This window comes from Aythya marila (assembly GCF_965140915.1).
Source record: "Aythya marila genome assembly, chromosome: 1".
NCBI classification, from domain to species: domain Eukaryota; kingdom Metazoa; phylum Chordata; class Aves; order Anseriformes; family Anatidae; genus Aythya; species Aythya marila.
This window is the reverse complement of record NC_139042.1, coordinates 192,773,942-192,846,030: the sequence shown is the minus strand read 5'-3', so window position 1 is coordinate 192,846,030 and position 72,089 is coordinate 192,773,942. Positions and strand designations below refer to the sequence as shown.

Here is a 72,089-nt window from a genome sequence, read left to right as displayed (position 1 = left end):
TGAGCTGGATGGTGTGGATCCTCCTGACGGGTGTGAGGGAGGATAGTCAAAGCAAGCAAGTGCGTGGTCAAAGCGTGGGCAGATCGTGAGACAGGTGGAGGAATAGCAGCTCTTCTCACACAACACTCACGCTCAGCTGTGGTGTTAGTAACCACATCCACATGCTGCTTTCCTCCCGAGTAGGTCACTACTTGAGCAGCACTCGCTGCCTTTGGGCTGACTCTGCAGTCTGTACGGGCACACACAGCAAGCCCCAGGCCTCGTCAGGCCTAGCACACTCTCAGATGTTGTGATCTCCATGATCAGCCAGTCTTTTCTCTGGCTTTGCCTAACCGTTCATCAAACCTAGGCCTGAGTTTGTGTTCAAGCCCAGCACCTCCAGGCCTGTCTGGAGGGGTGGAAGCTTAAATACCTGCATTATGCTATTACAGGGATCCAAGCTTTCCTTCTTCTACACTAGACAAACATCAGCAGGACTGAATTGAATTGAAGTGAATTGAAGAGAAAAGAATTAGGTGATTCTATAAAATTATCCACCAGAAGATGTTCTGAAACTTAGGTCTTCCTGAGCACAGCCCAGATGACTTATGTCTAGACTGCAGCCACCAAGACGAGCAGAAAATGGATAGATAATATGACTGAACATGTCCTCAGGTTCAATCATGTCCTCAGATCCATGTTCAAACTGGCGATCAATAGTGTATTTGATGGGACTTCTGTGCACAAGAAGCCTAGCTCAAAGAATGGGATGTGCTCCAAGCTTTGTAAACCTACAGACTTCACGATACATTTCCACAAGCATTCCCAGCTTTCATGGGAGTACCAGAAGACTTCTTTGCTACCAACAGCCATCTTCACCTCCACACAGGTCTGAAGACCTGGGGAATCCTGGTCTGACCTAATATTGCAATTGTTAACAGTCACAACTAGAGATTTGTAACTTGAGGATCCCTTTGCTGCTTTCTCCTCTCCCTTTCCTATAGCCTTGTCCTCCACTAATTTAAAAACAAAACAAAACCCAGCACCCATTCTCAAACCACATAACCGTGCCAACAAACCTTCTAATACAGACGCTTTTATGCACAGAGCAACTCCTCTCTGCTCATGTAGCGCCATTCTGGGAAGCTGTCTAAATTTCATCTTCGTGGGCAGGGTTTGCCAGTTGTAGTTTTAACAGGAAACCCCTTTAAGTGGAAACAAGCTCTGATGTTATGGCTCCCATAGCAGCAAAAAGCTGCTTCCCTGCATGACTCTCTCATCTCCTGGGGTGCCTGCTGCCCAGACAGATTCCAGACAGCTGTCTCCAGCCTGCTGCTGCTGTTCACAGGCAGGCTCTGGCTCCCTCCCAAGCCTTGTCTTCTCTGACCCACGACTGCCAACTCTTCGGGATTTTATTGCCAGGATCATGGTATTTGATGTTTTTCTTACTGTCCCCATTCCTAGACTGAGAAAACTTATTTATCATTCAAAATTAAAATGAGATTCCGTTCTTGGAGGCAAAGAAAATCTTGAAAAGCATGAAATTTAGTGACTCACAAAAGTTGCAGGCGCATATATCATTTTAAAATCTTTCAATTTTTTTTTTTTTAAGCCAATCTTGCGATGGTGAAAAGTGAGCAAAATGATTTACACATTAATTAGCAACACTGCTGACATGATATATTATTTCCTTGTCTAGTGCTCCTGATATTATACAGAATTCCAGTGAGGCAGAACAGAGCACTGCAATTCTGAAATGGTGGGTTTTTTACACTCTGTCCCCCAGAGAAAAACCTGCACAGCATGCAATGACCCAGGTTTCAGACTGCCTTCATCCAGAGGAGTGCCTTGAGTGAGTGGGGATGCTAAGCATCGGTAGGGTCCTCCCTGATCCCATGCTGATCCTATATCCTACCATGCATGTGAGAGGTGTGCCTAACACAAGGACCTCTTGCCCAGCCAGTTCCCATCTGACCAGCTCATCCGACCAGTGATTCATCTAGACAGGTACCTACAAAATCCTGGACTAGGCACTTGAATCAAGAAAGCAGTGGATAAAATCTCTGAAAATAAGTGAGTTCCCAGTGCTCAACTGGTACATTTTTTTTCTGCATTTATAAACACTGAAGTGTCAAAAATAACAAATAAAAATAAAGTAAGAAACAGCTAAGCAGCTTCCACCTTCATGTTACATTTTCTCTTTTGTCAAAAATTGAATTTTCTAAATATTTAATGAAAGGCGTTTTGCAAAAATAAAATATATGTTTTGATAAAAATGTCAACAAAATAAATCATGCAAAAAATTGGCTGCTTTGTGTTTTCCTTTTCCTTTAAATAGGACATTTTTCATGAAGTTAAACTTTGATTTTTCAAGATAATTGCAGACAGCTCTCCAAAAACCTTGGGGTTTTGTCTCATTCATGTTGTTCCAAGTGGGACGTGATCACTGTGATTGGGATTTTTTTATTTTTTATTTTTTAATAGGAAGGATTCAGGAAGACTCTTACATACTTTGGAAATATGGAAGAGGAAGCTAGAAGTGAGGAAATGGACAATGACAAAAAATGCTAAGCCAATTCAGAAGAATAAAAACATCAGGGGATTATTAAAGACACCTGGTCTGGTGGAAAGCAGGATGAAACAGCTTCTGTTAGATACTGGACAATGAAGTGAAATTTATGTGCAGATCAAAGTAATTTATGCACATCTTTTACATAAAGGATCATTATTTATTGCTAATAAATGAGCACATTTGATGGATCTAATCAGCATTCAAATATTTAATGTATTTTAAGAGCAGCTAGGGTATAATCTGTAGCACAACTTATTGCTCTTTGGAACTTTGTCAAATTACAGAACTACACTGAAAGGGTGGAATTTGAGGCAAGGGCTGTAAAGTAGATGGAATGATTTCAAAAAACAGAATTTGTCCAAAATTTCATCCACTTTCTCTTCTAACACTTCCCACTTTTCCAGAAATAAGTATTAGGATATTTCTGTTCAGCAACATTAATGTGACCATCCATGAAAAGAGGAAAAAAAGCTCCAAATGGCATTTTTGTCACAATGTACAGATTCTACAACATAAAAGACTGGGACCTTATTTTTTCATTGTGGGTTTCAGCCCCAGATATTTTTCTCACACTCTTGCTTCTGATTATTTCCTCCTTTATTTCTTCTCTGTCTTTTTAAGAGTATATAGGATATCTTTGAAGGACTACTTTTCAAAACAACTTTAATCTGATGCTGTTGACCAGGTAACCTCTGTCAGGCCCTAAAACCTGAATTATTCTATGTTCTACCAGCACAACTTCCTGAGTGATGGATGCATCTTTGAGAAGAAAAAGAGTGGGGGCAGCACTTTAAAGATTTAAACTTTGGGTTCCTTAAAGGGATAAAAAGAAAAGCTGTCTAACCTTTGGTATAAGCTAAGGTACAAAGTACTGAGAATTTATATGAAAAAAAAATCACACCTGACATTTACAGCGACATCAAAAGCCGTTCAAAATCAGCACAGCATTATTTCTGTCCCTTCACAGGAAGAGGTACTCTCTGTTTCTTCCTGGAAAAAGTACTTAAGTGGAAGGTACTTTGTGTCTGAGCTCTTTGACCCTTCCTGCTGAAGGCCAGTCAACAGCAGCAGGAATGGCACTTCTGTCTTCTACCTAAGACAAAAATTGATTTTAAGATTTTCTTTCTGTCATTGCTTCCTCTGGAAAAGTAAAAGATAGATCAGATACTCATCCTTCTGAAGGAGCTAAAGTCCCCTCGCAGCCTCCCAAGATTGCAAGTGCTAAGTGGAGATTATACCACAATTTAACAGTGGACTCCGCATAAGGTAGAAGTCCACAGAAATCATGCTGGAAAAGGTTTTCTGAATGGGATAACCATTAGGAAATATCACAGAATCATCTAGGTTGGAAGAGACCTCCAAGATCACCTAGTCCAACCTCTGACCTAACACTAACCAGTCCTCCACTAAAACATATCACTAAGCTCTACATCTACATCTACATCCATATCCAAGGTAGTTTCCAGGTAGGATTGTTGTGCTCTTGAAACAGTTTTGCTGATTCTGTATAGCACACAAATGTGGGGCATATATTGAACACAATGGCATTGAACAAATAAAAATTAGAAAAGCATCTGCAAGATAACTTCTTTGTTATGCGTGTGGATGTGTGTACATATATACAAATTACAAGCTATCAAGTTATTATATATACTTTCTATAAAATTTAGTATTTGCCATACAGTTATGCTTTGTGCAATTAGGAAATCATTGATATTTAGAACCACTACCTTGGAGGCTGGCTAACGTGAAGAACAAGAGCAGCTCAGCCCATGTCCTAACCCACTCTTTATGCTCTTTTTCAAGAAAATTTGCATCACTAGCCCCAGCCTGTACTAACAGTTGAACAGCCACATATCCTTAGAGGGGGCGAACATGTTGTGTCGGCTACCTACACAACCTGACACTGCACTGTTAATTTGGAAGTATGTGCTCAGTATTCACCAGGTACCTTATGGAGCCATGGGACAATTTCTGTTATAAATGATTTTAACAACCCTGGGATGAACAAAGTGGGCAGTTGTTATTGCAACTGCTCAAGTGGAGAAAAAAAAAATAACATAGCACCTTCATCTTAGTGTTTAAGTATATGTATTTATGGGTACATGGAAAGAAACTTTCCGTCCTTTTCAAAAAGTCATCTTGGAACACGCACCCTCAACCACAAAGAATCATCACATCAGGTTCTTTCAGTCCAGTTTCTTACCTCTCATCCAGGAAATACCATCCATTGGAAACAGCATCTGGTATTTTGACTGTGGTCCAGTGCTGTCCAAATACGAGGCAAGGATAATACCTGTTACCAGTATATATGCTTGTAAGCATGTCCTATCTTCACAGGTCATTCTATAGCAAGCTGATTTGGCACGGACCAAACGTAAGCTGACAAATAAGCAGCTCAGTTGCACAAGCAAAGCAATGGGTAATTAGAGATGGCTAGAGAAGGCAGAGTAACCAGTTGCACAAGCAAAGAGATAGCTGAAGGGAGAGTAAAGAGTGAAGGTGGGAAGAAGTAGCCAACTAAACACAAGACACTAAAACACCAAAAAATAAAAAGCTGTCTTTCAGTGCATGTATTTCATCTCCCTTCTCCTTTGAACTGTTCAATTCAGTCTCTCTCCTCTAAACCAGCCTACAAAAAGAGGGTGGGTACAGACTGCCTGCATTCCTGAAGTAGCAGTGGGAAAAAAAAAAAACAAAACAAAAAAAAAACACAACAGAATGATCAGAGCAGTGCAAGGGACAAGGTTTTCCTGTTGGCAGCATTTTAACTTCAAGACTATTGAGCCTCATCTTCTATAATCTGAAATAAGGAGTCTGAAAGAGAACTGGTAAGGAAGCTTTCTTAAATCCCAGTGGAGAGCACAGAGAACCCTGCACTTTCCTGTTTGGCTAATTTGCACACCTGTCAGAGCAAAAATGAACTACATGAATGAAGGCTCATTTCTTCCATCTCCTATAATGTCAAGCCTTACTTATTCAGCAGTTTCCTGTGGAGTTTCACAGTAAATAAGTGGATAAATGAGACTCTATTCTTGATAACAACCCTGGAAATATTTTTGGCTCTTTCCTTCTTAAGAAAGTAGCAGCAACAACAAAAGAGCTAAAATAACTTTTTCATAGTTCCATAAAGATATTTAGACACTAATTTTAAGGAAATATGCTTTATTTTTACAGAATGTAAAAATGGCTTTACCTTGATTAGGGATAAGAAATATTCCAGAATGCTCCTGTATTGTCCTATTACCGTACATATGGGATGCCTCGTGATAGTTTGGGAATAAATGGTCATGAGCAGTGCACATTTGGAGTCACTGCCCTACCACAGAAGATTCGGGAACGGTCTGCCTCACTCTTCCCTGTTAATGCAGTTATGCTCAGCTAGAATAAATACTGGATGAAGAAGCAAGGTGTACCCTAAATTCCTCAATATCCAGGAATTTTCTGTAGCTCAGTGAATATTTATTACGTAGAGTGAAATACTTCAAGCTGCTGTAACCTAGTCCTCAGGACATAGGATTTCTAAGTTCCTCCTCCAAATGAGACAAAGAGGGTATTGGAATTTGGGTCTCTAGAAGTCCAGGATTCCTTATCTACGATGTTACTTGATGTGAATTGACCCTTTCTGTGGGTAGTGTCTAAAACCTCTTGTGAATATAGTCCTTTGCTTCCAGATTTCCTGTATTTGTAATCACAATTAAAAACACAACATTTGAAGTCAAACAACACATTTTGTTCAACCTAAAATCAGTGGTTTTGATCCATATATACAAATTAGAAAATGTCCTTAATGTTCCAGTCCACTGGGTCAAAAAGAAATACAGATGTTTTCGGTACTACTGATTTCCTGTGCATGCAAACTTTGAGCTCAGACTACAGCATCAATCACCTGTAAATTAGCACAAATCAACTCTTTTAAATAGCGTGAAGAGCCCAGGACTCTGGCTTGCTAAGCGGTAAAGTGAAAAATTGTTAGGAATCAAATCTACAAACTAGATTCTCTTTGCCCTTTGCTTTTGGTAGGCAAGGAAATATAGACACACACAACATGCCCTACCCGTTCAGAGCAAAATCCAAGTACCACAAGTCTTGCCATTGGCAAATACGTACAACAATGCTCTGCATGAGGCTTGGGCAGATACAGAGCTTGTTGTTTACAAGCTGGCAACAGATGGTTTCAAGGACCAGTTGTACAGTTTGATCCTTTTGATGTGAAAACTTCTACGCAATATTATGGTAGGGAAAAATTTTTGCAAGGCACTGCTTTCTCCTTTTACAAACTTCAGTCCTGAACAATGTGCTTGCACAATGACTCAGAGGAAGGCACTGCCTCTTGAATCCAAAGCCTACACTATGCAACGTGTTAGACACAATGGTTGTCTCAAACCTCTCCTTGATGTCTGGGGCCATCACACAACTCTTTTTGGCACTGTGGCATTCTGAAATTCAATAACCTTTGAATGATTGGATAAAAATTCACATTTTGGTAAAGGACACAGAACAACTTCCAGAACACAAAGTCATTGTATGAAGGGAGCTCATATGGGAGGGAACCAGCTACTGCAACAGAAGTCTGGCAACAGAGGCTACCACAAGATTCCTGTTTAATATGAAACCAGCCGTGCTGACTGAACGGGCATTGTACACTGGATTTATTCTGGGCCTGCATTTTGTCAGTCTCAGAAGCATCCCCATATGAAAGGATAATGAAACCCACTGAGTTAAATAAGGCAAATCACACCTCTCACACTGCTCACTGTGCATACGAACAGCCACACCGAGTAAGACCAGAAATCCATCTAATCCATTACACTTTCTCCAACAGCATCTGTATAGATAAAGTACAATAACATTATTAATCCTTCATATGATGTAAAACCTAAGGCTTCTATGCTTTAAAATTGTCTAATTCAATATTGCAGCAGTTTTGCATATGCCTTTCTGAAGGTCCTCAGCTCTGGTTGGCAGCTAGGAGGACCAAAAAAATCTGACAACCATCAACCTGGCCAAAACTAAAATAGAACAGGTTTCTGAGTGAGTAGCTTCCTCAGATGAGCACAAAGACAAAGATGTAGTTAGGGACTGCTGTTTTGAGAGGGAAAAGAGGGGATGAACCGGACTACAGGTAATCCTGCAGTGGATCGCAACAAACTGTCATGAATACAATCATGAGCTTAAGCCGTGTTAGCTTTCCTGTAAGCTGTTAGCTTTCACACTCTCTCCTGTAAACCAGCCCTTTGCTGAGCTATTTCAGCACGTTAATTTATCAGAAAACCTGACTAAAGATCCGCCCCCCGCCTCCCCCAACTGAATTCAAGGACTGAAATAGCTCAGCTGAGAACCTCTAAGTGCAGCTGGCAGATCTTAATCCAACTTCCTAACAGGGTACCAGCAAAACACACTGCACCCCTGCATACAGCCTGCACCAGAAGAGTCACTCAACAGAGCTAGAGATATTTCACACTTCTTTGTACCCACAAAGAACATTTCAGTACAATGCTCAAAACAAGGCAGCACAAATTTTAATATGGTATCTCCCATATCATACCTCTGGCAGCCTTAACTCTGCCCCTGAAATTTGACCCAGTCTGTCCCACTCCTGTTTATGGGTTATATGAAAAATCTGCACAAGACAATTGCTTACATTTTATCATTTCTCTACACAGATTTTTCAAAAGTATACTAAAGAAATCGACCTAACAGCAGGAGCAGAACATCAGTGAAGTCAACTACAGACTTCAAGTATTAGCAACAACCCTCTTAACTTGCATTTTTAGAGTCAAAACTGAAATACTTGGAGCCTTGGCATTTGGTCATGCTGCAAAATGTCATATTGAGTTTTAAATCAACACAATGTTGCTTTTAGGTTTGAGCAGGTATTATAGCCAGAGAAATAGCTCAACAATATGCACCCTTGAACTTTCATTTCCTAATTCCCTTCTGAAATGTGACGTGGCACTACTGCAGCAATCAGCAGGCAGTCTAACGTTATGTAAACAATTTCAAAAGCCTAATGGTTATAGAATAGATTGTTAGTTTGGAAGAATAAGAACTTGGCAGCTTTGCTAGGTAAGAACTACATAATATAAACAGGTTTCAGAAGCTGGTTGCTTCAGGTTAGCATTAGCAAATTTTTGCAAACAGCCTCTACACATCTAGCTGTCTTATTACCTCCAGGAAGAGCAGGCAACAAGGAGTCAACAGCAATCAGAAAAGAAATTTAAAGTCACCAAACCATTCTATAAACAAGCTGTGAAGTCATTCATTCCACTGTGGAAACTGAGAAGTTTCTTGTTTGCTAGGATACTAGGGACACAAACTGTTTCTCACCAAGCACTTCTTGTTCTTCCCCAAACTCGGAAAAAAAAAAAAAAAAAAAAAGTCCCCCCATACCTTTGCCTCTCACACACCAACCACACCGGGCAAGACCTAAGAAAAACCCTTAAAAACTCATATTCAGGAGGGAATGCCCATGAGACAGAATGACAAGATGGTGTTTTTCAGGCAAAATAGTCCAACTATGTTATGAATCTTGTATCACAGTCCACTGTGAAACCCAGAAGAGGTTTATAAGAATAATTATGTGCAAGTAATTACATGGATATGATTATCAACCTCTAATCATCTTAGAACTCCAGGTTGACAACCAGTGCTTAAGCGATCAGCCTTGAAGTCTTGCTTCAGAGATAGGCACTTCAGTGTGGTGTTTGGGTCATGTGAGGACTCCTTTTTTTGCCGTTAATGCCAACATTGTATCACAGTTCACCTTCAGACACCTAGGAACTGCTTTGATGAGTAGTTACATTTTTCACAAACCCTAACTTTGTTTTCAGGAGACACCCCTGGTGCCTTCTCCAGGCGCATACATGGCGTACGCCACCAAAGAACCCATCCCTGTGCAGTCCAGTTTCATTGAACTGAAACGCCACTTGTTCTTTGCCTTTTATTAAGTTCACTTAGGTTGACCAAATGAGCTTCCCTAAAGTAAACAGGTTTATAAAATATCAGGATGATTCTATCTTTAGGTGCTCAATAGAAACAAATACTTAGTTCAACTAGAAAACTTTAAAAATGACTTTAGATACAAAAGTGTAACAATTATACTGCGCAATACATCTTTATATATCACTAAGCCCATGAAATTGAAAAAAAAAAAGTTTTTTTTTGTTTTTTTTTTTTTTTTGCACCATCAAGAACAGCCACAAGTCCTGAACCTCCATTCTTTACGCATCCTTGATCAGAGTAAACTGAAACTTGGGAATGCTTGGGATTCAAAATACCCTGAGCACATACTAGTGCAACACCACAAAGCATACATAATCCGTCGGAAAAGGGGGAGGGGGGGGGGGGGACAGCGAGAATCGGATGGTGCTTTATTATACAAGCATGAAAGAAAAGTTCCTTTGGAAAATAACTTCTTGGGTGGACTTCTGGACCAGTGAGGTAGCCCGAAGGGGGAGAAGTGGAAGCGGAACTTGGTCCCCACGCGCGGAGCCTGCAAGAGGCCGGAGCCCCGCAGGCTGCCCCCGGTACGGGGGGGGGGGGGGGGGGGGGGGGGGGGAAGGGGAAAGGGGGTCGTGGTGGGGGTCCCGGCGCCCCGTCCCGAGTCCGAGCGAGCCGTAAAGTGCAGCAGAAGGACATGATCCAGACGAAAGCAATGTAAACAGGTGACTGATATCGGTCTCTTTGTCCGCGGCGGGGCAGAGCCGGGCGGCGGCCGCGGCCTCACGACGGCGCCACGGGCAGGCGGCGCACCCGCACCACGGGGGCCAGGTCCACGCCGAGGATCCGCTGCGCCCGCCGCAGCGCCGCCGCCAGGCTCCGCCGGCTCCACACGCTGCCCCGCACCCGGATGGTGGGGAAGGAGGTGAGGCGGGGGGTGGCCGCCTGCCAGATCTCCTCCAGCGACCGGCCGCCGAACGGCTCCCAAGCCGGCCCCTGCGCCGGGGCGCCCCGCTCGCTGTCCTCCTCCTCCTCCTCCTTCTCCTCCTTCTCGCCCGGCACCGCCGCCGCTTGGCGCTGCCACCCCCGTCCCCTCCTGCGTCGCCGCCGCCGCCGCCGGCGCTTGGCGCTGCCCCCCGCGGCCACGGCCCGGCGCTTGGCGGCGGCGGCGGCCGGGAGGCGCCGCTTGCCGGGGCGGCGGCGGGGCCGCTCGGAGGAGGGCGGCGGCGGGTCGGGGACGACGGCGCGGCAGGAGGCGTAGCCGTAGACGTCCTTGCTGCGGAGGATGACCGGGGAGAACTCGTGCTTGAGGCTGCAGAGGAAGTTCCAGAGCTCCGAGTCGGAGCTCATGAACTCGGTGGACTTGGGCATGAAGAGCTTCAGGGCGTCGCTCAGCGCCTTGGTGCCGGCGAAGGAGACCTGCGACCGCGAGTACACAACTTTCTCCGCCTCCCCTTGCAGCCCCCAAGCGGCCGCCGCCGCTCCGCCACTATCGGCTGCCGCCGCCGCTGCTGCCGCTGCTGCCCCCGCCGCCGCCTCCACCGCCACCTCCTCCCGGGCCCCCTCCGCGGCGCTCCCCGCTTCGTGGTTCATCCTCCCGGCTCCTCTCTCCAGCGCCGCCTGCTTCCGACTGCGGGTCATGGAGGCGGAGGGGCGAGGAAAAAAAAAAAAAGGGGGGGGGGAGCGCGAAGGAGGCGCGGGGAGGCGAAGAGGACGGGCGCCGCTCCGCCAGCCGGGCGCCCGCCCGCCGCTCCTCCGCCGCCGCCCGCCCGCCGGCTGGGAGCGCCGATCGATCGCGGCCGCCCGGCACAAAATGGCGCTTTAAAGTCCCAGGCGGGGACTGCGCCGCGGCCCGCCCTCCCTCCGCGCCCGGCGGTTGGCCCGTTTGAAACGCGTGGCGGCGGCCCCAAACGCCGCCCTCAGCCCGCTGCGAGCGGCCCTCGGGGGGCTCCGGGGGCTCCTCGATGAGGGGAGCGAGATGGAGACCCCCGGGGGGCTGGGGGGCTGCGGGGGGCTTCGTCCCCGAGGGCAGGACTCGCCCCCGGGGTGGTGGAGGGCTCCCGGGGCAGGGCGTGCCCTGAGGGGCAGCGCCGGGGCGCGGGCGGGTCCCTCATGTCGCCATGTGCTGCCATGTGCCCGGCTGGCGGCATCTTGCTTGCCTCAGGGGACAGCTCCCGGCAGCTTGGTGCTCGGAGGCTGTGTCACCCTGGTCACCATCGGCCAGCGGTGGTGACGGGGTCTGGCGGGCCTCGTGCGACCTCTGTGCTGTAAAGGCGAGGCGCTGCACACAAGGGGTAGAGGCTTCGAAGGGTGGGCTTGCCCCAGAGCTTGAGCAAAGGCTGAGTCAAACAACAGCATGGAATAGAATCCCATAGTTGAGTTGAAAAGGCCCTACGATGATCACCAAGTCAAGCAGCATGACCACTTCTGGGCTAAACAATAAATAAAGTAACTAAAGTTTCTAAAGTAACTAAACCAAATAAAGTGTATTGTTGGGGGCATTATCCAGCCGCCTTTTGAGCAATGACAGGCACAGGACATCAACCACCTCTTCAGGATGCCTGTTGCACTCTACAACCACCCTCAAAGTAAAGAACATCTTCCCAACATCCAGCCTGACCCAAAATGGGTGACCAGGCATGATACAATGAAGTCCGCCATGCAATGTTTGAGTACAACCATCCTGATCCTGCAGAAGGGCTTTTCAGCGTCAACACATTGGTCAGTAACTCAACAACAGCATCAAGACATTGAAATGTTCACAGCGTCATTGGGATTGGCTTCATATCCCAGCAAAGCAGTCCTGTAAGGAAGTCCAAAACAAATTAGTCTTTGCATTAGTTGAGCCCTTTATGAGCATCATCAGCTCAATGAGTACACACTGCCTTCTTGTCCTGCATAACACTGCCATGCTTGCAGCTTTATAGGACAACTTCGTCAGCTGCCATAAGTCCCCTTGTCCCTCTAGACCACGCTTTCCAATAATTTGGAGATTGCTGTCACAGGAAGAGTATCTTCTCAGGTTCTTGGATTGTTTCAGTTAAATCAAAGCTTTCCAGCACCCAGAACAGCAAAGTGTCAGCAAGACCTGAGATGGTTTAACCTTCCCTACAAACCCTACTTGGGGTTTGATTAGACTCCTAACTAATTACTTTCTCTCAGCGTCAGTACGGGCTGAGGAATAACATTATTTTTCTTCATATGTAGTCTTTGTTCTGTAATTAATCTTTCAGTTTAGAATGGGGAAATCTTTTATTCTCAACTCATCAAGAACCTAAATTGGAATGTCTAGGAAGCTACTCAAATAAGAGGCAGAAATTATGCATAAGAAATTATTTCTTACTGCCAGTGGAAATAAGTGAATTTTCTTCACAGTATAAATTGGTTTGTGTTCATGGGAAATTCAAGAATATTAATCCAAATAACCAATTAAAGTGAGTATTAACAAAACTGTTTTAAATCTTCATGGGGACAATCTCGAGGTTTAGCCATATTCCAAACCAGCTTTATAAATGATCTGTTTTTTCAAAAATGCTCTTTCCCCAAACAATGGTGTTAGTGCAGATTTTAATTGGATTCATTTCACAGCACACTTCAGAGCACAGTGATGCAGGCAGATTGCTCTACCTGAGGAAGGTATCCTATAACACAGAGGATAAGAACCCATAGCTGGAAGCCTTATTGCCAGGCATCTCTTGATCCAGCTGTGCTGCAGTTCATCACACTCTGGCACACGTGCCTGCTTCCAGCCATGGGGTAGCCAAGTCTCATTGCCAGCTGGACCACAGGAGCTGACCTGTGCTCATGTTCTCAGCGGTGGGAGCTTCCTCACCATCATATTCAGCAGCTCAGTTGATAAGTGGGTCCTCATTAAACTTCAGAAACCCAGTTGCTTATAATCATTGACCATGACCTTTTTTCTGAAATTACAAACATTTCTGGCATATGAGTTAAATGTCATTGCGGTGGAGGTGGGAACTTCTCAGCCAGCAGTAAAGGAGTCACTGTATCCACAAGGTAAAGGACAGATTAGTACATTTTTGTTTTAATCGGCATTTACAAATTATTTTGACTTTTTTGCTTCCAGCATGGATGACACCATTGTACAGCATAGACTGTAATCTCAGCTTTACAACTTCATTGTAGTTTTCTGCAGTGTAACATTCTCCTTTTAATACCTTACGAAGTCATCTTGGGAAAATCCATGGTAATTGGCTCTTTCAGTAATTTACAATAGCCCAGTAGAGTAATAATGATGATAATAAAATTAATAATGCTTTGGAAGTACATCTTCATTTCAATCATACCACTTCCTATAAGCATTAATTATCACTCACAGCACTCCTGAGTTATGTAAGTAAATATTGCCTTTCGATACCAGATGAATAGAATGAAGAAGTGGATTAAAATGACTTGACTAAGGTGTATGGACACAATGACTTTATTTTCTGTAGATCTCCTTAATTTCTAACAATCTTTCTAAAAAATATAGTGAATGTCTGCACTGAAACAGAAGAAAAAAAAATATCTGGTAATCTTTGTTCCATTTATTAGAATTTCTTTATAGAATTCTAAAGAAAGGGAATGAAGTATTAATGACACACTACTGCATTGACATTGTATTTCTTAAATAATTCCTGCCTAGTACCAAACACTGCTGGTAAATATTAAATTGTTATCTGTACAGATGGTCACACTGAGTTTTGAGACATGCTCAATAGCCCTAATGTCCAGGATATTAAGTGACAGCACTTCTGTTGCTGGAGGTTTTCCTCTAGCAAACTCATTTTGTTCTACCTAGGTTAGCAAGGACAGTCTTTTACTGTCTGACACCCTTAAAAATAATCACCCTTTTTCATTATCTTTTCCTCTGCTGTTGAGAGGTTGCATTAACTAGCAGACTGCTTCAGTCACTTTGTTCCCTGAATGTCTTTAGCACACTTTCAGGAGACCTTGGGTGACACTGCAAGCATGACTCCACATATATTTGAAGCTAAGCTTCAAATGTTACCCAACAGTCATCAAGTTCCTTGGTCTGAGTTGTGCCCAGACAAGTACTGGCAAAATTCCTGATGTACTTGTAGTGAGAAGCAAAAGCAAATAATTTTCAATAATAGTCTTTCAATCAGTTATTCAGAAAATAGAGAGGGGGGGGGGGGGGGTCACTGTCTATATTTTTTAAGAAACTGCTAATGTAGTGGCAGTCAAAAAGGGAAATAAGATGTTAGGAAATGCTATGAAAGGAAATGAAAGAAAGCAAAATAGAAACAGCATTCTGCTGAATATGTCCATTGTGCCTCCACAGATCTTGGATACCATGCATTTCTAGTCCTACCGTCTCTAAAAGGATATAGTAATGATACAAAGAATGGTGACTAGGATAAGCAGGAATTTGGAACACCTTCTGTATGAAGAGAGATTAAATAAGCTGAGGCTCTTCAGTTTGAAAAACAGATGGCTGAGGAGGAATATGTTAACGGTTTATAAAACTGTGATGGTACAAAGAAGGCAGATAGGAAATGATTATGTCTTAGTTTTCATAACCGAGAATGAAAGGGGAGCACATGAAGTTATGGAGCAAGAATTTTTAAATGACCTAAAATAAGTACTTTTTTTCAGATGACTTACAATTCCTCCGTGGAGTTCATTTTTCCAGCAAATTTTTGAGTGCCAACATGGAAACATGTGCCCCCATACTGAACGTAAAGATGAGAAGGGGTTGCAGACATTACAGAGTTCACCATTTGAAGTGGTGAACATGAGTGGAAGAACATATTATAGAACTGCAAAGCTATGAAGCATTCGTAGAGAAAAGGGTACAGAGGTTACAGAGCCCATCAACAGCTAGGGCAGAAACCCAGCAAAGATGGAGCCTGAGGTAAAGTGTAATTCCGCTGGTTCTGATTATTGCATCTTCATTTTTCCTTTTTCTTCATAGCCTCAGTAAAGACTCTTTCAAAATAGTGACTGATTATATGCAGAGGGGAAGAAAGGATTTTTTTTTTTTTAAATAAGCATTTTATTTTAATAGCATTCTTTGGCAATAATGTTTGGAAGAGGAAAAAATGTCAAACATATTTTAGCAGAAGACTTTGATACATTCAAAAAACCCCTCGAGCAATAGTAAACACAAAAATGCACAAAGAAGCATGCTCTGTGATACAGAAAGCTCTCCTAGAAGATATTTCAGCAGATGCCGTTTAACATTTGTTTCCGCATTCTGGAAAGTAATCTGTATGTGGTGCACGTAACCATATGAACCGTGTGTCACATATCATTGTCCTGCTATTAACGAATGCTGATAATAGCGGTACTGGTGGTCACTGCAGTCTTGAGGGTCAGTAATGCTCTCTTAGTCTAAAATGTTATAAAGTTTGTGATTTATATATCCAAAGTGAAAACTTTTCTTGCTAATCCTGTTTTTATTCCATCTTTATATATATATATATTTCTTATTCCCTTCAGTCCAACTTAGCCATCTGCTTAATCAATCATGTTGGCTTTGTGTGTATTCCCAAATCTGCTGTCTTTTCTATGTCTAAAGTGATTCACCTGATGTTAGCTTTATAATAGACAAGGTAGCAGTTCTTAAACCACGGTGCCGTGTGTGGAAAGCCAATGCCAACTGAGAGACATCATGGTAGCTGCACTGTATTGCCTTCACCGATTAAGCTGGTAGGCTGGGAAATGAAATGGGGGAAGCAGTGTAGATATAGTGTGCAGCTTTTGGAAATTGTGTATGCTAGATCAGGACGGGGAAAAAAAATAAAAATATTTTTTCTAGAATAAATGTTTCCATAAATGAGATTATTTAAGACTATGTATTTCACTATTCCTCTTTCTGTTCCCACTCATTTTATTCTAGGACAACTTCCAGATGGAGCTTCAGAGGGAGGATGCAGCTGTGCAGGTCGCAGGCTGCAGGGAGTGCCTGGGGCCTCTCACTGAGGCTAGGACAGCAGGAGGTGGTCTTTTAGCCCACAGGAGATGTTCCACTGTTCCACGGGTAAAGGAGCTGTCAAAGCATGTCAGCTGACTGCACAGCAATGTAAGAAATAAAGGTCTTTGCTGTAAGGGTGATTGCACATTAGACCAGGTAGCCCAGAGAAGTTGCAGACTCTCTGTCCTTAGAGATGTTCAGAACCCAGCTGGCCACAGTCCTGACCCTGCTTTGAACAGTGGGGTTGGATTAGATGATCTCCAGAGTTCCCTGCAATTCTCCAGTTTTTGAGAAAAGGTAGACCTTTTTTTTTTTTTTATGTTATTCTCTTTATTATTATTATTATTACTTTATTCTCTTTACTGATAGTAAAATGTATCCTGGAACATCCATCTTATTCTATGTCTTCAGTTACATTCTGTCTAAAGCATGGTCCTTCTGTATATCCTTCAAGTCATAATCCTCATTTATAAAATTAAAAATGCTCTGCGGTATTTTCCCAAACTGGTGTGTTTTCAGTCTTGAAATGTACGTTAATAATGGTGTAAAATTATTAGATGGTGGATCCGTCTGGTGTTACTTACTCAGTCTAATTCCAGCTTCCAAATTCCACTTCCAAATAAGAAGTATTTTGCTCTAGAACATGGCTCTCACGCATTGTAGACCTCGTAATTTTATATCAGTCACACTGTGTTCCCTGAGCCACTCTATTTAAAGTCCTGAGACTGTTAAATCCAATGTGAATTGCACTTCCTTGTCTCAAAGTAGACAATTTTTAAAGTCTATGAAGAATTAATTAATAACCTTATTATTTAAATGTTATTTCTTGATGCCAAGTGTTAGTGAACACGTCACTTTAAGAATTCTTTTCATGATTTTTTTGTGTGCTTCCCCTTTACCAGATTGGCGCTTTACCGGATTATCTGACAGCACAAATTCAGCCCAGAACAGTGCGAGCACACAATTGATTTTTTTTTTGTTGAACTTGCCACCGGATACAATGCAATGTTTATATTGGATTTATGTTTTATGCTGGCCTAGGGAGGACATGCTACGTGATCCAGCATAAAGCCCATGGAGAGAAAGTTACCCTTCAGACTGCTTGGAATGAAATAAGTGAGGGAATCCACACTGGCTTAGCAATTTATGCCACACGGTCGTGGTGTTATTAAATGGGTAGTTAGAGCAGCTTTACTCTGTCACTGAACCACGACATAGGCAGGCTCCCTCTTCGTCGTCCTCTTTGCCCACACGAATCCTGCCGCTCTCACTGCCGCCGTGTTTGTTTTACAGAAGGTGGTAGGAACCCATCCTGTTTCGGGTCTTTCATGGCACTTCCACGGGAATGAGGAGTGAGAGCTTCAAACGCCTAGGTAGAAAAGGGGCTTGATCTCCCTGTTTCAGTGAATGTGCTGTAAGCACTCAATTAGTATGTAGATGTCGGTTGTTAGCATCAACACCTCCTTTTGAATTTCTCTTTTGTGCTCGGAGTTAGGCATGGGCTTCAAAAGCCTGGAAGGCTTATCTCCACACCCCCCAGCTCCTCCTGCTGAGGGACCTCTACCCCCGCGGCGAGGTGGCAAAAGGAGCTGGGTGCCTCTGGAGTGCAGCACTGCCAGCATGCATACAGACCTGAGCCAGAGCTAGCAACCCGGGTAGGCACTGCCAGCATCCATACAGACCTGAGCCACAGCCAGGATACCCGGCTGAAAGGGAGGCGCCCCCTCGCTCCAGGAGTGTTTCCCAAATTAAGATCCTTCCCTGGCTTGAAGCCTGCCAGAAGTGTGCCCGTGTTATTTTTAGTTGCACTATTTTCTACTCATTGCGCTTCCAGTTCCAAAAGCCCGAGCTGTGATTTATATCCATTTCCCACGATATTCTAATAATTTGCAGTTCACTAACACTCGGTTGACACCATGCCTTATAACCTATTTAAAAATATTGTGAATTCGCCTCAGCACAAAATAAATATCTAAACTGGATGTTTGGAACACATTAATTATTTTGACTAATTTCGAGAATATTGATATAAAATTTGGAACCTTAAAGACTATCTTGAGAACGGGTAGATCTAAAAAGATTGTACATGTTAAAATGAAAGAAAAGATATTCCGTAGCTGTAGATAATCTTAATTTCATTACAGATATAATGACTGATGCTAGCTGAGGTCTTGGCTGTCTATATGATCTGAATTATTGTAAAGTCTCAAAAAAAAACCAAACACTGATATTCAGGGCAGGCTCATCCTCAGCGAACTTCAATGGCTCCAGGTGGATGACTGGCTCATTTACAAGTAATTGAAAATGGTCTTTCAGAAATGCAGTAAATTACTTAAGAAACAAAGACCAAAGTCTTTAATCTCAGGTCTGTACAGATGGATTGGACATAGTGTAACAGAGAAATATTACATTTAGTCTAAACATTACATATTACATGCACTAGAACTATTTTTCCTTTCATAGTTCTTGAGTTCTCCTGTCCTTCTCTAGCTTCTTTGTGATCCAAATTCTTCCTGATTGTCCCTCCCAGACTGAAAGCTGAATCACTGAAATTCCTGCTCATTTGCTTCCTGCCAAAACAAGCCAGCATTTCCAAAAGCAGCGCTTCCTTCCAGTGACTAATATATTACTACACGTTTGCTTTGCTTGGTGTGTGACTTGTTTAGTCCCACAATGGTTATAGAACTGAACAATTTACTTACAGAATGATTATGGTGATATTCAGTTCTTGATATGTACATGTCATGTACACAGTAATAGCAAAGGAAAAATAAACCAGGAAAGAAACAATAGAGAAAACTGAAAAGCTGAGACTCTAAGACTACTGTAAAAATTGTCAGTCATGAAGAATTGAATCACTGCTGATCTTGCCAAGGACAATCTGTATTTGTATGAAATTTGGTTAAAAAAAAATAATAAATAAACATTCTATCTTAACAAAGTAGAGAGCTACACAATGGCCTTCCCTGCTGGCAGGAATTTCCTAGCAGAAAGCTCTTGTGCTAGGAGAGGTTGGAACACAGGAAGATGGAGAGTTGGCCAATGATAGAAAAGTGGAAGGATTAGAAAGGGATTCGCAAATAAGTAGAGAAATAGGGGTAAATTGCTGGGGCAGAACTGGCTCACCTGATGGTGAAATAAATTGGACATTTTAAATTGCTAAACTGTCTGTTGTAAGCTAGTTGTCAGGGGGGATTTGCACATTTCATTCATTTATCTGACTGATTTTATGACTAGTTTAGATAGTTAATCTCTAGCAGTCCTGACTATAGTGAAATTAACTCTACCATGGGTGTAAATATGCTTTCAGTCAAGACTGATTGCTTCCTTTGGCCAACCTCTTCTTTAAATTAACCTCCATCAGTTATGTGATGCTCACAGTAGATGTGGAGAGATCTGTGTCAAAAAGAAATTGGTTATTGCCAAACCAGTTCAGCTCCTGTGCAGCCTTCTCCAATCCCTCCCCATGGACTACCTTCTAGTACATCAGCTTTCCTTACCAGTTCATATTTTCCTTCACATCCCTAGCTATTTCCACTTTCAATAACATCTCCATGTTCTGATCCAGAGATGCACTATTCAGTCATGGCCAGTAAAAAGGCATTATTTTCAGTATGGCATGTGCTTGGGCTGACATTAAAGATGAATGAACCTAGAAAAGCTAGGTAAAAGTTTTCACTGGAAAGTTGTTTGGATATACAGCTCCTGGTATAGACAAAGACTACTTGGCTCATCCATGTTCGACTTCCAACTCTACCTTACTCATTGTTGCTTTTCAGCTGAGTTCTCTCAAACTCTGGCAAGCACAGTGCAGGATTCCATTCGTATAGCTCACTGGCACCAACAGAACTACTCTGAAATTACTGAGGCCTGCAGCAAGAGAAGATATTTTTGAAAAATTTAAAAATATCTTCAGGACAAAACCCCTTTCCTGCCAAGCTTAGCTGACATCAAAATACACTTCACCATGTCTAATGCTTCATAAATTCAAAATGCAGAATTTTAGAAGACAACACCAAGGGAATGTGAGCCACGAGCTGCAGGTGGCAGGAGCAGCACCTCACCAACAAGGCATCAGGAAGCTGAGTTAGTGAGTCCAGACCAGGAACAAGCCTGGAGACAATGATGAGAGTCTTCCTTAAGCCATTTGTTCACCTGGGAAAGTCTGTCTTAATGAGGTCTGAGGGGAAGGCTGGAAGTCAAGTCAGTGTGTCCAGGTCAGAACTGAGGAGGCACGAGACCAAGTGCCTACAGCTGCTGCACAGCTGCGATGTAGCTCAAGCAGGGCCAGGAGAAAGAACATCAACTCCAAAGTGGCTCCCAAGGGAAGGAGGGAAAGGCCCAGTCCTTTAATTTCATTCACAACAGCTCTTACCAGCGAAGAAGCAGAGCCCAACTCAGCCAGATAAACTCTTAGGAGCTGGGGGAGGCACTGAGGGCTCTGACAAATGACTCCATTGGGATAGAATGAAGATCTGTGGTAGTTGCCAGCTGCAGAAAACAACTGGTTTCACCCAATTCTTTTTGTTCTGTAGGTCAGGCACAGTTGCTGACCAAGAGCTCTGCTCCCAGCTGCCTTGATGTTTTCTTCTCTCCTAACAAAAAAAAAAAAAGAGAGGTAGAAACACAGCGAAGAACAAGTGGCTGCAGCTCCCAGTGTCACCACCACCAGTGTCAACAGTGAGGGAACTGCTACCGCTGACACCACCACCTTCTGAAGTTTCATCTCCCGTTATGTTTGCGAAGAGCCAAGCACCCTGTGGTATCGCTACACACAGTGCCTTAGTACAGCACAACCCACAAATGGTCACCTGAAGGAATGGTTTCCACCATTCCCAATTTTCCTCTGTGGTCCCAAGGGGCTGTCTCCTTTTTTTTTTTTTTTTTTAAGTGTATCCCCACCCTTCTGAGCTGATGCTTCTCCCTCCCATCTACCTATTGCCTCCTTTTTTTATTACAAGCATCCACGTTAGGTGGAGTGCTGCTGCTCTGAAGCAACCAAGAGGCCACAGAGAAACAAAAGCAAACCTGCTGGAGGCAAGACCACAGAAGCTAAGCTCACCCCAGCATCCTGCCTCTAGCACAGAGCTCCCCCATCCTTACCCTCACCTCTAACCACAAACTACTTTCAGTTTGGGAATTCCTGAAAGCTTTGGTGAAGTTCTTGGCCATGATTGTGCTCAGACTTCCTGTAAGCCACATGAATTTTTAGCATTCACAACATCAGCTGGCCAGGAGCTCTGGAGGCCTGCTATGCAACAAACACATTCTGGAAACCAGCAGGTGGGGTTTAAATTACTCTGGAAAGAATTGCAAGAAGGAGAACATAGAGAGTTTTAAGTAGAAGTGCTGAAAGGCTAAGAACAGCAGTCCAGAAGGACCTAATTTCATGAAGAAATCGATGCATTATTAGTGCCACAGACTCAAGACCTGAATGCATCCAGTGCACAGGGCCACAGGCATTATAGAAAGGAGGAGATCAAGAGTGAAACTCAATAGGTTGCAGTGGGTTAACCAGAAACTTGTGGTTCAATCATTCCACGTTGGAAGGAATGTTTGTAGCTGCTCTTGGCAAAAAACATTCTTCCAAGCTTCACAAACATTGTAGAAAAGATGTGATAGCTCTAAAAGTCTTCGGTCTTCCTTACACTGCAGTTGCAACAGCTTGGAAATTACCATTGGCAGTAATTTCCGCTAGGCAGCAATATACACTGCTATCATCGCTTTGCTAAGTATGTGTTTGCATAGATGCAAGCAAAGTTCCTGAAATAAGATTAATCATAGCCAGCCAGTGAGGAGAAGACCATTTCTGTGCCTGTGTGTGAATTCTTTGGTTTTGCTGGAGCACTGGACTGTGTGCTGAGCATGCCCCTTCCCTAGAATCTATTATCACAAGTCTTTGGATGAGATTTAGCAAGCTGTGGATCCATCATCCTGCTCTCTCCAAGGGGCAAATAAGTCCTGGTGATACACTATTTAAGAAAACAAGCATTATTAGTAAAAGAAACAAGAATAAAGTAAAGAACAATATAAAATATCAATGTGATGATAAATTATCGTCACCCCTTTGAACACAATATACAGTCCTTATCTATAGCTTTGGTGTAGCAGAAGTAGGAAAGTTGTGAGGAAGAAATTTGATGGGTGAAGAAGCAACAGGGTAGTTTCTGTGTAAGAAATGAGTGCTTGGACTTTTTGCCTATGAAAAATAGGTTTATGGCAGAAATATGAAATGTGCATGGGAAAGACAAATGGGGAATGGTCATGCACTGTTGCTCACAATTCGAGACCTAGAAGGCATAAAATCAAATTGTCAGGTGGCAAACCAAAGGGACAGTTTGCTATGCAGTGCACAGTTAAGCTGTAGAATCGATTGCAAGATGCCATGGGTTTCAGAAGCTGACATGATTCAGAGTACAATTAGACAAATTCCTGGCTGAAAATAATCTACCAAGCACTATTAAATGAAGTCATACCACAGGATCTTGGTTTGGATGTGCTAGTGAGAAGCCTGGTTGTGTTCCCAGGATCATGCCCAGAGAACAGCCTGAAGATGCCAGTCCTCCTCCAGGTACATATGTGGTAGTTGGTCTATTGATGATGATGAAGATAATAATTAACACTACAGGGTTCTGAAGTGTTAGTTCTGAAGGATACTGCAACAGGAGGGGCCTAATTTGAGGCAGGAAGCATGGCAGAGACAGGGGCCCAGGGTTCCCTTCTAGCATGTGAAAACTAAGCCAGGGAAAAGCCCATAAGGAAACTTGTGATTTTTGTTCACAAGCTTTGCACTTGATTTAAAAAGGAAAAAATGCTGGTAGAAGGCGTCTGTCATGATTGCTGTAATCATAAGCAGACCTCAAAGACTACAATTATAATAAATAAAAAAGAAAAAATAATAAAAGAAAAATAAATTATCACCATAACCAATTTTAACTGGAAATATGTTAATACAAGGCAGTAGTTACTGGACGAAGTAGTTTAACAAGAAGAAATAGAAACACAGAAAGCTGATAAAAATATCTTCTGGTCTTGTCCTAATACAGAAACCAAAGAGAGGTAGTTGCACACTTCATTTAGGCATCTAACATCAATGCTGAAATGCCCATGGAAAATGCCTAACTATTCAATTAAAGGTTAAAAAAAAAAAAAAAAAAAAAAAAAAGCGTGGCCTTCCAGTTCCAGTTGTTTTGAATGTATGTGTTTAAAACAGACTAAAGTAGGTGGTGTGCATGCCCCAGGATGGCATTCTTCTTTTTCTAGGCACTGACATACAATGTCATACAGCTCTTCCATTGTCCAAGCATTAGATGTACTCAGATGATACAAGAGAATTCTTCTGGATCCACTGCAAGCAGGAAAAAGAAGAAAAGTCCAGAGATGATACAGTGAGCACCCTTTGCCCAAGATAAATGGACATCAGGATCACCATGAAGCAAAGAGGGAACAGGACAGATACTGCTGCCACTTTCCCAAAGACTTTTGACAGAATGGGGGCCAAGCAGTGCTGGTGCTGCACAGACACTTGCTCTGGATACTTGTGGGAAACACTCCCTCTTGCCGCTGTTGTACCAGCAACCTCCATTCCTTGCCCACACTGTTACTTGCTGTGGTCAGCATGGCCACAGGAAAATCCTGGAAATGCGCATCCTGGGAGCCAGGGCAGGCCGGAGTGTCCTGGGCTTTGTACAGCAAACCTCCCTCCACTCAGCGTTGCTCCAAAACTAAGGCCACCCTTCAGATGCTGCGCTTCAGTTAATGCCAAGGTGTTGCAGTCCAGTTTTGAATTCAGCATACGCACCTGTAGCTAGCTGTTTGCTGCTGCCTGCCTGCCTCCCTACAAAGATTCCACTAATATCAAGGTTATTTTATTAACACGGAGTTTGTTAATGGGTGGATTTGGTTGTGCGATACATCGCTGAATGAGCTTGCAAAAGCACACAAGACAGTGAAACGAAGCCATAAATAGCAAACTGTCTTAAAGTTTCATAAAGTGATCGCCAGACAAACACAGTTGACTGAGAATGGATAGGAATATGCCCTGCTTCACTGCATGGCACTGCGCTCCTCCCCTGCAGTCTGAAATGTCCTCACCTGACTTCTTACCAGTCGTCACTGCATGGCTATGAGCAGGAGACCTTCCCTGCTGTGTCACCATCTCTGCCCAGCCCAAATGAGTCATTTGCCTTCTAGCTGCCTGTTGTACATCACTAATGCTGTAACCTCACCTCTGTGCATTAATTTCCTCCTTCTTAAAGGTCTTTGGAGGTCACTGCATGAAGCAGCAATACAAATGACGTCGTTTTCACCAGTTTTGTGGGCAGAACGATCCTGCCTTTGGCCCATCCATACCCTGTCCTGTCACTGCAGAGCAGCAGAGGATGGTAAGACTCATTCCCACACACCAGGCAGCTCCTCTGCCTTTGCTGCCCCGTGACTGGCAGGAATGGAGGTTGGAACACATGAATACTCCATGTGGAGGGTCTTTGGCTGAACACGTCATCAAGCTACACCCACTCCAAGCAGATCAAGTCAAAGGGCACATATTTTCTTTTTCTAGATGGAAACAACCAGCATCTCTCCTCTCCCCTCTCTTCCTTTTCTCTAGGAAAAACAAAACAAGCAACAAAAACAAACAGTCAAACCCCAAACAACAATAAAACAACATTGACAGTAGGATTTTCTCCAGCCTAAGACCACAGAGTGCCCCTCCCAGCAGTCCCTTGCACTGAGACTCCTGGGGACTTCCAGCGCTTCCTGTTGGAAACAAGCTGTCTTGCCCTCACCAGAGCTGGCAATTGTTTTGGTTTTTGTTTTGTTCTTTTTGTTGGTAGGGTTTTTTTTTTCCTAATCGGTGAAAGACTGAGACCCCCTGCCACTTAGCAAACATGGTCCCTCGCCTATGGCCAGAAAGGCTGAGGACAGCAGGGCAGGAAGGGGAGTGCCACTGCCAGCTCCCAAGGGACAATTCATGCTTCTCTCCACCCCTACTGACTTCCTGGAAAACTTTTACATCCAAGGTGGCTTTTTTTTTTGAGTTATGGGATTATTCTAAATTCAATTACAATTTATTAATGGAAGTCTAGGGTTTTTAATTTCAACTTCAAGCTAAAAGTTTCCTAAAACATTCCATTCACTCAAGAAAAGCCCTGTTTTGAAATCGAATAACATCGCTGACTGCGTACCATTCAACTTCATACTGATCTCCAAGAACGGTGACTTTTCCTTTTTAAATATTAATTTTGATAAGTCACCCTCCATTCTATTTATATTCTTTTCTTTTTTGTTTGTTTGTTTGTTTGTATGTTTGTTTTTGTTTGTTTGCTTGTATTTTGAATCAAGTATAACTTGACCCCATCTCACGTTACTGGGGGAATATTTATGTTCATAATCACGTGACTTCATTTACTAAAGCTGACAGTATTTTCTATCTTTTGCTGATATCTTGACCAGGATCTTTACATCTGAATATAATAATAACCTTGTCCCGTACTCTGCTTTTCTGCATCAGGGATAACTGTCAGCTTATGACTTTGAGCAGAAGCTGGCTCATTGTCCATCCATCCACCCCCAATCAGATCTGCTGGTGCTATGAAGGTGCAGAATTTCTCACCATCCTCTCCATATTCTGGCAGATAATATTCAGTATTCAGTTTAATAACTGGGATGTCAGTAGCTTTCATTTAAGAGTGTTCAAAGGTATAGGGTTTGAGGAAAAAGGTGAGTCTGGGATTTCAACACCTTTGAGTTGATGCCATGCATCACACATGGCAGGTTCTGTATTTCTAATACCACTCACACAGCTCTTCATGCTTGGGGTAGTTGTCTGATTTAGAAAACAGGAGAAATAAAGTATGTAAATTCCTCAAAGCCAGACAATGTACGACTGAGGCAAGGGAGATAATAGAGCTGATGGAAAAGAACAACAAAAGCAGAGGCAGCATTCATGCAAGGTACACACATAAGGTAGGGAAACATTCTGCAGAAAATGGAGTCAGGGAGATTCATGTTGCTGGGAGATGACAGCAGCCAGGAGGTCTGACACAGCACCAGCACCAGCAGCCACTGCGTCACATTCGTCAGTGCTGGTTTCAGACTGACCTCTTATGTGAGAGACCTATATAATAGCAGCCTTAAGATGTCAGCAGCCTCGCTGGTCTGTGTGGAGCCCCAGGACAGGTGAGCTCTGCCAGTAACCCCTAGCCATAACCCCTGGAAGAGGCAAGCTGGGAATCACAGAATGGGTTGGGTTGGACAGGACCTTAAAGATCATCCTGCCTTGGGCAGGGACACCTCCCACCAGATCAGGTTGCTCAAAGCCCCATCCAGCCTGGCCTTGAACATCTCCAGGGATGGGGCAGCCACGGCTTCTCCGGGCAGCCTGTGCCAGTGCCTCACCACCCTCATTGTAAAGAATTTATTTATTGTATCTAATCTAAATCTACTTTCTTTTAGTTTGAAGCCGTTACCACTTGTCCTATCACTACATGCCCTTGTAAAAAGTCTCTAAGCCTCTCTCCATCCTTCTTTGAGTATTGAAAGACCACAATAAAGTCTCCCTGGACTCTTCTCCAGGCTGAACAACCCCAGCTCTCTTCAGCCTGGCTTCACAGGAGAGGTGCTCCAGCCCTGAACTTGTTCTCTTGTCTGAACAAGAGAGAAGTCGCTCTTGTGCCCGTTCTGTTCCTCTCTGTCAACTGTGTCCAGAACTGCTTTGGGTGCTTATGTGACTACGTGGTGACTCGGTGCGATATGCACGCTCTGCCAATGCTCATTGCAGATGATACACATAATTGTAGCACAGATGCGCTAAAATCATTTTGCCAACTTTCCTCCATAACCACACGAATATTTTGCATTTCCACACCCTAAGGACCTTTAAGTCCTTCAGACATTAACCAACAAAAACCTGCAGGACACCTTCAGAGACCAACATTTCTTCCCATGCCCCCAGTGAAGCGACGGCGACGGGCGCGTCAAAGGAGAAGCCAAAGACCTCCCATGGAATGAGATGGGGACTTTGTGGCGGGGCTTCGAAGAAAACCCCAGCCAGACTCTCCTCACTCTTCGCCTTCCCGTTTTATTTCTCAGGAAAACGAGCACCGAGCGGGACGAGGGCACGCCACAAGGGGCATCGCCGCCATGGCGCCTGCCCGCTGCTTCGCCCGCTGGCCCGCCAGGTGTCACCACAGCACAACGCTCGCCTCCCGCCCGGCCCCGTGACGCAACACCGGCACAGCCAGGGCTGCTGATGGCGTCACACCCGCGGCTGTGACGCAAGAGGCACAGCGAGCGGGGACATGGCGGGGGGGGGGCTGGCTCCCGTCAGGGGAGCGGCCTCCATGCGGGAGCTGCAGGGAAAGGCCGTCGGTGCTGTTAGCTATGGGGCTAGGTGCTCGCCACACAGCCACCCTCTGCGCTGCCAGGGGTGAAGGGGCACGTCACGTCGTCTGACAGGACAGCAGTGCAAAAAGCCTATGCCCTAGGGAGCTAATTTAATTTACTTTTGTGGCCAAGAGTGCTACCAAAATGCCTGCGCTCATGACAGCTAAACAGAAACTCCTGGCCTAGTCACACTATGGACTCCTCCGCAGTCAGCATGGATAGACAAACAAAACACCTCCAAAGACATTAAACATTCTCCATGGGCTAAATCCAGGCTTGTGTTCAATTTCCTGGCAAGTACCAGGGCCAGAAATGGCACACGTGTGTCCCCCAGCACATCAAACACAAGCCCTTCCCTCCCCCTGCCTGCAGGACCTGTGGCAGATACGCTTATCTCAGAAATCCACAGTTTCAACGTACATAATTTGTTTAAACAGGATTATCAGACTAAGATTCAAACAGCTTTTATTTCCCCCCCAATCACTAGTGAAGAGAATCCTTGCTTTTTGTATTCCTTCTTTCATGGAATTAAGGCTGGATAATGGGGTAGTGCCAAGTCCCTTTGAAATGACTGCCAACACAATACTGCCACTGTCACACATGCACCATGTGCGCACAAAAACAGACTATTTATTTATTTATTTTCTGTGCATCGACTATGAATTACTTAAACAATGTTCTTGTTAGTTAAGGACAGCTTGTAGAGTCCAGTGGCCTTCATAACATTTTGTCTGCCATAGGTTTCAGACAGGTTAGTTTGTGGTACTCATCTGACAATTAGAGCAGCAGAGACATTTTGTAAGCTAAATCTGGGATTTCAGATCAACCAGCTTCTGACATGCCTTCTTTCATAGCAGATGGACACAGCCCTGAGCGTCTTGTTGCTAGATCTAAGTGCCACTCAGAGACTTAAACAAGCTCAGCAAACCCTGTTCTTTACTTTGCAGCAAACACAAGCATCTCATGTATTGAGCACACCACAGGCCATGGTCTTCTGGGCTGCTCCTCCTCATTAAGACTCTCCTGGATCCACACCCTCAATTCCTAAACTCCCGTAAAAGCCTTTTCAAAGATCCCTTTCATCTGCAGACACTATGACATCTATTACTTGAAACAAAGGCAAAAATAAAGATGAACCAAAGTGTGGTTGCCATTTCCAGAGCTCAGCCTGTCAAGATACAGGTCATTAGACACTTCTGGGGTTTGCTTTCTGAGGTGCTGAAAGCCTGAGAGTCCCCATCTTCTGTGCAGGCACTGACATTCAAGAGATCACACAGTGCTGTGCCAGCAGATCTCCCTTCCTCAGGGCAGCTCCACGGTACTGATCCCAATTCTCACCATCCTTATCAAGGACATGCTTCCCACCACATCTGCAGTGCAATCCCAGAACTTCTGTGTCTAGGACCAACTCAGCTAAGTGAGCTTCTGTGGCCCATCAGGGGAATAGCCTCTTCTCAAGAGATTATCAAAATATAGCCCTCAAAGTCACTCATTCATTCAGGGTTCATCCACTCGGGTTATTCATTAAGTTTGTTCATTAGGTTCATCCCTAATACCAATCACTCCTCAATGAAGGAAGGTCATTCCTGGTGGAATGGCCTTCCCTAGATGGAAGCATCCTCCTTCAGGCATAGCAGAGATTCACCTTCCACCCATCTACTTTCTTCTTTTTAACGGAATCCAAGAAGAGTCCAAGGACTATCTGGAGTATTTTAGATCATCTGAGACCATTGAAGGAGCGCCCGTGTGTATCTTCCCATGTGTACCTCATATATATATCTTTATTGTCCACCTACCTGACGCTTTTGGGGTACTGAGGTATACTGTGGAAACACTGCAGCATCTTGTCTGTCTAGTGTTCAGTCACCTCTTCAACATGGAAAATTATATCATCTCAGCCAAAGCATTTTGTTATTGGAGGTACACAGGAAGAATACTGGGAAAGAGCATCAGCTTCACAGGGAAGAACAATTGCTTCCTGCTGGGATGAAACACAAGGCTCCTGTATGTCTGTCTCATTATGTGAATTTAGGAGGACTTCCTGTAGCTTTTGAAATGCATCAGAGAGACTCTGAACGTTGTTCAGGAGATGAATATTGTGGGCTATGTCTCTTCAGTAGTTGATAGACAACCAGATGAACTACCGTGAAGAGATCCAACTCCATGCCCTTCCTCTTTATAGCCACAGAGCTGCACACAGGCAAGCTGGCCTGACAAAGCCTGGAGGTACACTAGTCTGAATAATGTACTTGGGATCATCGTGTCCTGCATGCTCTGGAAAGCATGTTCTGGCCACCTGCTAAATTTTAAGGGCAAAAAATAAAAGACAGTAAAAATTTGTATCACACACCTAACTAGTGAATACATGATGTGGTGTGGCTGCAGCTGAGCCATGGAGCAGAGACAGATAGTGTTACATTCCCCTTGTGTTTAGGGGTGCAGAACTGCAGTTCAAAGGAGAATAGGGCACAGTTGTCTTTCCTGCAGAGCTGGGGCATAAGAAACATGTGATGTGAAGAACAGGCTCTGGCCAGGACTTTGATTACTGCCTTCCAAGATGGACCAGGACAGTCCCACACAAACTGTGCTGAGGTACCAAGTCCTCCCCCACTGAACAGCTCAGGCTTCATGCTGCAAAAAGGAAAAGACTAAAGAAGTTTCACAAAAGCATGCTGGAGAACCCTGCCTCTCAACTATAGGTAGGAAAGTATGGGACATGCATTTCATAGGTAATATATTTGTGATGGTAACTCGAGGAATCCTAAAATACACACGATGTCTGGCAGTATCAGCTGTTTTACTTGGGTGATGCTCCCATGTGTCTCTAGCCCTCGCAGACACACTCAGTGGATGACTGTCTATACAAGACAGATTGCCATGTGATGAAGTATGAATATGAACCCACAGCATAACACTGCCCTCTTTTGAGCATAAGGGTTGACCCTTCCCATCCTACTGGTTCTCCACTTTTTTACCTTTTCATTTCTATGAAGCACATATATAAAGTTCCAGGTCTGAATCTGGCGTTTTATTAACTTCAGTTGTGCTAGTCTGTCTGTCAAGACTTTGACTTGTCTGTAAAGAAAGAAGCTCTGTATTCCAGTGTGAGGCTAGGTATTTGTTTACCAAAGTACCTCACTGCGATGAGGTACTGTCTCCTGCATGTGGAGTGCTGCAGATGCAACCACAGCACCCAAACAGGATTCCCAGCCTCCTCATAAAAGAAACAGATCTGCCCACACACACGGGACTCAGCACTTTGGAACTAAATCCTCATCTCTGGTCTGGAATAACCCAAATGTGGTGATCTTCTGGGCAGTCTGCTAAGGCCATCTGCTAAGGCTTTTGGAGAAGGTTAAGGGTATGTTTCCAGAAAAGATCAGTCTGGGAAAGAACTTTCTTTGTTGCTGATTCTGTATCCAACTAAACTGTGAGGACCAAATATATTGCTATGTGAATGTCTTTTTAGTACTCCCGAGTTTTATGACAGCAGATCAATTAGCCAGCAGGGTGCCTAGAACTCCTGTAAGAAACACTTGTGTGTGTAAAGGATATGTTATTTAAATACACAGAAGGATGCAATGAGACAGTTTAAAAGGAAAGCATTTTACGTTGCTCATTTACAACAACAGAAATACATAAATCCTCTGATAAAAGTCTCCCATCACATGACGCCTATGTAATTCGAACACATTTACTCCCTCACAGACAGAAGATTGCACCAACAAATAAGCATGGAGCAGAGCAAATTTTCAGATATTAAGAGTAATAAATATGGAGACAGTAGGATAATGGCCAGTGAGAATAGCAATGCAGTTGAGAGCTGACGCAGAGAAGCTTCGCACTGCAACCTATGGGCAGCCAATTAGGCTTATTATGTTTGGTGAGAGTGAGTTTCAGAGACTGAGCAAAAGCTATCCGTACCTTATATTTAGGAGTACTTAATATAATGCTCTCTATTAGACTAGAAGCCTCATTAAAGTGTGCACTCCTTTACATTTCTATTTCTGTCCTCTTTCATTTCCTCTGCCAGGTCCCAGATGATGCAATGTTGCATCACCACCTAATACTGAGACCTCTGACAGCAGCCGCAAACTCCTTGTGAGTTTACCCACCTCTTATGAATAAACAGTGGTCTTAAAGGATCTGCTTACACACACTGTGGTGCCATGAGGAATAACATTGCTGTCTGACAAACCCACGCAGACATGGAGAGAGATAAAATATGTATTCAAGCCAGTGAGAGGTATTACATGAGTTTTACATCTCAACTGCTGTGTGTATGTAACTTTCAGAGGTACAGGGAGGAAACAGCTTGTACTCCCACCCCTGTGCTTTAAATACCTTTTCTGAAGGGCAAGAACCTAAATCAGTAAAATGGGAGACAAAGCCTTCAGCAGATGTATCTCAGAAGCCTTCTGAACACCTGCTGCTTCCTGTTTTGAAAGCTTGAGGTGCTTGAAATGAGGGATTTTAGGCAGAATCTAGATCGGCAGGAGCACAGACCTAGCACAAGAAAAGGAAGGAGCAGGCATTTCTTGGAGCAGAAGGGACTAGAGATGGACAAGACTCCTCTTTTCCTCATTTGAGCTTTCCTGCCTCTGCTTTGAGGTTCACAGAGGCCGTTCTCAACCAGGCCACAGGGTTACATTCAACAGATCTTTAAAGATTTACAGAGGATGTAACTGCCTGTTAGCATCCCTTTGGAGAGGGGTTCTGCAGCAAGAGCACAACCTTCATTTGCTCTTCTTCCGCATCCCACCACTCTCCCACAGAGTCTTTTACAGTTTTTATGCCAGTTCTCATTCACTGGTTCAGGAAGCAGCACTCTACTGCTTCCCCAAGCAGTGAATGAGAACTGGCATAAAAAGAGAGAAGTTGCCTTTCCCTTCCCATGAAATAAACTTGTGAGGGGTAGACAGAACTGCAGGCAACACTTAGCTGTCAGCTCCAGCCATTACATGAGCAGCCACCACACTCAGAACATGATACAAAAGCCAAAGAAAGTCCAGCTCACTCCTCTGCTTTTTGCAAAGTTATAGCAAGAACAAAAAACTTACTTTTGCTACCAAAGTTAACATATGATCTTGCATAAGGACGAAGCAACTACAATGAAGTTAACAGAGCTGATCGGATATTTACATGACCAGTTTTCAGGGCAGAGCTGTAAAATAAAGACATTTTGTCAATTTATTTTCAATCCTGAACTGAATGCATCATAAAGTGTTTATGACTCACTTAGAAAACTCCAATTTATAAATTCTGCAAGAAAGGAGAAAGCTACCAACCATTGTCCAGAGAAGCTGTGGCTGCCTCATCCCTGGAAATGCCCAAGGCCAGGCTGGATGGGGCTTTGGGCATCCTGGTCTGGTGGGAGGTGTCCCTGCCCATGGCAGGGGGCTTGGAATGAGATGTTCTTTAAGGTCCCTTCCATCCCAAACCTTTCTGTGATTCTATCATAAAGCACAACGTATCCCACAATGGTTTATTCAATGTGCTTTACATAAGGAAGCAATTACAAAAGTGAGTGGAGCTATTGCTGGCATGAGGTGACCAGGCTCTGGCTTTATTGGTGTTGGACCTATAAAGCTTCTGCAATTAAAATTGTTTCTCTGATAGCAATATAGGAATAAAAAAATAACAAAAGCACAAACTATTATATACTATTCCGTAAACTGCAATGAACCCAGTCTGTCAATGACAATAGAACATTCACACCAATTTCCAACATATGTTGGTACATAAAGTTGTTGCTGAGCATTTAATGGGGCTGTTATTCTTTATCTCAGTTCTCCATGAAGCAACATAAAAACTGATGTTTGACTGTGCAGAGGACACAAAAGATACCATCTTACGTTTTTCCAGCCTCCAAAACTCCCATTAAAGATCATGACAGCAATTGCTTGTCATATTTTTATTACAGCTGAAAGATAAAGGAAATAATTGCATTTTGACTGCACCCCACAAGATTATATTAGCAAAATGATTGCTTCTTTGCATGACTAATTTTGATTAAATCGGCTTCATTTAAATACCAAATTGTATTCTTCACCTTCCTTCATTAAGCTATGGTATTCCTGAATGTTTAGAGCTCCATTTTTATATGGTGAAATGTGCACTTCAATGTATTTTGCAGACTGCTATTGACTGAAAAAAACAGAAAGTGATAGATTATGGAAACAGATTAAAGTCACTTTTGGAAACCAACAGGATAAAATAATGTTAAAATATATATTTCTAACACCTATGCAACCTATAAAGAGAGCACGCTTGGTAACAGGAAAGCCTGTACTTGCCATAAAGGGCAATAAGTAAGTGGGCAGCATATACAGGAGCTGAAAATTAAATGAAAAAAAAATAATAATTGATTAAGCTACTGAATCCTGAAATGACAAAGATTTTCAGTTTTTCTGTAACACCTTACAAAATATTTTACCTCCTTTTCTCAAATAGTGTATAGAAAATAATTTATTCTTTCATTGCAAATAGCATTATGTTGATTTATAGCTATTTAAAAATATTTTATACAATTCTGGCTGAAGTGACACATGAAACGTGTCATTTGCTCAGGCTGTAAATTATTCCCTCTGTATTTGCCTTTTGACAAATGAAGGTCTTTTTTATTCATCTGCTCAAATCTCCATATGTTTGTGCATCCCCAAATAAAGTCCATGGATTTTAACACGATTAGTAGCCAAACTGGCTGTATTTCTGTTCCTGCAGTGATCCATCTGGGGACCCAGCCAACAACAACAAAAAAGAGGCTTCCTATTTGATAAGGTTTTCTAATCTATTTTAAAGCATTCAGTAATACACGTGCTGTGCAAAGCTGAACTTCTCTGACCAATATTACCAACTGTATCAGACAAAAACAAGCACAAATTCAGTGAATCTTCACCATGTTTCCTCTGTGCTGCAGGCACATCATGTGAAGGTTGTTAAAGGCTTTCATTTTGCTTCCAGCTTTGTAAAAAGGGAACTTGAAGCTGTACATAGTTACACTTTCATTTAGCCACTGCTCAGTGTAACACATTAATTTTGAAACTCCATGTTTATACTATCGTTTCTGAATTACTTTCTGCTTCAGGCTGGTATTACAACTCTTAGCGTTGTCATGCAGATGATTTTTTAAGTCAGAAGAACTCCACTGTTATAATGACAATTATCCAAACTTTTACAATAGCATCTGTATGAGGAACACACAGGAACACACCAGTTACTCTCTTCTGATATTTTTGCTCTACGGAGGTTAACACAGAGCACATAGAAAATTCAAATTCCCTTTTATAGTCTGTGTGGAAACCTATGATCTTGTCAAGCACTCCCTGAAGACGTCACCTTCTGTCAGCACGTCATTCAGGGCAAGCATGTGGGCTCCTTGCCACACGGGGTTCTCCTCTGAGTCTCATTGCAAGATCAAGGTCAGAAAAGGTCTGGGTACAATCACTGAGATAACCTTGTTACCCGTTTCAAAACAGAGGTGAGGAGATACAAATACTCAGCTCCTTTCAGAGCGGAGCAGGCAGCAGCCCGGGGAGTGAATGGGTTGTAGCGGGGTGCTGTTTGTTTGGGTTGGAAGTGAAGGGTTGGTTATGCCTGTGCTGTGTTTTGCGTCCTGTCTCTGGAAGGCGGATGAATTAATGCTCCCGCTGCGGGCAGCCTTGGCAGGGCTGTAGCTGGAGGACTGCGGTGTCCAGCTCAGAGCTGCGCCTTCCAAAACCCATGCGGCCCCTTTGGCAGGAGCCCAGGGGCAGGCTACGGGAATCACCAGGGGGCTGAGGAACACGACCAAAAGGCAGAGAGGCAGGGCTGCGGGGCCTGGAGATAGCAGGCGAGCAGGACAGCAAGAATCCAGCACCTTCAAATCAAAAGTAGCTGGAAGAAAAAAAAAAAAAAAAAGAAAAAAGGAGGGGGGTTAAGAGAAGTAAGAGGCTAATCCTGCACAAGTAGACATCTAATCAGCCAGCATGAAAGCCCGTCCAGAGGAGAAGGCCACGGAGCCCTGGAGCAGCCCACCATCAGCAGGGCTGTTCGGGGACAGCCCGGGCAGGTCCCGGTAAGGACCAAGCTCGTCCTCGGCTCGGTGTGACGGGACGGGACGGGACGGGACGGGGATCCCGCAGCGCCCGGGGCTGAGGCTGAGGCTGAAGCTGAGGAGGCCGGGGCCGGGCCGAGCGGGGCGGGGAGGCCCCAGCGCCGGTTCCCTCTCCGTGTGATTGGCGGCGGCTGCGGAGCTGCCTCCCGCCGGCCATGGAGCCTCCCGCCCGGCCCCCGGCCCGCTCCGCTCCCCGCTGAGACCGAGGCACCTGCGCGGAGCCGGGCCGCGGCCCCGCCGCTGCGGTGAGTAGCTGCGGCCCGGGGGGCGCCGCCGGACCCTACCCCGGGCCGGCCCAAGCCCTGCCCTGCCCGGCCGAGCCTCGCAGGGCACCGGCGGGGGCTCGGTGCTCCGCGGCCCGGCCCTGCCCGGCCCCTGGAGGTGGCAGCGCTGGGGTTTGGAGGCGTCCCCCCACCTCTCCCGGGCGCACGGCGGCGGCCGCCATCTCAGGGCGGGGGCCGCGCTCCGCACGGGGCCGGGGGGAAGGTTGGAAGCAGGGGGTGCTGCAAGGGCTGGAGCAGGCTGTGCCCGCTGGTCTTCGGATCCTGAGTCAGCTCTGCAGCTCCTCAGTAAATATCTGCATTGCCTCGTCTCGCAAGTTAGGGTCTCTCGTGCCCGCCTGGCTCGTGTAGACTATACAATCTGCCCTGACCCCCCAAAAAATGGCTGCAGGCGTTGCTTAGGGCGTTGTGGAGTTGGATTTCAGTGTAAAAAATATCGGTAAAGATCGGTATTTGGAAAGAGGAGCACAACTTAAAAGGATAGGCTGTATCCTAACAGTCACTGCAGGAGCCATAGCTGCGGTCTGTGTGTTTCCAGGCTCTGTGAAGTGCTGCTCTAAAGGTAGATCACCTGTCACGTACGCAGCCAGGACTCTGCCAAACGCCCTGTCCAAAATTTTGGGAACCAGCTGGAAGGTTTTGTTTGGTTTGGGGTATCTATCCCAAAGAGACACCTTTAGAAGAAACCAAAGTATGCAGAGGTTTGTGGTGAGGATAGGGGGGTCCTGAAAATATTCACAGTCCTGGTAATGTTGCAGTCTGCTCCGCTGTACAGCCTTCTGGCAGAGGTGTTGAGGTGTGTCTGCTGGTCAGGATACTTTCTGGTGAAGAACACGGCTATATTAGTGGTGAAGTTTACTTGCTAATGGGAACCTGCATTGTTTTAGTTCCCTTGAAAGTCAGTAGCTGCTAGCGGATTTGACAAAAGAACTAAGCAAAACAGTGTTCGTGGTTGTTTTCGTATTTAATGTATTAGTTTGTGTTGTCTGTGTAGTTTGGGACCGCATCGTAATACATACATTAGGGAGATAAATTTTATTCTTATCTAGCAAATGCAAAGCAGTCTCCTACAGAACAATGCTGGCAAGCAGATGTAGTTTGTTACTTGGAAACCTTCGGGTCATGTCATTTATGCTTGATTTTTTCTGCATTTATCTCGAAAGCTAGCTTTATCTGAAAGAGTGAATGTAAATGGGTTATTATTATATTTGCATAACGTGTGCATGAGGTAATTCTTGCTCTGATAGTGCCTATTTTCTTGTAGCTTATATTGTCTGGGAAGGAGTTAATACTAAAATGAAAAGACTAATTTAAAATACGTTTTTCACATGGTGAATTAAACCAGAAGCAGAAACTAGTAAGAAAAAAAAAAATCATTATAATAACTAGTAAAGAATAAACAACTGGTAAAAATCGAACACAATCTATTGATTTTTTTACGCTTGTTTTGGCAGCAGAATGTATGAAGTAACCACGATAATACCACATTGTCTTTTTAAAGCACCTTTCAACCAGTGTTCTCAAATCACTTCACAAGTTTACTCATGAATTTATCTCCTAATCCCGCTGTGAATGTTTCAGTCCCAGTTACCCTGACCAGTGCTGGTTCCATTCCCCTCCCTTCTTTTCCCTTCCTTGCCCTGCCACTCCTGCAAGTGTTGAGTAAGATCAAGAAACCGATCCAGCTGAAAGTTAACCAATTTTTTCTGTTGCTGCTGTGATCAGTTTACTGAGCTGAGTGGTTAGATAGGACCATGATGGGAGATGAAGGTGAGCATGTTTGCTTTTCTTTGTTGCCTTTTACAGGCCCATCTCCTCCTGCTCCATTGCACCCCATCAGGATTCACAAGCCAGTGGTGGGACATTTCTCCTGATACAGGGAAATTCAAAATTGCTGAGGCTTGCAAGAATTAGAAAAACAAGAGTTGATTTTTTAATTTTTTTCGTGGTGGTGTTGCAATAGGCATACGCAAAAGTCAATACTGGAAGTAATGCTTTGGCATGACAAAGGTTTTAGGAAGTTATTTTAAAAGATTTTCAGTTATAAATGTTTTCTGATGTATATGAATGAGGAAATACATTTGGGCCTTGCCCACACATGGTTTAGCAAGAAATGGGTATAATTTTGGCGTCACTGTAAGAATGGGGACACTTTTCTGTCTGTCATTGCAGAGATAATGGTTAGAGATGGTCACCGGTCTGACAGGGGCAGGGGTTAGAGATGGTCATTGGTCCAAAAACTGACTTCTGAAGCTCATGAAGAGGGCTCAGAGCTGGACTGGGGATGGAGTTGGAAGTCTAGATTGGACTAGACATGGTAAATGAACGTGGGAGAAGAGCATCTTGTATGGGCAGTTGCACAAGCATCACGCATTTTGCATTGTAGCTGATGCAGTTTGCTGGGGAATATCTGATTCTCCCACAGTATTTTTCTACTGGACTTTTTAAGTGGATGAAAATGTCCAATAATTAGAGCAGTTGAGCAGCATACAGGGTAATTCTCTGCTGCCTGAGGCAGAGGGGCTTCATTTGAAAACATCTTGATAGTCATGATCAACGGAGAAGAGCTAGGGCAGCGTAGGAGGAGATGGAATATATCTGTATATGGCTTTGAAAAGTTTATCCTTATGTACATATCACGTGGTGGCAAAATTAGGACATTTTAAGCAGGCATGCTGTCCTATGTCTGGCAAAAAACAATGAAACTGCAACGGGTCCAGGTTTACTGGAAAGGTCAGCACAGGGACTGCTGGAATGAGGGGTATTTGTGAGAAAACTACGTTGCCTGTCGGCATGAAAAGTCACACTGCTGATAGCTTATGCTTACATGGAGAAACCTACATGAAATTCCTGACTATATTATGGGTTTTAGATATTGTACTTCAAAATACAGACTCTGCAAGAGTGCTGCAAAGTCAGGGAACGCCAAAACATAGGTTTTGCAAACACATTTCCCCCTTCAACATTGCTCCATTTCTTTTCCTACATCTCCAGCTCCTTTTCCTTTGCATTTCATACTGGCTGCTCCTTCTCCTCCACCATCCTGGGCACTGCTGTTGAGGCTGAAGGGTGAGTGCTCAAGTTTTCCAGCACCATGCACGTTTTTTCAGTGGGGAGGAAAGTCGTGTGTAGTGCTGGGATCCTGCAGAGGCTGCAGCTGATGAGAGCTGATGGGCTGCACGTGCCCAAATGATGAGTTGTGGAGATGTTGTTGCCAGAACTGGTAGATCTCATGGCGGTGGCAAAATGTCCAGGGCACCTTCACAAATTCCTTGAGCAATTTCAAAGACTGACTCTAAAAGCTAAAGGGAGCAGGGACAGGGTGTGTTTTCCCCAAACTCGCTTCCAGCAATATTGTAGCAAAGAAAATGTAATCTGTAAAAAGAAATCAGTCTTAATTGCCCAGCAAAACAGTGCTAGGAGTAAAAAGAGTTACGTACTCTGGAGAGTATTTTCCTTTCTTAACCTTGGCAAAGTGGTAATTTCAGAGGTTGTGCATGGCACATTAGAGGCAGTAAGAGGCTATCAGATACTTTTTTTGCCAATACAGAGGGAGGTTTTTTTTTTTCTTTTTCTTTTTAGTAAGGGCGGTGTCTAATGAGATAAAAAGAAAGTGTATCTTAAAAAAAAAAAAAAAATACACCATCATTTCACTGTTGCTAAAATACCTTTCTGTTGTCTTGTATTTTTTTCTTTTTCTTAAAGTCATCATTTCTGTAGCATGCATTTACTTATTGCTCTTCAAAATTGTCAGTATTTCCCTGGAAAAATCATAGGGAAAAGGGTAAGATTAGAGTTTTTTCTGTCTTTCCTTTCTGATTTGTAAATACTTTCCCAAATCCTTTCCTTTAGGGATTATTTTTGGCTAAGGAACAGCTCTTCAGATTGTGGTTCATCACAAGAATTAAGGCTGAAAGTCCATAATTTAAATTCTTTCCACATCTTAAGTCATCATTTCCAATGGGTTTCACTGGGTGTTTGTAATCATAACTGGGTGAGTTAAAGCACGAGGAGGGAGATTGCCCAGTGGTTCTGTCAGTGAGGCTGCCATGCAAGGTCCTTGGAATATACCAACTCCACGTGATGTTTGTACAAAGATTGGCATAAAAAACTGTAAATAATTTAAGCTGGGAGTCCTCAAAGGGCTACCACCATGCAAATAAAAATAAGGAAATGTTGCAAATTGCTTTATTTTACCTAGTATGATTTATTCAACTCTTGTAATGTAGTTAGGTTCCCTAAAATATATTTTATCTTCACAGTATTTTAAAGAAGTTTTATTTAGATTCATCAGTTTTACCACCCACATTATTTTTAGCAGTCTGTGCCCGTGCTAAAGACAAGCTGTTAGCGTGTCTTGTATGCATGTGTGTTAAAATTAAATTGCTGTACAGCAAATGTATTTTTACTGTTGTAACAGGAAAAGCATTCTGACTTTTTTAAAAAATGAGCAATCGTATGTATAATCAACTTGGTTAAAACTTCCTTCCTGGTAAGTGCAGCACTTCCTTTGCATCTGGATAGGAGGGCGAGCAAGAAAAGCAGAACAGCTTAAACAAAGAATTTGTTGTGTGAATGATCTTCCTTTAAAAAAAAAAAAAAAAAAAAAGGAACTTCAGAAATTAAACAAATGAGTCGTCTTCAGCAATTCAGCCTTTCTTTGATAAGCAGGTAATATTTCCTTGTGTTTTGTTAGTGATAAAGGTGGTGTCCACAGTTGTTTGCTTTCCGGGACTTGAAAAAATAATTTTCATTAGCACGTTATATTGTTTCAATTTAAGATATTTTTATCTTGTTCTGTTATCTGCTAGGGCATCATTATGATGGCGTTTGAGTTTTTGCAGCAGTTAGAGGAAGGTTTTTTTGTAAAAAAACATCTGAAAAAGATGTTCATGTATCGCTGTAACTTTACTCAGCTCGTGCAAGTGCATCCGACCAACGCCGCCTTCCTCTCCCGAGCTCTTGGTGAATAACTTCCACTTTAATATTGATTAATGGAGATTAACGGCGAACATTTTTTATTTACTGAAAGCCAACACGGTAAACTACTGACATTCAAAATTGTTTTACAGCTGCTTTAGGTGTGATGGGATGTATAGGGTAATGAAATGTCATAGAACCATAGAATGGGGTGAGTTGGAAAGCACCTTAAAATCATCTAGTTCCAACCCCCAATTTAGGTGTTTTTTCTTCTGTAACGATGTAATAGCTTATACTGGAAGTCCTGGCTTTTAAAATGGTTGGGTGTTACCAGTCTGGTGAATTGATTTATTTTTAAAAAGCACATCGAAGGACACTAGGTGTAAATACAGATGCATATTAAATAATTGTCTCAAGAACTAGACTTTTGAACCTTAAGGGATTTTTTGGGGTGTAAGTCCTTATTCCTCATCACTAAGAAGAGAGGCAGAGGAAAATGAGAGTAGGCTCACTTCTGTCCAGTCTGCAAATTAAGTGCTTGTTTTGTTCATTTCAGCCTTTCCTAGAGCTTGGTAGGACAGTGTTGTGCTCATAGTGTGTCTTTTGATTTCTATGAAAATCCACTTATGTTAATACCAACAACATCAAAACAGAAGAAGCAGCAGAAGAATCAATTTGATTAAAGAGAAGCAAAAGCAACTCAGTATGGCAGAAATATACAGTCAGACCACTTATTCTTAGTGAAATCTGAAAAGGCTGTTTAAAAACTCTTTTTTAATTACTTAATCATTGGGGGTTTTTGTTATATTTGGTTTTGGATTGAATACATTACGTCTGGAGTGGTTTATATAAATCAAATTTTTATGGCCAGAAATTAAGGGGAAGAGGAAATCTAAAAAACACATAGCAGGGTTCGGACTGGCCCGTGATTTTAATTACGAAGAATTAAAAAAAAAAAAAAAAAAAAAGAAAAAGTAAAGAAAAATCTAGATGAGAAAATAACCAAATATTTCTATGTTTTGCTAGATTTCTTCTGGCATGGAGCTGGGGGATTATGAACAGCCTGTTGTTATGAGAGAGGAAAACAAACGAAGGAGGAGAAGAATGAAACCTTACTGTACATCGAGTAATTTGTCCTCAATGGAACTGATAGCCATTGAGTTCATTTTACCTACAAGCAATAAACATACTAAAATACCGGAAATGATGTTACTCGAAATAGCTGGAAACTGTACAGTCGAGCAAATGAAAGCACAGATTTGGATGCGTGCAATAGAGATGAGCCAAACCACAGACTTCTACCAGGCATTCACCCCGGATCAGTTCATTCTCCAGTATCAGAAGAAGGGGCAGTGGTATGAAATTTATGATAAGCATCAAGTATTACAGACCTTAGACTGCATACTGTACTGGAAAGTGTTACAGAAGAAGGTAGGCAAGATATACGTTGTCCAGAAACAAAAACCATCAGAGGAAGTTCAGGAATTTCAGCGGCAGCTTAACAATTTAATTGGTTATGATGTTACCGATGTGAGCAACGTGCATGATGATGAGCTAGAATTTACCCGCCGCAGATTAGTCACTCCACGAATGATAGAGGTAGCCTGTAGGGATCCTAAATTGTATGCGATGCACCCATGGACTACATCTAAGCCACTCCCAGAGTATTTGTTTAAGAAGATCACTAATAATAACATTTTCATAATCATACACAGAGGAACAACGAGCCAAAAAATTAAAGTGTCAATAGATGACACGCCAGAGATGATTCTCCATAGCTTTTTCACAAAAATGGCGAAGAAGAAATCTTTGATGGATATTCCTGAAGACCACAGCGAACTGGATTTCGTTCTCAGGATTTGTGGCAGAGATGAGTACATTACTGGAGAGACACCGATCAAAGATTTTCACTGGATAAGGCAATGCCTTAAGAATGGGGAGGAAATCCACCTGGTGTTAGACAACCCCCCCGACCCAAGCGAGGATGAGGTTCAGAAGGAGGAGTGGCCGTTGGTGGATGACTGTACAGGAGTTACAGGGTATCATGAACAATTGACAATAGACGGAAAAGATCACGAGAGGGTCTTCACTATCTCTTTGTGGGACTGTAACAGGAAATTTAGGGTGAAAATAATTGGCATTGACATCCCAGTTTTACCAAGAAATACTGATCTTACGGTGTTTGTTGAGGCTAACATTCAACACGGGCAACAGCTCCTTTCGCAGAGGAGGACATCCTCCAAGCCTTTTACCGAGGAGGTTCTGTGGAACATCTGGCTGGAGTTTGATATCAAGATCAAGGATCTGCCTAAGGGAGCACTCCTGAATCTTCAGATATACTGTGGTAAAGCGCAGGGACTGTCCACAAAGACAAACCTTCAGTCTCATGACTCCCCCAACTCCGATTCGAAGTGCAAAACCCAGCTTCTCTATTATGTAAACCTTCTGCTGATAGATCACCGCTTCCTGCTACGAAGTGGGGAGTATGTGCTCCACATGTGGAAAATCCCAGGCAAGGGGGAAGAACAAGGAAGTATCAATGCAGACAAACTCACATCGGCAACTAATCCCGACAAAGAAAACTCCATGGCTATCTCAATCGTGCTGGACAAGTACTGTCACCCAATTGCCTTGCCCAAGCACAGGATAACATCTGACTCCCAAGGGGACAGGACTCGAGCTGAAATGCCCAACCAGCTTCGCAAGCAACTTGAAGAGATCATCGCAACTGACCCACTTAACCCACTTTCTCCCGAGGACAAAGAACTGTTGTGGCACTTTAGATATGAAAGCATAAAGCACCCCAAGGCGTATCCTAAGCTGCTTAGCTCTGTCAAATGGGGACAACAAGAAATAGTGGCCAAAACGTACCAGTTGCTAGCTAAAAAGGAGGCGTGGGATCAAAGCACTTTAGATGTTGGACTCACAATGCAACTTCTGGACTGCAACTTTTCCGATGAAAATGTACGAGCAATGGCAGTTCAAAAACTGGAAAGTTTAGAAGACGATGACGTTCTTCATTATCTTCTGCAGCTTGTGCAGGTAAGGGGTATTTGCATTCTTGGTCTCTGGCTTCTGAGAATATTTGCATTACCACATAACCATTCCCATGCCTGCAAGTAGCCCTGGTTTTGAAGTCTTTGGTCTTTAATCAAAGCAGTGGTACTAACCAAATTAACCCAAAACATACCATCCACTTCCATCTTTTGTCTACGTTATTATTTTTGTAGCACTGTTGCCTCGTATCTAAACCAGTATATTTTTCTGAAAATTGTCAACATTAGCATATGTTGGGCGCAAATCCCAACTGTGCTGTCCCTAACCCTGGGCACGTCAGGTCTGAATCCCACAGCACTGACAAACTGTTGATCAGCTTTAACAATTTCTAGAGAGAAAGGAAGCAAAAGCAGATGTTAACACAGCGAAAGCACAAATAAAAAAACAGGTTGGATTTTAGGTCAAGAATGACAGCGTAGTTACGTAATGTGTGGCGATGGTCTTGGTCCGTTAAGGCAGCCAAATTTATTTAGAAGGTTCTAAACAATTTTTACAGTAAATAAAAGGATGTTTCGTCTCCATACATAAAATCAATTCATTCTGGGAAGTTGCGTGAAAAAAACTGTTTTTAATGGAAATGAATCACCACTGTATTTATTTGCAGTGCTTTGTGTGCGATCTGCTAGATGAAATGCCTGGAAAGTTTATGGCAGTTATCCAAGCAAACTGGTCAGTTTGTTTTCCGCAAAGTGGTGCTGGAGCTGGGCAGGCTGTCAGCGGCGAAGCCGAGTCTGATGGCTGATGAAAGGTGCAACCCCACAGTCCTTCGTGGTAAACGCGTCCCCTGGAGCACGGCGACTCCGCAGGCTTCCCCGAGCTGACAGGTCTCTGGTTCGCATGGAAGGGCTGTCAGCCTGCAGAGCAGGAAATCTTTTTTTTTTTTTTTTTTTTCCTCAGAGAATCAGAGGACAGAATTGGCATTTAAAAAAAAAAAAAAAAAAAAAGGGGAAATGCTGCAGCCTGGGAACCTGTGGGATGGGGCTTTTAATTTATGTGTGCTCCGAGAGAGCCCTGGTTACTGCAAAAATGCAGTTTGGTTTCCAGACTTTGCTGCACATCAGTAATGCTTTAAACAAGCCTTTTTAGCCTTGTCTTCGCTTGTCTGAAGATTAGGCTCCCCAGGCAGAATTTATGCACTTATGCATTAACCAAAGGAACCGCTGTGGTTACCTCATTGGACCTCCCACGGAGCTGCTGCTATAAATACGCTTGGCTGCAAGGTTTGCAGTCTACGTGTGGCTCAGCAATTTTATTCACTTTTGTAGCCAAATGAGGGGTTTGGGATGGTGGTTGGTTGATATCAACATGCCTAAGAGAAGGAGGGCGAAATAATCTTTTTTTAATGTGTTTTTTTAAATGATTTGCTTTCAGGAAATACAATTCTGGAGAGTTTTAAAGAGCATCTCTCTCTCTAACAGTAAATTAAATTAGTGTAGCATAAAGTCATAGTATTTTAACGTTACAGTGCCATTTTCAGTAAGAAACATATCATGAAATTAAAATACTGTCATCCCCAAGAGGGAAAAAATTACTAGTTCCCAACTTTCATCTCTCAGCTGCTCTCTCGTCTTTTCTTCCATAGCTAATTACAGAGCACGGGCCTTCAGCACCCTGCAGCAGAGCATTGATACCACAGCGTGTTTGAAAATCCACGCTTTTCAGAGAATGAATGAATGTTAGGCATTCCTCTGCTCTGATAGACACATCCAAAATGTCTCTTCAGAGAACAGTCATCGCTTTCCACATGCGTGTCTTTGTGAAAGCTTTATGGCTTATGTCACTGAGCACAGGATATTCCCATCCTACCTCCCAGCGCAGCTAGGAATCGAACGTTTTATTTACCGACAAGCTTATCCCAGACAGAAGTAGCCATGCCCTAAATAAATCCACTGAACTCCCTGTAAAGGTCTGTGGTTCTCTGTGCAGTTGATGAAACATGGTCAGGATAGTGAAAACACAGCAAAATCCATTGAAAAACAAACACCAACAAAAAAAGATTGAGCTGCTTGTGAGTAAAGTGGCAGTGAGTAAAGGTTTTCTGTTGGTGAACGAACAAGGCACTGACATGCAGGGACCTGGTGAAGTGCCAGCAGACTCTTTTTTAGTGGCTACCTTTTATTATTGGTATTCAAATGTTGATAATTGCCTCTGTGAAGAAAAAAGAAAAGCTAGACTGACAAAATAATTATTTCTAAAAAACAAGCATAATAAGGATACTCATAATACATATTTTTAGTGTTCTTTTATGTTAAAATACGTTTGCAACTTGAGGAGGTCTTGTTTGGAAACAATGGCTGGTTGTTTGGCTGTGTTTCATTCTGAAGTTCTTTTTCAGGGATATGCAGTACAAACGTTCAGCAAAACATATACCACAACGAGGTTTGTGACAGCCTGTCTTGGACCTGCAAGCAAATCCATTTGAATTTATGCAATAACCATTGCTTTTTGGTGCCTTGTTGCAGTGAAAAGAGTTTTTTATATTAAAAAAAAAAAAAAAAAAAAAAAAAAAAAAACAACTCATAGCCATAATCTCGCAGACAAAGTAAAAGGTTGTATTTATCTTATAATCAATGTATGCTTGTGAGCTTTCATTATCTTTCCTAAATAAGATGTTGTTGCTTGGGGAAATAAAACAGTATTGCAGAGATGGTCAAGACAGCTCTTGCAGAATTATGAGACTCTTGAAGGGCAAGTCTGGTGCTTGGCTTCCTTCAATGTCATTCAGCAGCTGGAAGGAACAAGTCTTCACAGCTTTTTATGGGTTGCTTCATTCTAGAAGGCTGACTGAAAAAGCTTGATTTTTTTTTTCTCTTGAATAAACCTGCAAAAATATTTACATTTCAGAAATGGTGTTGATATTTTAATACTACTAATAAAAATACAGCTGCGTGCTGCGATACTTTTTAAGAGCTCATAGGACCCTGTGACTGGTTTGATGAATTTTTCAGGCCTCTCGTGGTGCCTTGGTTGCTCCTTTGCAAGCTGTAGGGCAGAGTGGTCTTGAAAGAGCCATTATATTGTGTTGAATAGCTATCGCTAGAGGTTGGCATACTTTGATGCTTCTGAAAGCTGAGCATAGTGCACACACCAGACTCTCTGCACATCCCTTTGTCCTTAATCTCCCTGCTTCCTGGCTCGCTGTTTCCAGAACCTGATACCAGTCTCCAGCCACCTCTGTCTACATGAGGGATTTTGTGACTGTTCAGAGATTGTTTGCTTCTTATTTCCCTTTTCATGTCACAGGATATACATGCCTACCTTTCTTCCCCGTTAGCCTCAATCTGATCCTCCTTGGATCTCAACTCCTTCAATCAACAGGAAAGAAGCTGCTGGAAAACCCACTTGAAGTGGACAAGTTCCCCACCACAGCCCAGTGCCTGAACATGTGACAGGCGTCTTTTCTTTTTTTGTAGACACTTGGTTGTTGTGGTGAGGGTGAGAATAACAGTTTAAAAAAATAATAATCCAGTCCTGGCTCTTCAAAAAAAGTTGTTGACTTCTTGTTTCCACCCTGTGTTGGCAGCAGCATTGAAATATCTGTGGGCTTAGGTGGAAGGGAGTGGCTGTAGGAAGAGAAAAAAGGTCTGTGCTCATGGAGTCATTAAAAAAAAAAAAACAAACTGGTGAAGTCTTCCTCTTAGTTGTGCTCCATCAGAATAGGGCATGTATCAGAGCCTTCCTTGCGTTTGGGGTTCATTAGGGGCTGAAGGGAAGAGGGCCTGAGATGAGGTGCACTGAAAAGCTGCTCCTCCATCCTCTGCTGCTGCTGTTAGTGCTGGGGATCACAGCCACAAACCCTGGTGCATGAGTCCTGAGGTGGTGGATTTAGTCAAAAAATGGTGCTTCCAAATTGAAATTTAATTAAAAAATGATTACAAACACATAATTTTATTTGGCAATATTCTTTTCAAGCATTCCCTGTGTCAGGCAGACTGCAGACTGTTCTCATTTTATTGGTTTTTGCTGTGGCCTGAAAATGGTGTTGGGTTGTTTCACTGGCATTCGTGAGCTCAGATTGGTCTCACTGCTTAGCCAGCCCCTGCCTTGCTTTTATTTGTGCCATCAATAACAAATCTGAAAAGAACTTATTGCAGATAGAAGGAGCTTGCTGAATGAAACACGCACAAAAAGCATTTATTTGTTCTTCAACATTGTTTTCTCCAAAGGCCTGTTTTATTACAGTTTCTTCTCTTACATCAGTGTGTTCTGTATGTCATCTGTAAAGTATTAAATGCAACTATAAAATGTAAGTGCCTTAAATATGTTACTAACATGTCTTCTCTGTTTGTGTTACTCAGGCTGTGAAATTTGAGCCGTATCATGACAGTGCATTAGCTAGATTTCTGCTAAAACGGGGTTTGAGGGTAAGTACTTTAAAATACAGCCAACTCATGCTACGTTACTGGCAACATGTCAAGAAATTGTCACGTGTGCTAATTGTAATGTTTTACTTCACCTCTAGAACAAAAGAATCGGTCACTTCTTGTTTTGGTTTTTAAGAAGCGAGATTGCCCAGTCCATGCACTACCAGCAGAGATTTGCTGTGATCCTGGAAGCCTATCTTAGGGGCTGTGGAAAAGCAATGCTGCACGATTTCATGAAACAGGTTCAAGTAATTGAATTGCTGCATAAAGTCACAATGGAGATAAAATCGGTTTCTGCAGAAAAATACGATGTCACTTCTCAAGGTATGCACTAACAGGCATTTCTACATTTGTAATAGTATTGTTTTTCCCTTTGAGTGTGAAAATATAGACATCAAATTGTTTATTAAAAAAAATCATGGATAGATGATGCTGTAGATATCTGTCTACACAGATAGTCAAAAGGTGCTGTTAGTACTTTTTATAAAATGCCAGTGTAAGTTGATAGTGATTGAACTGATAATACATTTGTTTGCTCTTTCCACCCCAAAAAGGAGGAATATTAATATTGTAGACCGTACATTTTCATGCTGCTTTAACTTATCTTCGTGAACCTCATGCCATGCAACTGGGAGGTTAAGATCTTGTACATATCCTTTAGTTCAATGCCAGCACTGAAAAAAGTACCAACCCGGGGCATGAACATTAACTGGAAATGAACACAAACAAGGACACTTGCCAAGAAACACAGCCTTATCCTAAGCAGTCACTCCAGCACCCTTGGCAAGACCATGGAGGAGTTGAGGACAGTCTCTGCTAGGTCACAAAGAAGCTGGTGGATCAGCCCTGAATCAGAGCACATCTTTGGTGCTTTGTGATGTGATGAATAGGAGTCCTGTGAGACACAAATGTGGTATTGTTGCTTTCAGTTCCTGTAAGCACTGCTTTGGAAACAGGGTTTTTTGTTTTGTTTTGTTTTACCGACTTCCTTAAAAGCTTTTTTGTCGTTATTCCTGTTAGTTGCTTGGAGCTGGGACTAAGTGCACGAGACATATGACAATATTCAAATCCTAAAAGCAGTAGAGAGAGACCAGCTCCTCCTGTGTGTTCAGCCTAGTGTGTTCTAGGCCACAAAGTCCTTGGTTCAGAAAGTCATTCCTGCTCTGGTTACATGGAGGTGGCTGGGGTGGTGGTCAGGATGCAGATGTTCTTGCAGACCTTGTCTGGAGAAGTGAGGAGGCCTCTGAGGAGCTGCCTGTTGTACTCACTGGCTGGTAGGAGAGATTGTTTGGGGTTGGAGATTCCTGTATCAAAACCATGGTAAAAACACAGAGCATTGGGTACTGCCTTTGTTACTAGAATTGTTTGTCACTTGAAAAAGTCACTTTCTGAAATCACGAAGAAATTTAAAGGGAAATATGCATTTATTCTTCAATATATGTGGTATCAGTTACATTGCCACATAATGTGAATCACAAGACTTACTAAATGCATATGAAATATTATTGGTAAACAGCATTTTAAATTTATCTAAAAGTGCTATATAATCTAAACACATTTGGTCAGATTCAAATGCTTCAGAAAGAAATTTACAGCCTTGCAGATGTACGTCTGTAGCAGCAGTGGTTTCCATAATGCATTATCTGTGAGGGGTATGTGGGAAAAGAAGAAAAGTTTCAGGAGAAAGCAATCACATTAACACCCACCAGATTTTGAAATTAAAGAATCTCTGTATTTAATCTACAGCAGAACAGTTAGAGAAGTCTTACATAATTGACATTTCCACTGAATAAGGCTTCCATTCAGACTGTCCTACTAATGACATATCTAGTTTAATTTATTCTCAGATTACTGAGGATATAATTTTTCCTATAGGCGTTCTATACTTCTTATTTTTTTTAAACGTATTTCCTAAGGTTTCTTGCTTAGCTTATTGCTTATTTGCCCTACCATTCCTAATACTCTTATTTATTTATATTTTAAGCCTGAATGCTTTAGACTTTTCATTTCATTCTGTCATGCTGACTCCTCTAATTCTTGTATATGTTTTTCTTCCTCCCATGCTTGTGGATTTTTTATTTTTTTTTAATTTGCTTTTAGGTCTGTGGTACTCCAGTAGCAATCATGCCATCAAACTTTCTTTCACTTTTCATGTAATCTCTTTGTTTATACTTAAACATAACAAGTAATAATAAATAAGTTCTTAAGATCATAGTATTACCAGCTTAGATAGGATTGTCTGCTTTCATCACCACTGTATTAGATGATTTGTCTTCCAAGTACGTGCCTTTGCAGCTGTTTCTTTTCTTAAAATGCATAGTACTTTGTTCTTAAGCTAGGTCAACTTGGAAATTGTTTTAGCAAGTGCTTTTGCTTGTGTTTTAAAATCAGCTAACACCTAATTTTTACTATCAGCTCCTGTATCTTTGCTGTCAGATTATTTTTATTTTTTTTAACCACTCACATCAATCGCCTGGCATTTCTAGATACTTCTTTTAGAAGAGCATTTAGAATAGGTTTCCCATGTGTATTCTGTGAATTCTCTTGGCTTGACTTTCTTAATTTGATGGCAGCTTTTGAAATGTCATAATTTTGTATATATTAGATATCCAGGTCCATGGCAATCATTAAAATATTTCTTTGCTTTTTAATTTTTAGCACCAAAAGTTCTTGAACATGTGTATTTAGTCTCTGTTGTGTAGGTTCATTATTTTTTCTTTAGAGTAGCATTCAGGTATTTCTCCTAACAAAGGGTAATATCCAATGTCTTGCTTATATTGCTCAGGCCTGTTAGCTGAGATGAGCAGAGTGCATCATGTGTGGTATTATGCACACTGCTTCAAGCTAAAGACTCAAAAGCTTGAGGTTTTATGAATAAAGAGATCGAGTTTAAATGTAAACATAAAAAGTTTTGTATTTTTAAAATAAGCTGCAAATTTTCTTCTTCCTGGAATATGAGGTTAACAAGGCTGCAACAGGAAACCTTGGATGGTAAATTCAGTATCTCTGTAGTTGAATGCCTTATGGTTATAGTACACAATGCTCCAAGAATTCAAAAGCCATGAGTCTGGCTGTAAGTGCAATGAGATAGGTCAAAATAATGGAAAATGCTGGGTGCTTTTAGTTGCTTCTTCCTTCTGAGCCTTTGAAGTAGATGTATCGATTTTTCCTTGGCAGTTATAAGGTCAAAATATATTTTTTTGTGTTGTACTGTGTTGTTTTGCTCTTTTTAAATGAAGGGTGACATTTTAATGTAATCTCCTAAACCCTAGAGGTAGTCTTCAGAAGAACACCAAGCACTGTGTAGTACTTTCAACACCATGTAGAGGGCTCATGATTTGTGAGATGCTTGAAGACTAGCATTAAGTGTCTGAAACAGCCCCATTCATAAAGCAAGTTAAGGAGTTTCCTTCATTCCTCAAATCAGAACATCCTTGAGGAAAGCAATTTAAAACTAAATGGGGACTCTCTTAGCTAAATCGTGATGCTTAACAAGTTTGATTAGCTATAACTTTTTTCCTTCCAACTTCTGATTTCAATAACTTTTCTTGCAATTGCAGTTATCGCACAGCTGAGACAAAAGCTTGAAAAACTACAGAGCAGCAAACTTCCAGAAAGTTTTAGAGTCCCATATGATCCTGGGCTAAGAGCAGGAGCCCTAGTGGTAAGTAGTACAAATCCTTTTTTGAAAAAGAATCTCCTATTTGCAAGTATGTTTCCTTTGGTAAAATTTTTTTGCATGAAATATGATATTTCATGGTTTCAGAAAGATTTTATTCCCAAAGCTAATAGCATTTTTCTAAATGTAATTATATGCTACCATGCACTAAAACAAAAAACACCATAAAATCCTTATCATTAAATGTCAATTAAATTCAGGATTTAACCAGGTAGCTGACTTTTTTTACATTAAATACCTGCATAAAACTGTTTCAATTGACCTCAGGGGCTTTACGATATGCAGTTTGTTCCTACAGTTACTTTCTCTGTCTTACCTTAAAGATGTGCCTGACCTTCACATCATTAAGGTTTAGGTTCAGACCCTGGTTTTACTAGACAGAAATGTCTACCTTAGCTATTTCTGATTTTTTTTTTTTTCAATATTTGTATGTTGATTGTGATGCTTTTATTAAAATACAAAATAGCGTTTTGTTAGAAACATGTTAAGAAACACTCTTTTTCTGTGTTGCTTCCTACAGTTTTGTGGTGAGATTGTGAAGGGTCATGCCTTTGCATGTTTTGCAAAGCTAAAAACGTGCTTAATAAAACAGCAGATGTGTTGTGAAAGTAGATTTGCTCTTGCACCTATTATGCAATGTGAGTTTTGGGTGAAGAAGCACAATGAAGATCTTTGGATTCACTTGATGTGCAGCGAGTGGGAGCCCACAACCCAGTCAGTAGGGTACTCATTTGGGTAAATTATACTATTTCTCCATATCTGTCCATGTTCATGTTAAATAAACACATGCCTTGGTGCACAGGCTGCAGCCTAGTCTATTGTCAGACCGAAAGAGCTGACACCTCCCAGCTGGGCATGACAGAGGTACTGTGAGAACAGAAGTCAATGCAAACATTATTTACTCAAGAATATAAATTTTCGGACTTCTTCAAAATCTTAGTTTAAATATCATCAGTTTTTATACTTTTATACTTTTTTTAACATTTAGACTTCATTGATTTAACATTTTAATAAAAAATAGACTTCAAAATAAAACATATTTCAGTGTTTTCTAGTTTTCCTTCACAACAGGAAGTGTGCAGCCCTACCAGGACCTTCCTAGATACAGGAAGCAATTAATTTACAAAGGAAAGTAGTTATGCCCAAAAATAGATGGGCTACAGCCTTTTATTTTTTTTTTTTTTCAAACTGTATGAACAGACACAGTTGATACAATGAGCTACATTGGTAAGCTTTAATTTCGTCTTAATTCTAGCAAGTGTTACTTGTTCATAAGCTTAAAATCCTCTTAGCCTGAAATTTGAACATTCTAAACCAGATATTAGGAGCAAAATCAGTGTTTCTAGTACATTCGAAGATAAGCATTTTTTTTCTTTAAAAAAAAAATAAAATTGTAAAAACTGTTTTCTTTCAAACTGCAAGCTCAGAACCTCAATCTACAAAACACAAATATTCCAAAATACTCTTTTTCTGGCATTAATTTGGTCGGCTCTCAAATACTAGCGTGCAAATGCTTTCTTAGATGCCTAGATCTAGATTTAGATCCTACATTTTAGATGCCTTTACTGTACATGGTTGTGTTCCAACAAAGACCTAGGAATTCCAGAATGGAAAGCGTTAATACTACTTTCATGTTAGACATAATTAGTTGAGAAAACATTTGAAATTATGTAATTTCTGTAGTTTCATTGTTGAACTTCTCAAGATTAAAAATCTAGCAAAGCTAAATGAGTGTTTATTCTGTTATTTTATGAATTGTTATGTTAAATTACTTTCACAAGTGCCATTTTCCACATGAATTTGACTGAATGATTTGCTTAGGAAATTGAATTAAATCAAGCACTCTGGAATAACCGAGGTGACTAGAAGTCATGAGGGTAGATGATGTGGCAAATCGCATTGGACAACTATTATTTTCCTGGTTTGCAAAGCAGCTCTCAGAGTGCTGTTGGGAAGTTCAATATTTGCCAATTATGTCAGAAGCTTTTATTCCTGGTTCAAAAGTTCTTTCTGTCCGAAGCAGATTTACAAGTTAAATCCAGTTTCAGAGAGTCAGGGCATGCTTTTCCCTTTATCATGCAGGGTGTTAAAAGCTTTGCAGGTTCAGGAGGTTTTCGGTGGCAGCTGAGTACCATTCTTTACATGTCATTTCGGCGTGTTTTGTGTGGTATAACAGGTTGAAGGCTTGTGAACTACTCTGTAGCTGACGTATGAAAAGGTTAGCTGTGTTATGTTGGAGTACAATGCCTAGCAATAAATGTGTCTTTCACAGATAGAAAAATGTAAAGTGATGGCATCTAAGAAGAAGCCCCTGTGGCTTGAGTTTAAATGTGCAGATCCAACCGCTCTATCAAATGAAACCATAGGCATCATCTTCAAACACGGAGATGACCTCCGCCAGGACATGCTTATTTTACAGGTATGATAGCTAAAATGCTGTGTTATAGCTGTAAAGTGAATAATGTGAATATTTAACTATTGTTTTACTTTTCAGAAATGTACGCATTTTCTTTACTGTCCACATAAAATAGGAGGCCGTCTTTCATTTTTTAAGCTGTATGAGAAGCTGATATTAAAACTGGATCTTCTTTTTGTACTACAGTGTTTTATGTTACTGCTACCCTGTTTTTTCCTGCCATATGCCATCCATACGCCACATTTTAGTGTTCTAGAGAAGGAATCTGTTATTTAGTGCAAGATGGCCTGGTTTTCCAAAGAGTTTCTATGATTTATTTATGCAATGGGTGAAGTTACAAATGAAAAAGAAATTGGCAGGTACCATTGCTGCAGTAATATTTCATCGATTGTTCTGACAAACTGGCTTGTTAGCACTTTTGGTAGTATTTATGGGGGAAAATGGGTGTAGTTACTAATGTGTTCAATCTCATATCATGTAGAAATCACACAAGGTACTTATTAATACTTTATAAAACACCAGAGAGTGCCTGAGCACAGGACAGGATAGGAAATATTAATCTGGGTTCTGTAAGTGATAATCGTAAATGGCTGAATGCTTTCTGTGTTTATCTCTCAAGCAGCAAAATAGACAAGTAAGCTCAGCCCTGTCTCAGACGTATGGGTGGTATTATTTCTGTGAGTAATAAATAATGCCCAAACAACTTGAAATAACTTCGTGTATGCATTTTGTTTTTACTAGATTCTTCGAATTATGGAATCCATTTGGGAAGCAGAATCCTTGGACCTCTGTTTGCTACCGTATGGCTGTATTTCTACAGGGAACAAAATAGGTATGAGATCATGCTTACTGTAATTAGAAATTTAAAATATCATTTATTCATACTTGGTATGAAGAAGTGGTGAAAGTGAATGACTTATTCCAGATGTTTTTTAATGTATTAATAAGAACGAAACAGAGAAAAGGATTAAAATAACAAAACATCTGTGTTTTTTCCTGACCTAAAACTTCATACCTTGTACTACATAAAAGCAACAACATTAGTTAACAGGCTGTTCAGTCAATAGTTCTCATTGGGCATTAGGTAACACAGCACAGATCATCTGTTTTCTAGAATTTATGCTGGGAGAAATCAAGGAGATGCTTTTGAAGCTTCCAGGAGGACCATGTGATGGTGTGTAGAGCAGCTTGATTAGCTTGGGAAAAGTCCATTTACACCCAGAAATGCCAAACTGATTTATAATTTGTACTTTCTGATGGCTCCAAGCTGACTCACTGTGATTGAGTTTGCATATATTATGTATCCTAGCCCATCCACTTTGTACAGTTTCCTAGTACCCAGATAATACAGAATTGTTTGTAGAGTTAATTTTACTGACCAGTTCATGAACAACTGGCTGGAGGAAAAACCTCCTTCATGTAGAAAAATCAGCCATGTCCAAATGAAGCTTTGGTGCTGAAAAGAACGCTTTGGCAGGTATAAACCATGCATCAGTGAGATGGATTAACAAGTACTGCTCTGCCATTTACTCAAAGCCTGGACATGTAAAAATTACTAAGGTTATTAACTCCTGTCATCTGTGTAGTTAGCAGTATGATAATAACTGCGTGGATAGATAAAGTAATGATAATATAAATATCATTTAATTTCTACAAAATATTTTGCTTTATGGATTGAAAAATGATGAACTGAGTCCCAATAAAATTAAGAATTCTTTTTAATAAATATCTGTAATGTACTTCATCTCTAAAATACATTGCCACATAAAATTTTTATCATCTTTTCTTTTGGCTTCAAGATTTCTCAGCAATGCAGAGAAACCAGTCTTGCTGATAAAATAATCGGTTGCATGACACACAAGTTTCCTTTCTCTTAATATAAGTGTTTTAAAACTAAATAAATCATATTGGTAGAATTCTAATAAAGGAAATGGAATACAATATATCAAAATCCTAACTGCACTTTGACTGTAAATACAGGGAGTTGTGTTTTTCTTTTTTTTACCCTTAGGTAGGTTATAAAAAAACAAAACAAACAAACTATTTTCTTTTAGACAGATTTCAGGATTTTGTTTAATTTTATTTAAAATCATCTTAAGGCAATTTAACATATTGAAATAATTGGGGAAAATGCAGGAATTCTGCTAGTGACCATAGCATTCTCATATCCAACTTAGAGACTTCAGGTTTCTTTCATGAATTCTTAATTGACTCCCCATTCTTTGGTTTTTGATTAGGAAATAATTGTTAGTTTTCCTACTTGCATGGTGGAGATGTAAGAGTTTAGCACCCCCCCAGCACCACAGTAGGGGCATGGTTAATCACATAAAGGCTTCTGTTCCTTTTGCTGAGAATACCTGCAGCCTAAATTAGTAATACCCAATCTGGGGCGCTTTGATGTAGAGCTTATGCTTGTTTGGAACACAGCCAAAGAGTGGTGAGATGCAAACATTACTTCATGATACTCATTTGTGGTTTTCTTCCAAGCTGCTTCTTCCCTACCTCATAATATTTCCATGAAACTTGGGGCATTTTCTGTGTATTTACACCAGGACAATACCACATTTTACACTGAGTATATGGAAACAGCCGAGCGTCTTACAGATTTCCTGACACCTGGCTGGTATCCCCTCCTGTATAGATCTTTCTCAGTCTGCTGGAGACATCTGCATTTAATGCAGTTTGCAGTGTAGGAAACATCTGCCCTCTCCACTGCTGCTGCCAAATAGACCTCAGGAGGAAGAACTTTCTCTTCTGTGTATCACCGGTAAAAGATCGTACCCTATTATCTCTCCCCTTGACGTTGCCATATGTTCCTGGCTCTGCAGAGCAATTATCACTACTTACTAAGCTGTATCACTGCCAAATTTAAAAAGTTCAAGCTGGCACATAATGTAAAAGTCACCTGCTTTAGTACCACAGATCCCTAGAAACACTGTGGATTCCTCCCAGTTGAATGCAGCTCAGCTGAGACACTTTCCCAGTAACTGAAGCCTAAGACTAACCATACCTACAGAGAGACAGATCTGTATTTAGAGGGATTTGCCAGTAGAGATTTACTATTTCAGCATTTTATTTTTATTTTTACCTTGGTGCCTTTAAAGTATTTACTCAGGCAGAATAATCTTTACAACATTTTGTGTAGGTTTTGTATCAGTCTTTTGGCACTACAGTTAAGAACGACCAGTAAAGGGCTTTCATGAGCATCTGCTTTAAAATCTGCAGGCTTTTCACACTGCTAATCAATACAGCTTTGCTGGGAGAACTTGAAAATGAAAATGAAAGCAGAAGATGCCTCCTGCAAAAGCTCCACTCCCCTGGAATCAAGAAGCTGTTGACCAGTAGAGGGAGATTTGTGAGCACAGAAGGGGGAAGCTTTCAACAGCTGGAATGTGATCTGGAACTCACTGAGGAGGAAAGCAACAGCTTGACAAAATGCAGAGTTTTTTAATTTGGTGGTGGTGGTTTTTGGAGGTCATATTTCCACAATAGTTTAGTTACAAACAAAACCGCGTCTTTTTCATGACAGAGGAAATACCACCAGGGGAGAATTTATCTATGCATAGAAGACAGAGGAGAATTTATCTATGCATGGAGCTGGAGATTACTATTCTTTTTTCTGTTACTGAAAAATTTGCACATAATTCACTACTTGCAGAAGAGCAGGACAATGAATAGGTAGAAATCTGTTTCAGATAGTCAAACTGAATCCAAATCAGAAACTGCTTTGAGTCACTTCTGAGAGAAAGGGATATTTCTGTTTGGTTGCTTATCATTCAGCTGGAACTGAGGCCAGGCTTTTACCTATAAGACACTGTTGAACTTGAACTGGAGGAAGAAAATATATTTCCAGTTACCAAATAAATTCATCTGAAATCTGACCTTCCCTCATACAGGCATATAGAATATAAGAGGAGACTGCATCTGCTGGTCTTGGCTACAGTGCAGCATTGCAATGTAGCCTCCCTTTCTTCTTTCTCTCTCTAGGGTACCCGATTTTTGTATGACTTGTTAGTATGAAGGGTAAATTCCACGTTTCTGCACATATTGCTGTGATGCACTGATTTGCTTTTGTGAGGATCTGTTCAGTTTAGGGACTTTCTCCCTTGTCTGCTGTTGACCCTCCCATGGCCAGTGGGAAAAAGACTGGTTGTTGGATTGTGTTTTTCTCCTGGTGAAGAGCAGTGTGTCCTTACTGACTTGTACCAACGTGTAGGCACCTACAGCAAGAGTTTTCCACCAGCAAACCACTGGCATGCTGGTATTCCTGAACCTTCTTGTGTTAATGCACATGTAATCTTAAATGGGATTTACTGTGGGAGGGCCCACAACAGCTCTATCTGCATCACTGCTCCTCTGGTATCACTTTTGTTTCCAGGCTACCCCAACGCTGTGGCTTCTCTTCAGCTCCTCAAATCAGTGAAGCTGGGGAGAAGCTTTTCAGCAAGTGGGTGGTAGCCACGCTCCTGCAGCGTATCAGGACAAGAGAGGTTTTTCCTCTGCTCAGGAAAAGCCTCGTGCAGCCTCATGTACACTCATCGCGTGATTCTTTCCATTTTAAAAGGTTTTACATTCTCATGGAAGAGTTTAGGATGCCTGGGTAGTTTGGAGCTCTGGCTGGCTTCAGCCGGGAGTGGGCAAGAACCACTGTTGCTTGTAAAATAAATAGCTGCTCACAAGCAATGACATTATGCGGTTGGTATAAAAACTGCAGTTTAAATTATTATTTTGCATATTGTATATGCTTTAATGTACATTTAATATAAATCCTGGCTTTTCTCCTTTGCTTTCTGTAGGAATGATTGAAATTGTGAAAGATGCTACAACAATTGCCAAAATTCAGCAGAGTACAGTTGGTAACACCGGCGCATTTAAGGATGAAATACTCAACCAGTGGCTGAAGGAGAGATGTGTCATTGAGGAGAAGGTGAGTTCTTTGAAATCAGATGTTGTGGTTTAACCCTTCAGGAAGCTAAGCACAACAGAGCTGTTTGCTTACTCTGCCCCACAGTGGGATGGAGGAGAGAATCAGGGGAAAAACACCTAAAACTTGTGTGATGAAATGAAGACAGTTTACTACCCAGCAACAACTAAAACATCACTGTGCTGTCAACATTATTTTCCTCCTAAATCTGAAACATGGCACCGTACCAGCTCCTGTGAAGAAGATTAACTGTGTCCCAGCCTAAAACAGGACACAGAGTTTTACAATGCACTCTACTAATTGAGGGTTTCTAACTGTAACACGGTTGTGTTTACGGTTTTGTTACTTAAGTGAGTTTGAAAAATCCATTCATTTTCCCTGCGCTCAGCTGTGAGCTTCTGTGAAAGAGCCTTCTGCATCCAGCTGGCAGCCGGGCTCCTGAGTAACAGGATGCTTTAGAAATGGCTCCTTTGTCAGTGTTATTTGGAAGTGATACACGAGGAGCAGATTGAAAGGACATCTAGGAGCACTGAGAGGCAGTGTGGTTTTAGAGTATTTTAAGCACAGGTTTGGGTACTCACAACTCCTTTATTTAGGAAGCCAATTCCTTATTCTTATTCACTGGATAAGGAGTTGGCTTAAAGGCTGCACCCAGTGAGTTGCAGTCAATGGCTCTGTGTCCAAATAGAGGCCACTGACGAGCGATGTCCCTCAGGGGTCTGTCCTGGGACCGGCGCTGTTTAATATCTTTGTCAATGACACAGACAGTAGGATTGAGTGTACCGTCAGCAAGTTTGCAGATGACACCAAGCTGAGTGGGGCAGTCGATATCCCAGAAGGAAGGGATGCCATCCTAAGGGACCTGGATGAGCTTGAGAAATAGGCCTATGTGAACCTAGTAAGGTTCAACAAGTCCAAGTGCAAGGTGCTGCACCTGGGTCGGGGCAATCCCAGACATGAGCACAGACTGGGAGAAGAACTCATTGAGAGCAGCCCTGCAGAGAAGGACTTGAGGGTTCTGGTGGACGAAAGACTCAACATGAGCCAGCAGTGTGTGCCTGCAGCCCAGAAGGCCAACTGCGTCCTGGGCTGCATCAACAGAGGGGTGGCCAGCAGGGGAGGGAGGGGATTGTGCCCCTCTGCTCTGCCCCACCTGGAGCCCTGCGTCTGGGTCTGAAGCCCCCAGCACAAGAAGGGTGTGGGGCTGTTAGAGTGGGTCCAGAGGAGGGCCACAGAGATGATCAGAGGGCTGGAGCACCTCTCCTGTGAAGAAGGGCTGAGGGAGCTGGGGTTGTTCAGCCTGGAGAAGAAAAGGCTTCAGGGAGACATTGCAGCTTTTCAATACTTAAACTGGTCTTACAAAAAAAAGATGGAGAACAACTTTTTGCTCAGACAGACAATGAAAGAACAAGGGGGAATGGTTTTAAACTAAAAGAGTAGAGATTTAGATGAGGTGTTACGAGGAAATTCTTTACTCAAAAGGTGCTGAGGCACTGGAACAGGTTGCCCAGAGGAGCTGTGGATGTCCCATTGTGTTTTACCCAGCTGGACAGCTGAACTCCACCACAGCCGCTCTCTCACTCCCCCTCCTCAAAGGGAAAGGGGATGAAAACACGATGCAAAGGGCTCAAGGGTTGAAATAAGGATGGGGAGATCACTCAACAATTATTGTCACAGGCAAGACAGACTCAACATAGGAAGATTAAGGTAATTTATTACCTGTTACTAACAAGCTAGAGCAGTGAGAACCTAAAAGCAAACTAAAAACACCTTCTCCCCATTCACTGTCTTCTGCACCCTCTCCCCAAGCAGCACAGGGGAATGAGGAATGAGGAAAGGCTCCCCACGCTTCCCCTTATTCTTTCTCAGAAGGTGTGAACGACTGTACGCTTATTTTACTTGAGCTAAGGTGTAGAGCCACAGCCAGTGCAGTGCAGGGTTGTGATCTTAATCTCCTCTGTGCAACAGTGTTCTTTTTAAGACAGTTTGTTTAACTTTTGCTTGATACACACTGACAGAAAGGCATACAAATTTGAGAATGACTGAAGAAACGTTAGTTTGTAGCACTGAAGCATTTAACATCTCTTATATCTATTTTTAGTTTCAGGCAGCTGTGGAAAGGTTTGTTTATTCCTGTGCTGGATACTGTGTGGCAACCTTTGTACTTGGAATAGGAGACAGGCACAACGATAACATTATGATTACAGAAACAGGTGAGTTTGGGCTTGTTGATGGTTGTGGTTTTTTTTGAGATTTTCGCAGAAGATGTGAGGACTGTCTACACTTCACTAGATTTATGTTTTAATCTAATAAATATTTCATGTAACAATGAATGAAGAAAAAGAATCCAGTTCTGTCAGCATTGCTTACAAATTCAGGTACTTGCATGACATCGAAGCCTATCGTCACCCCTTTTGGCCTTCTTATAAGCTCTAGATATTTATCATTAACAATGCAGTTCTTTTCCAAGGATGAGTGTTGCAAACTAAGTCATGAGGAATGTAAAAGTAATCTTTATGTCTAGGTACAAGATCTAAAAGCCAAAAAACTTTACAAAGGAGACAGCTATTCACCTGCTGTCAGAATGCAGATGTTACTGGACTGTGTGTTACTGGAGGAACATCACTGGTTTATATACCTTTGTAGAAAATCCTAGAAAGTGTACGTGGAGTGCAGTGGTTTTACTACTGAAGTCTGCAGGATGGTTTGTCACAGGACAAAAGGGTTCCTCGTCTACCAGAACACAAAGTGACATCAAACTGAATGCCAAGCTGCAGTGATTTTATAGTGGCAGAGAACCTTAGCTGCACAAACACCAACTTCTATTTTTTCTTTTAAACATAAGCATAATCAGAAAAGTGAGCATACTAAAAGCAATTTAAACATGAGCATACTAAAGCAGGGGCAAAGCACACTTGACAAACTGGTACCTTTAAGATTAATCACACCCACTAATGAGCTAAAATTGGGGAAATTATCAACCTCTCATACTCCCTGCAACATCGGAGATCTTCACTGGGCGGCACCGCTGGACCAACCAACAAGAGCTACCCTGAATTTGAGTTGGGGAGCTACTCTTGCAGGGTTGCTGCTTTTGGTTGCCTGACTGATGAGCTGATGCAAGAGCACCAGGTGTGTTTCCAGAAGGTTGCTGGTCCGTGAATACCAGACTGTTGTCTACTTAACATCAATGTCTAGAGGAGGACATTGTCTAGACCATTCACAAGTGACTCGGTAGGTCAACACAACCGTGTCAGCTGTGAATAGGCCATTGATATGTTTAAAGATGTGATAAATCACAGATTTTTTTGTGTAAGTTGGCTGTGCAAGCATGTTACATGAGCATTCTGTGGTCCTTTTGTCCCATGCCATACCCTAGGAAAGAAGCATCTCACCATGTGGTTACAAGCCTCCTGAAAGAACCTAGATTTTTTGTATTACAAATCTTGGCAATTATTTCTGTGACTGTGTAGTGATTCACCCCCAATTTTACTTCTCTATGGAAGTCCCAGAAAGGACCCCAGATCAAGCAGTACATATGAGGGAGTTTTATTTGGTCTAAGAAATTTACTTCTGGTTTCATGAGCTTGTTACTTCATAATTAGTCTTCACGTAACGCGAAGAGACAGAAAATACTTTTGGGTTTAGTTAGATGACTGTATATTTAATATTAATCATATCGTAGTTAAAGTTTTACTAGTTGAAGGCTGGAGAGAGGAAGTACCCTGAAGGCAGAAATGAGCTAATTGGAGACTACAATAAAAAAAAAAAAAAAAAAAAAAAAAAAAAGTTCACCAGAAGTCCTTGAGGAAAAAAATAAAAAGGCTCTAAATTCAACATTAATATATATATATAGTACTATAAGTATTATGTAATTCAGTGTAAGTGCCTGTTGGCAGAAAATTGAGGGACAGGTCAGTAGAAAGGGAGACAGTGAAGGAAAGGTTATTCATGTGTAATCAGGAGCAGGTTAGCAGGAGAGTTTAGCACAGGCTGCCTTGAACAACAGAAACCAGAAAGATGTGGGGTAGGTTATGGGGACTCAAAAGCTGCCTGAAATGCTGGAACATCTAAGGGTCATCCACCTAAGGGTCACTACCAAGTATCATCCTACATCATTTGATGTTTCATCTTTTTGTATACACATACCATTATTACAAATACATGTTTTTAAGTATTTTATTAAGTACTCTTTACATCTTGTCTGCCAAGCAAAGTAATCAAATAATCTGAAGAGCAGCAGGGCACTCTAGTCCTATAGGTGCAGCAGTCCTTAAAAATGTTTTTTTTCATCACTTTCTTGGGACCTGATACTGTACTACAATTTCAAAGTTGCATAGAGGGTGGCGAGGCAAACTTATGTACCTTCCTGTACTGTACTGAATAAATTGGTAATGCAGCTCGGTGAGGAAGAAGCATGTTCTAGTGCCTGGCATTAGCCAAAGAGCTGGACAGTGCCAGAATCCCTGGCAATGTGTAAGGTAATCAGAAAGCCTCCTTCCATGCAGTGATGTGCTGGGATCTGATTGTTAGGGAGCTGAGCCATCCAAATGAATCTTAGCTTCATTTTTGAAAAGTTGTGAGTGTATATTTAGAAAACACAGCAGTTGGGCCTGGTTTTTAACAACTTCCAAAGACAAACAAAAAGTAGCTTTGCCAGGAGGACATGATTATGTATTTCAAAAAAAAAGGAGAGAAAATAGTGTTTTCTGATGAACTAAAGAACAATCATATTTACCCCCAAAAAAGAGATTTTGGAAATCTAGTTGAATCCAAATAAGTGTTCTTGACAATTTATTGTATTTGACCCTAACTGTGACTTCTTTTTATGAAGGTAACCTTTTTCATATTGATTTCGGCCATATTCTTGGGAATTATAAAAGCTTCCTTGGAATTAATAAGGAAAGAGTTCCTTTTGTGCTGACTCCGGATTTTCTGTTTGTCATGGGGACTTCCGGAAAGAAGACAAGTCTCCATTTCCACAAATTTCAGGTAAAGTGAATATTTAGCTGTAAGTCAATTAAGCAGTGTTTGTTACTCTCTGAAATGAACATTAGTGCCTTAGATTTCAAAGGCCTATGCTCCTGGGTATTATGTTAATAAAATTTACCGAATCGTAATACAATTCTGGGATATTTTAGCTCCAGCTAAAAGCAAACATTATCTGTAGGATTATGGGAACTAGGATGCAAACACCCACAAAGCCACACTGACAGGTTTCAGTTAGCAGCAGACCAGACAGGCAGTCCTTTCTTTGTTTCTTGTTTTGATCGAAAAAACTTTGTCAGGGACATCAGTATTTGTGGCAGTAGAGGAGACTGACAGCATTAAGCAGAGTGTTCTGTGTAGTCCAAGTAGGTGTTCCTCATCTGGCTGTGCCAGTGTTACTCCTCCTGCTTCTGCCCTCTTGTCCTGGGGCTCAGCTTACTGCATCTGGACAGAAATGTACTATGGTACTAAACCATATCATATTCTGGTTTTGTGAAGTGGATGGACTTAATGCTCTGAAAGAGAAGAAAAGTGCTAAAAATTTATTCTATTGCAGTTTCAATTTGAAAGTGAACAAAAACAGTTGTGATTTTGTTAACCTTGTGTAAGACCTCGGCAAGGAGGAGACAAAGCAAAATGTTGTTTAGTATATTTAGTGAAGTGTCTGAGAGCATGGCTGAGCAGAGATAAATGGGTATCTGGAGCAGTATTCCTGTGCACAACTTCAAGAACTTTAAATATGTGCCTGATTTGAAAGGAAGTTTCATGTATGATAAAAAGAAAAAGTCTCCTCCAGTCTTAGACTCAGAGCAGAAGACTAAATTAGATGTCTGGATTATCTTTGGATGAACAAGTCTCTCTGACGTGGTAAGGGGTTTGTTTTTCAACTTTGAGTACTTACTGTTGGATAGTGAATACATCCCTTTGAACATATACGTTATTGTACAGCAAATATCGAGGCAATTGTCATCCTTGAGCTCAGACCTCTGAAAATAACCAAACAACCAGGTGCTATTTTTGAATCTTTATTTTGCACAAGGCCTAGCTTTATTACAGTGTGGGTGTTTCGAAGGGGGCTTGTAGCTCAAATGGTTTAGAAGCAGGGTAGGTTTTGCTCTGGAAGTGGGGAATGCTGAGCCTGTGCTCTTAAAGAAGCCTGCGACCTGTTATGCATACAAGAAGGGTGGCCATTCAGCAGCTGTAAGCCTTCCCCACATGTGGGGCCAGAACACCCATCTGGGATATTTCATTTTGTAGAAGGCGTTTGTTTTGGAATCAGAAAACAGTTCAAAATATGAAAGCGTGCTAATAGAGAATTGGAAGAGTAGCAACGTCTTGCTGTCTACAGAGAGGTGATGTTGTGTTAGTGTATATGGATCATGCAGCTCTTCAGAGAATGCCTGACCTTTACTGCAGCAGCTCAAATACCAAAAGTAACAGGAGGTGATTTTGGTCTTAGCCTTCCTTTGGTAAGCAATGCCTTTGTAATACAGTAGCAAGTCCTGGCTTTGTCTGAATACAATTTCTTATTTTTTTTTTTACTCTGACTGTTCAGAAATGCTGTGATAGTGCTAGTATCAGTTCCATTAGTGTCATTAATCAGTTGAGCAGTGATTAACAAGCTTTACCTTTGTGAACTGTGACTGGTATGTGACCTGGTCATTTTAAGTGGGGTGATTTAGACACAGACAGAGTAATACTGACTGAAAAAAATGTAAGTTCATGTACAGTTCTGCTTCATTACATACTGTTAATAACCTGATATACTGGTACTACATTAAAAGGCTTTTCTGTCTAAGAAAGGCTTTTCTATCTCAAAGACCAACAAAAAGAAAGCTGAAAGCAAAATACTTTTATACAAGTAAAATAGTAACATGGAGCAGGACATGCATCACGATTTTGCTGGAAAGAAGCATTTTTTAAATTATATGTTCAGAGTACAAAAGTAAACAAAATGATAGCTTTACTTTTCAACTGGCTGGTTTTATCGTGTTTCCTAATAGGGATTCATTCGTTGTGCCTGCTGACTCATTCAAGTATTAATGGAGAAGTCTCAGCATTTATCCTTCATTAATTTTTAAGAGCATCTCTCATTAATTTGTACTTCAGCTACATTAAATATGTTGTACTTTAGAGGAATCCTTTGTTTTTACAGGCCTTAGTCTTTTAATATTTGAAAATATCTATGAGTTTTTTAATTTTATTTCTCTGTCACCTATTGGATAGAGTCCCTACAGATGTGTTAGCCACAGCTCATACTGCAGGCGACAGAGAAGGCTAATTAGACAGGTAACTTTGATTAAATCCACTGCAACCAAGTATAGCTAGTTATTAGTGAACTTTTAAAGCTGTCAGTGGCATGGCAGCCTTTATGAAACCGGCAGCAAAGCTCACTTCTATTAGCTGTTAGTCTGAATTTTGAGTCCCTTTTTGTTTGTTTTTCTCACAATGGTTTAAAAAAAAATAGATGCCAGAGGTTATTAATGACATGACAGAAATGTTTAGCAGAAAACAATATTTGATAAGCATGACTTAATCTGAGAAGACAAGTATTTTTCTGTACCATCTGTGAATTTTTCAGATGCCTCAGTACTGTCCAGATTTCTCCTCCTGTAAGTGTCAAATGTGGTAGCATTTCCTTTCCAGCCTTTGGCTGAAATCCGTGCAACTTTTTTACTCCTATGTGCATGCAAGTTTTTCACTTAGAATATCTAAGTTTTTCAGTAGGATGACCTTCCTGGTCTTTTGAGCTTTGTCCACATAGCTGTCATTAGTTCGCCTCAATTTTTCTTTACTAGTTTTTCCATTGAGTTATGAATGAACTTTCATTCATTATATCTCATTTATTTAATTAGTTATTTTTTTCATTACTTTACCCTGCTGACTTGGTCTGTATTTTCACTGCTAATCCAATAATCTCTTCTGGTTGTACCATTTGTTTCCAAATAAAGGTGATAGAAAGAGGAAGGATGTACAATTCATCACTGAAAGCCACTTTTTCTGTATTATACTGTACAGGAAAGGGATGACCTATATAACAGAACTTGGACAGTTTATATTTAAAAAAAATGCTTGACCTTTAGGATACTAACACTTATGACAGTTTCAAGCTGTCAAATTAATCAATTGTTCTTTGTTATCTGTTGGACAAGGGGGGTTGTTTTCTCCTCAGCTCCTCTCATTTTGCCTGTGGCTTTATATTAGTCAACAGTTTTTTTCCTAATCCCATGGTATTCACATACCCTTGACACACACATCTGTGTTATTTTTAATTCTCTCAGCCTTTCTCAGAAGTAACAAAAATGACTTTTCTTGAAAGATGTTAATTCAACCCCCTGTTCAATTCCTGCCTGAATAAATAACTGTAACAAGCAGATGCAGATTTTTTTAATCTTTTGAATTCTTACAAGGACTGCCTTTGAGATGTAGTGATGCCAGTTTCTTGACTGCATAATTGTTTCTCTGTCTTCAGACACCTTCGGTAGCGAAATATATCATCCATAGAGAAATGCAAAACCTTCTTTGATATAACTATAAAGAGCTTTCATCTCTTTCAAGAGGAACAAAACACACGCTAACTCTTGTGACAAGATTTCCCTGTTTGAAGTTGATACACATAAGTAGAATTTTTTTTTCCTAGTGTCATGGAGAGAAACTAATCCCTGTGAAAAGATGGTTGTGTTTTCTATTGTAAATTGTGCTTTGACCATTGCAATTCATCTTCTGCTTTGCAAGAACTAAACTGACATTAGAGTTTGTAAGTTCTCATCTTATTTTGGGACAGGATTTATTTGGAAATTTAGAGTGAAAGATTTAAGGGCCCAGGCAATAGGGAATAAAAAAAAATAGGAAAGAAAGAAACCCTACAGACAGATCTTCAAAGTATCATCTTTCTTCCTTTGTATCTTCCTAACCTGTCTGGTTGTTTGTCCTGATGATGCTGATGTGAACAGTGATACATGTTAAGATTATTTGTGCAATTCTTACTGTTTCTAAGGAACAAGAAAAACCCATGCACCATGTGAAAAATAAACCAAATTCCAGAGAGCTAATGAGATTTGGTAGGATTTACATTAAAACACACATATTTCATATAATTTTTAAATACATACATATAAATTTCTGGAAATGTTAATATGAATATTTAGTTGGGTAAAAATCAGCATTGCTTCAGCTTGGGTTTTAATAGCAGCAGCCTTCCTGGAAATATTTATCATCTTTTTACATTTCTGCATTGCAGGTCCAATTTAACTTTGTAATGTTTGATTGATTTCTTCATTGCATTGTTTTCCTTAAAATGTCATTTCTAAAAGTAAATGAGTAATAAATTTAATACAAGAAATAATCATTTCAATTTATGTATCAGTCACTTATCGTTAAGTATTCTTTCAAAAGGCATTTCATGTTTTTGCAAGCTGCAGAAATTTCATTCTTCTAAAGTTTATGCTGCTAAGCACAAATTATTTATATATGGAAGTGAAAATGCAATTAAAAAACAACAAGAACAATAATCCATTGAATCCGGTATGACAGTAAATGTAGCAGTCCTAAAGCCAGGCAGCATGCCTGAGTTTAAACTAGAGCTGTCAGATGGAAAAATTCCACAGAACACCAAGCCTGAAAAACCTTCTCCATTAGCAAGCCATCACCTCTGCACATTTTATAGACGTCTATATAAAATGAAGAATAGACCTCTGGAGGTGCTGCTTTGTTCTGTATCACTTGCTGTCCCACGGTCTTTAAATGGGAACCTACCAGCTTTAGAGGAAGATGATGAATTACTGCTGGCTCTTTAACAGTCGCGGGAAGGGATTATACAACAGGGAAATTAATCTGAAATCTTGGTGAAGCCAAGGCTTTATGCTTTAGCAATTAATATAATATTATTAAACAGTGCCTTTTGTTTGTACACCAGAAGAGGACTTGTTGCCCTCAGGTGTGTTCATGAATGAAGTAAAAGCGAGCAAGGGATGCAGACATCAATTTAATGTTTCTGCTCAGATGAACAGCTCCCTTGGGTCTCCTCTGTCTGATGTGTGCCAGTAATTGAATAGTGCTGGTCAGTGAGAGCACTTCATACCTGAGTTCCTGTGAAAATCTTAAGCCATCCCTTTCAGTTGACCTCATCAATTAACAAACAATTCTTCTCTTTTGTAGGATGTATGCGTGAAGGCTTATTTAGCTCTTCGACATCACACAAACCTGCTGATCATCCTGTTCTCCATGATGCTGATGACTGGAATGCCCCAATTAACCAGCAAAGAGGATATCGAATATATCCGGGATGCACTGACAGTAGGGAAAAGCGAAGAAGATGCCAAAAAGCATTTTCTTGATCAGATAGAGGTTTGCAGGGATAAGGGCTGGACTGTGCAATTTAACTGGTTTTTACATCTTGTGCTTGGAATCAAGCAAGGAGTAGAAAAGCATTCTGCTTAACGTTTTATGTAAATTAGCTGTAGGTGTGAATAGGAAGTTAGTGAATCTACATGTTATTATTTATGCATTCCGAATAAATGAGCAGTCGAAACTGCCTTTACTTTGCTGGCAGCTTAACTGGATCTTCAAAAAGGCAAGGGCTTTTGCTTTGCTGCTCCAGAAGATCTTCCTGCAGTGAAGATCTTTTTATTTTTTCCTGAATGCCTAATGATGTTTCCAGTTGCTGGATTCTGTTACCTAGCTGCTTTGCTGATGTGGCCTGCTTTTTTTTTTTTTTTTTCTGTAGTAATAGTGAAGGAGGAGCTTGAGTAAGATGATAACCTGCAAACTCCAATAGAAATTTTCCATGGCATTACCTTAATTGTTCATGAGGGTCAAGCCCTTCAAATGGGAAAAAAGAGTCAATTTAAAATACATTGAAATGCCTGTAGGAAATGTATTTCTTTCTCAGGATGGTTTACACTCAAGTGTTCTTCACCCACATCACTCCCCTTTGTCCCTTTCCTAACATTTCGTTCTTTTTGGATTTTTAATGTGTCATCAGTAGGTAACAGCTTTGATTCTACTATTAGAAGAAATTCCCTTACTGTTATTTTAGCCTCCTGACATACACAGCTGAGCGTGACTGTCACTCCAGGAGAACTTCAGAGTTCCCTGGAAGCTCCTCAGGTTTGAACCTGAAATTTTGAAGGTTTATTTTTGGAAGTTTTTTTACTGTATTTTATTAATGGGGAAGGTCCGTATTATATTACAGATTATATTCTTACTGTAAATTTACTAAAATGCCACCTGTATAGTAAAAGCTTTATAGAAAAAGCAATGGTACTTCCTTACTCCTCAGAGAAAAGTCCTTACATAAGAGTAATTGACATTTTACCAAATATTCGAGAAACCCAAAGTTATTTATTCTTTGGAGATATATTTTCAGGATATACCCATAAGGAATTTAAGTATAATCTTTGAAATTGTGTATATTTTGCTATTTATTTTTAAATTCTTGAAGAGACTATACTACTGAAAAGCTATTTATGAAAGAAAAAGATACCTTATCTTTAATTTCAATATTTAAACTTTAAAGAGGAAAAAATGGGCAGTGTCAAGTAGAATTTTAACTTGTGTACTGTAGGATACCTGCAAATCATGTGGTCTGCCTACGGTAGGAAAAAAAATAGCATGAGTTAGTCTTTGACTTCAATTATTATAGTATACTTCCTTCTAATTGATTTTTACCAAAGAGAGAAGATGGCTTACAATATTGCTTTTTTGCACTTGTGCCTGTGTAATTTCTTCTTTCATAGTAGTTTTACATGGGTTTTACATTACATTTACATGATTAACTGAATTTTGTAATTCTGTTATCATTTGCTTCAATAATTTCACAGAACTGTTAAGAATTTAACTACTGCTGCCACTGTTACTACTGAGTGTATTCTGGAAGGATTTTTAATAAATGTACTGTAATTGGTGTCTCTGTCGAGACACAGGCAACCTCTTTTTGAAATACAGATGTTTAGTTGGTTACTGTGCACAGCAATATTTTTGATGTATATGACAGACTCAGTTAAGGAAATCTAAAAAGTTAAAATGTAGAATATTTTGTTGTTCTATTATCATTCTCTACAAGATAGGCTTAAGAACATACTAAAGTATAAACTAAATGGTGAATACTGTCTGTAAAATCATATTTTTAGATTTGTATTTTGTAGATCTGAAATAAATTGACACGTTCTATTCATTTGATTTTCCTTCATGAATAAGCACTTTCCCCCAAAATATCAGTAAATATTGTCACCCAGTCATTTCAAGACTGTGTAGTCTCAGTAAGAAAGCATATCCAAAGTTCCACTTAGAGGAATTGTTTTAGTTCCATATTAATAACTTCAGAGAATATCAAATATCTTCAATTTTAAGAGTCTGTAGTGTTAGAATTTCAATTACTATAATGGTAAAGTGTGAAAAGAATATTACCATTTTATAGCAGCACTTAATTCATTCCTGTTTTGTTCTTTAAAGAAAAATCTGAAGGTTTTAGTAAGTTCCTGGTTTTAAAAGAACAGGTAAACCTACTGCTAAATTCAAATGCAACGTGGTCAAGTAAATGCTAATC

At 41.4% G+C, this 72,089-nt stretch overlaps 2 protein-coding genes across 5 annotated transcripts; one reads left to right on the top strand and one right to left on the bottom strand.

The window, feature by feature from the left end:
- Positions 1–8,234: 8,234 nt before the first annotated feature.
- CCDC71L (coiled-coil domain containing 71 like) lies at positions 8,235–11,960 on the bottom strand. Its single transcript, XM_082775874.1, has one exon. The coding sequence runs from the start codon at positions 11,132–11,134 to the stop codon at positions 10,277–10,279; it is 858 nt and encodes a 285-aa protein (XP_082632000.1). The 5' UTR covers positions 11,135–11,960; the 3' UTR covers positions 8,235–10,276.
- A 23,245-nt stretch (positions 11,961–35,205) lies between these two features.
- PIK3CG (phosphatidylinositol-4,5-bisphosphate 3-kinase catalytic subunit gamma) lies at positions 35,206–71,711 on the top strand. Of its 4 annotated transcripts, none has more exons than XM_082784231.1 (11): positions 35,206–35,298; positions 42,141–44,156; positions 48,470–48,535; positions 48,634–48,859; positions 52,096–52,199; positions 54,487–54,633; positions 55,372–55,462; positions 59,427–59,557; positions 61,656–61,767; positions 64,389–64,546; positions 69,701–71,711. In XM_082784231.1, exons 2-11 carry the CDS (start codon positions 42,153–42,155, stop codon positions 69,980–69,982), a joined length of 3,321 nt encoding a protein of 1,106 aa, XP_082640357.1. In that variant the 5' UTR covers positions 35,206–35,298; positions 42,141–42,152; the 3' UTR covers positions 69,983–71,711. The 4 variants fall into 4 exon arrangements, with proteins under 4 accessions (XP_082640357.1, XP_082640355.1, XP_082640354.1 ...); XM_082784229.1 differs by lacking the exon at positions 35,206–35,298 and adding an exon at positions 35,517–35,874; XM_082784228.1 differs by lacking the exon at positions 35,206–35,298 and adding an exon at positions 35,882–36,158.
- The last annotated feature ends 378 nt before the right edge of the window (positions 71,712–72,089 follow it).

What these genes read in the sequence shown, in the direction of transcription:
- PIK3CG (XM_082784231.1), top strand. Translation starts at nt 42,153, where the DNA reads ATGGAGCTGGGGGATTATGAACAGCCTGTTGTTATGAGAGAGGAAAAC. An exon ending in TAAGAGCAGGAGCCCTAGTG is followed by an intron (nt 52,200 to 54,486) that starts GTAAGTAGTACA and finishes TGTCTTTCACAG; the next exon opens with ATAGAAAAATGTAAAGTGAT. An exon ending in CATTATGATTACAGAAACAG is followed by an intron (nt 61,768 to 64,388) that starts GTGAGTTTGGGC and finishes CTTTTTATGAAG; the next exon opens with GTAACCTTTTTCATATTGAT.
- CCDC71L (XM_082775874.1), bottom strand. Translation starts at nt 11,134, where the DNA reads ATGACCCGCAGTCGGAAGCAGGCGGCGCTGGAGAGAGGAGCCGGGAGG.